We start from the raw sequence: 72,089 nt of genomic DNA on the forward strand, positions 1-72,089 counted from the left end.
TTAATTGCATTTTTTAATAGAATTAAAAAAAAAAAAGAAAAAAGAAAAAAACCTCCACATTAGTGGGTGAAGGAAATGAAATGGATGCATCCAGAAATCTCACTTAAAAGATGAATTTAGCTGAGCTGGTTCTGAGCTTTGTCTCCTGGATTGAAACCTGGCTGGAAGGCCACATGGGCGGCCATGGACTGACTGGGGGGTGGTGGCCAGTGGTGTGCTCCTGGCAGGCTCTGAGTTGGGCCGGCATCTATAGAGCATGATTATTAATGACTTGCAGGAGGTGATGAGCAGAACATTAATTAAATGTGCACATGTGGCCAAGTGGGAAATTGGCGGTGAAAACACTAGAGAGGCAGGCGCATAATACCCAGGTACTTGTTTTTCAGCTTCTGTGATTTGGCCTGTGAGAGTGGCTCGACTTTGCTTCCCTGCTCTCCTCCTGCTGTCTTGGGCTTGAACCAGATTTTTGCATGGTGCCACAGAGGAGGTGTCAGAGGAGGTGCCTACAGAGCAAGCTCCCAAATCCCCTTGCCAAACACCAGGCTGTGTACAAGTTGCACCTCTAGCTTGATGCACTGAAAAGGAAGCCTGCAAAAATTAATATTGATATTAGCTGAGTAATGAAGCAGCTGCAAAGCCGGTTCACAAATATCTCACCCCATTTCTTGGCATGTTTACAGCTGCAAAGGGGAGGACAAGCAGGAGACGTAGGGGTGGGGAGGCTTCTCCTCTGACTCATCCTCAGGCAAGCCCTTTGGTCCAGCTCATCCTTCCTGAGAGAAGCCTGTGTGGTTTGACTCTGAATCCATTTAGGCATTTGGAAATTAGGTGGCTTGCCCCAAATCCTAAAGAAAACCATGCTGATAAATGAAGCCAGAGCATTACATAGTTTTCACATTCAATCAACATTTAGTTCTCTTCTTAAGAGATCATCCCTAATAACTCCGCTAGCTTGGCTGGTTGCTTTGTCACAACTGGGTCTTGGCGCTGTTCCTATTGGAACTTATATTTATTTGAAAATGCCTCTGTTGCCAAGGTAGAAAGACTAGCTCCAGGAGAATGCAAGCTCCTTGCTCTGCAATATCAAGTACTGTGTGTTCTGAGATGGTAGATTACCTTTTGTGTTTTATTTAATCTGAAAACCATTAGCCAAACTCTGTGTAGACAGGGAGAGTTTTGTAATGGTGAAGGTGACATTGGTCAACCCTATTCCATTCTGAAACTGTACTGTGGCTGTTGAGTTGGCCATGTAAGTGTTTAGGAAGAGGGATAAAATTACCACCCTCACCACTACAACAACAGTAATGTAATCTCCAGTATTCACTGACTGCTATCAGGCATTATCTAATCTAATTCATACAACAATGCTATGGAGATAAGTATTATTATCATCTTTATTTTACAAATCAAAACATTGATCAAGACTGGGATAAAAGCTTGTAGAGTACAGAGTAAACTTCAGAGAGCAAAGCCTGTAGAAGGCAGAATTGCCCTGATTCTCAAGCCTATTGCTCCAGCATCATGACTATCACTCAACCTTGGCCCAAGAATACTTAGGCTGGGAATTTGATGCCTAGAATAATGGATCTGGAGTCCAGGGCCAGATAGTAAAATGCTACTCTTTAATTACCTATCTAATATTTCTTTAGAGGAGAAGCTGAGATTTACATGAGGGATGGGTAGAGATAAACGATCCTTGGTGGCAGCACCCTGCCTTTTTTCTACTCTCACAAGCAGTTCAGCTCTAGCCCCAGACTTGCACAATCCACCCAGGAAAGCATAAGTGCTGAGTTTGCTGGGCCCTTCTGAGAAGGCAGTTCAGTGACCCTCTGTTGTTACTTAAGCATGCTCCCTTTTGAGTCTCACTTTGCAGCTTTGGGAGCTTATCAAGTCATTCATTACAATGATATATAGCATATGTTAGAGGAATTCTGATATATTTAATTTTCTTCAGACCATTCCATTTCCAGTGATTTTTTTTTTTTTTTTTTTTTTTTTAGGTCCAAGTGTTACTCTACTGGCCCTGCCAGGGCCACATCCACTAACTCTTTGATTGGGAGGGCAGGAAGCAGGTATCTAAGATTGAACTAGTGAACAGACAATTTCAGATCAGGGCAAAGAATCTCTGAATGCTGACAAAGGCATGTTTGGCCTTAAAGCTGTAATTAAATGTTTTAGGTATCATACTTTGGGAAGGCAATCAGAAATTTTTGACCCAGGTCCCCAGTTATAGATTGTATGTTGTGATAATATTGTCATCCTATATTCCTAGAAATGAGGAAACTGAGGCCCAGAGTAGGAGAGAAACTTGCTAAAGTTCATCCAGAAGATAAGTGCTGGAGCTAGGTATGTTTCTAGAACTGCTTATTCAAGAAATCATTCCTTTTCCATTGGGGGCAAAACTTAGAGGGAAGAATGTAATTTATGGCACATAGTCGTGTTTAAGTTGACAGCCTAGTGAACCACAGAGTGTTCTCCTTCCACAGGAAGTGTGTGACCATTTCAGCAAATCCTTTGTGGTCTTTATAAAATCCAGAGTTAAATGAACGAACAAAGAGCAAAATTTCCGGGTTTTGTTCTTGATTTAACTTGAACCTTTGGCATCTTGCAGCCAAGTTTGTGATGAATAGAACAGGCAAGTCTACATATGCTTTCTTTAACAGATTTATTTCCATCTGAGAGGACTGCATGTTATACTACTAATGTAGAAGCTTAAGGAAAAGAGTATATATCACAAGCTTAAAAATGTATAGTATTGGGCTGGTTGATTAACTCAGTTGGTTACAGCAAGGTGCCGATAACAGCAAGGTCCAGGGCTCGATCTCTGTACTGGCCAGTGGCCCAAAACAAGCAGACTAAATGTATAGTATCAAAATGACAGTATCAAGCATAGAGGAAGTGTCCAATAAATATTTATTGAATAAATACATGATTATTAAAATTCTTACTTTTGTGGATTTTTTTTGGCATATGCAATGTTTTAGTTTCTTTTGAATTTTGTGACTATACATCCTTTTGTGTGTGGGTGGGTGGGTGGGTGAGCAGGGGCATGGGAGCATGCAGGCGACAGTGGCTGTGGCATTCTGAAGAGCCATAAAAAGCTGTACCCCATGTGGGCAAATCATAGTTTCATTCTGGACCTCAATCTGCTCATTTGCAAAGTAAAGGCTGGAGTGAGAGGACCTTTGGGGTCCCTCCCAGTTCTATGTATGACTATCTCGATTCTTACGTTGAAACTTAGATATATTTTCATTAATGATGAATTTGGGAAACTGGTGGCAAGAATGTTGAGTCCAATTATACAGTAGAGATTTTTAATCCAAACATTATGTATCCAATACTAATCAAAAATACAATGAAAGGATTTTAAAAAGTAAAAAGCAAACTGAGAAACTACCAGACTATAAAACAAGCGCTTTTCCTTTCTAGCTCTTACAGGCTCATTCTAACATCTGGGGGATTTACAGGTGTTAAAATTGCCCCTGAAAGAAGCCTTTTTATTTCCTGGGGTGATGGAAATATATTGATAATTACAGGAGGAAATGAGGTTTTTTAAATAAAACAATTAAAAGGGCTTAGTGTTTAAAAGAAGAAAAATGTAATTTTCCTTTATTTTATCTATCATTAAATTGATGTTACAAGCTATTAGAAGAATTTAACCACAGCTGATTTTCAAATTTAATCCATACTTACATGGATAGTCAGAGAAGAGGAAAAGCTCAGTACCTGTGTACACGCAGGTACATGCACACACACCTCAGGGGTTTGCTTCTTTAAAAATTATGAAACCTCAAGTGGTGACCAAAGAATGACAGAATGTGAGACAGGGACTATGGGGATCTAAAGGAGCAATCCCTGCTTCACAGTAAGAGACTGTTCTTGATTTAGTGCAATATTATACATATTTTCGGTCTTATTTTTAGTTGTAAGTGACTACATGACTGTAATATGTGAGCATCAATATGTGACATCCAAACACATCTTGAGATGTGTTGAGATTATTGTCAAAAGTGTCCTGGCTCCCAAGTGCACCCAGGTCTTCCCATCTCTGTGCCCAGTGGCATCACATTGGTAGTTTGAAATTGGCCACGGTGGGAGTATTCACACCTTGGAAGTCAGCAAATCCTACAAATCAGCCCCTGCCCACCAATCTGGTTGTAATTTAGCTATAATCAGTAGTATATACTTATTAGCATACCATTGATCATAGTTAAATAAAACTTAGAACAAAATTAATGGGACATATTACAATTTAATATTGTTTGCAATGATAATTAAACACAAATGATTCATATACATTCACATACAGAACCAGCTGCCCTTCACTGAGCACCCAGTATGTGTCAGACCTTGTACCTTTTATAGGTTGTCTCTAGTCCTCATAGGAACCCTGCAAGGCAGGTGTTATTTTCTCCACTTGATAGATAAAGAAACTGAGACTCGAACTGATACTCAAAAAATTGTCTGTGGCCACACTTCTAGTTAATTGTCAATTAGGACGTGAACCCAATATACTCCCACCTACAATGAGTGAACAAAGTGGTGCTGAGTTCAGCTCACGAGGTTGCAGGGAGGGGATGAGACTGAGGGAAGCAAAGGAACTTTGACATCACTAGTAAGTCTCCAGGATCCCCAAATCCAGAGGCTGAGTTGGCAAATGCCTCGTTTCTGCAGCAGGACCTGCTGATGGCTCAGGAGTGATGGACAGGACGCTGGCATTCTGGGAGGCCCAGATTCCCAGCTACACTGGGAGAGAGCCCTTGTGAGTCTCCATAGAGCTAAGAAATAATTCCTGTGCCGCCTTGCTCCAGTGAAAAATTTTCTTGCTGCCCTTACCTTGATGTCTTTGTCATCAAGGTTTTCCTGCAGACCCACAATGTGGGCAAGTCACAGATCCCCTTGAACACACTCTCTCTCTCTCTCACTTTCCTTCCTTATTTGGCATCTGTGCAGCCCATGTCTTAACCTCCCTGTTCAGTCCCTGCCTGCCTTTGCATTCCTTACCTAACTTCATCTTTGCTTCCAACAGCATCTTGGCAGATCCCTTCTGAACAATTCCATTTTCTGAACAATCCCAGGCTTTCCCAGGATAACAGGGCAGAGAAAACTTTATTATTCTAATAATTGGCAACTGAGTTTCTTTAAGAGAGAAGTGTCCTTGGTTCAAAGAGATACCTCAGTGAGTGTCCGGGGACGGGGAGGGGTAAAGGGACTGGCTCACAGGCTCCTGGGGAAGGAAGCTCCTGGCTATGATAAACAGAGAAAGGTTTGGAGCTGGACGAGTGGAATCTAGAAATGAGGTGAGGAAGAGCAGAGGTGGGAGGAGGGAGAGAACATAAACCTTCCTGAGACATTTGATAAAGTTTATAAAACTGTGAAAGAGTTGGTGAAGGATTTTTACATTTTGACTGTGGAAAATGAAGAAGGCTCTGGATTCCACACTGGGGTTGGTATGTGTGGGACCGAGGCAGCTCGTTAAGGGTTGGAGTCAAAGACTTTGAGGAGGGGCTGCTGGAATTAGCAGAAATCTGGAGGAGGACTTTGGGTTTCCAAAGGCCACAGAACAAGTGGGAGGTGGGTTCTGCCCAATTTTCTTGTTACCCACAAAGAGTTGGGGGGGTCTCTGGCTGGTATATGGATTACCCTAACTTCCAATAGCTCACAGCTTCTCCAAATGAACCCAGCTGCTCTGGTTTGACTGGCTCAAACATTCTCTTCCCCCTCCTCCCCATTTTTCTCCTTGGGCCATGTGTAGGCTTAGGGTGTCCAGCTGGTAGTATGATGGTGCTGAATTACTGGGGGCAAGGAAGTTAGGAAAGATGGAGCACCAAGAGGTGGAAGAGAAGAAAGGACCAAGGAAAGAGGGGACTCATTAAAGAAAAAGGAAGTTCCACTTTGTAGACATCCCTCTGCCAGCAAAACAAATACATTTCCCAGGCCGAAACTGACACAAAAATAAGACCCCTCCCCCCAAAAAAACTCTTCACCACCAGAAAACCCCACTTTCCAGTGCTAAGGTGAGGTGGGAACAGTTAAGGGCAGCAAAGTCTGGGTGACCTCGCTGCGCAGAGCACACATGGTAATCTAAGATTGAGCATTGGGCCGAGACAACAGAAGGTGGCCATGGGGGTCCTTCATGACTGACTCAGTTATTCACATGTACACGCCAATAGGAACTTATGTCTTAAATTCTGTCCCTGAGCGTGAAGCTGAAACTGGAAGGCCATTAAAATGGGCCCTTATGAGTGCTGTGGAGAGTTGCTAAAGGTGTGGAAATCCCATCCGTGGTTGACATCACAAAGAAAGAACTCGAGGAGATCCCCTTTCAGATCCTGGCTGATGGATTTTGAACTGGATAGCCAGTTTTAAAACTTGACTTTATGAGAGCTTGGGATGTGAGTAAAACACCTCAAATTCTTCAACCAGCCAATAGTGAATACAGGAATAATAGTCCCATTTTTTTTTTTTTTTTTATGACTTTCATTAGTCACTGAAGGTGATTTCCTAAACTCCAGAAAATTGTTACCAACTGTCAGACTGTGGGTGCCGTAGCCCTTAGTGAGTAAAATAAGCCCAAATAGTAGAAAAACATCCCAGTCTCTATCAAAAGGGAAAAGAGTTCAACTAAATTACTTAGACTTTAAGAACTCAACACCATTTTTCTCTTTGTTTTTTTGTAGTAATAGGAACTCTAAAAAAGGTAACTCTCAGTATGCAATTGTATAAACTTGCCTCCTGAATGGAAAGATTGGAATTTAGGGAGCTGACCCCTGGGGTAGTGTTTATAATCAAATCCAAGAAAGCACTGTTCATCTGTCATGTCCCAGTCGACACCACCCTGCTTGGCATCTCTGTTTGCCAAGTGTACCCAGCAAGATCTAAATCAATCAAAGCATATCACATGTTCAGAGTGAGCCAGAAAGAAGAATATTTACACTGTCCAAGAATGTATTCCAGAGAAATTCAAAGAGATGTACTGGGCTGCCATTTACTTGCTGTAAAATTGGAGTAGTGACCATCTCTATCTCATAGGGTTGTTGGGAGAATCAAATATGGTCACTCATAAAATTTTAGCTCAGAGCCTGGCACTCAGGAAGTTTACAGTGTATATTCAGGAAATGGTACTAGAACTTTTGTTAATCAGTGATGGGAAGTTTCCACAGTGTGAAAAATTTAAAAATGAATAGAACATAGTTCTTCCTTTAAGAATTTCATAGAGGGGAAAGTAGAGGAAGACAGGTCAGCAGATAATTATGATCTATAGCCCATGGTAAATACTACGTATAATAAATAATAGAAGCATATGTTGGATACTACTTCAGGAGAATCTTCAGTGCGCTGAAATGGGGAATCATTAAGGGTGAAAGGGCCATCTCCTTGCATCAAGCCTGTGGATGTGAAAGACTCGGTCCTAGCAAGGCCAGCGTTGTCATTCTGCTGTCCTAATGATGGATGGGGATTCACAAGCAATTGAATCGAGCCTCTGCCACTACTATCGATTGTTGGGAGAGACCTCTCAAGCAGACCCAGTGGGCCACAGTCTGGGTCGGTGGCCACACTGACATAAGGTTTATGACCTTTCATAGGCTTCCCATGCGCCCCGCCACACGCCTATCTGCCTCGGATGTAGGATCAAGCTGGCAGTAAAGGACTTGGGAAGATGAGGATTGAATTAAGTGACCTCAGATCTCAGCCAGATGTGGCTGGAGCCTCTTCTTTTTAAGGAGAAATTTTCTCTTTTCCATTTCCAAAGCTTTGGTGGCAGTTAAGGGCATAGAGGTGGAGATGGGATGCCTGGAGGTTTCAACAGGGTCCCTTATTGCCCTGCTCTTTGGCCCCGAGGAAGGCGCTCACCCGCTCTGAACCTCAGTTCCCTTGCTTACAAAACGGGGGAACTGAGGCCTACCTCATCAGGGTGTTTTGTTTTTGTCTTTAATAACTAAACTTTTTTAAAAACAAAGCTTTTTTGAGATATAATTTACATGCCATAAAATTTACCATTTTAAAGTGATTTTAGTGATTTTTAGTGTATTTTCAGAGTTGTGCAGCCATCACCGCTATCTAATTCCAGAATATTTCATCACCCCCAAAAGAAACCCGTGCCTATTAATAGTCTCTCCGCATTCCCCCTTTTCCCCTAACACCCTGACAATCACTCATCTACTTTCAGTCTCTACAAATCTGTCTATTCTAGACATTTCACATCAATGAAATCATGCAATATATGGTTTTTTTGTGACTGTCTTTTTTTTACTTAACATAATGTTTTCAAGATTCATCCATTTTATAGCATGTATCAGTACTTCATTCCTTTTTATTGTTGAGTAATATTCCATTGGATGTCTATACCATATTTTGTGTATCAGTTGATGGACATTTGGGTTGATCCCACTTTTTTGGCATTTGTGAATAATGCTGCTATGAGCATTTGTATACAAGCTTTTGTATGGACATATGTTTTTATTTCTCTTGGATACAGGCCTAGGAGTAGAATGCTAGATCATAAGCTAACTCAATGTTTAACTTTTTGAGGCCCTGACTAATTATTTTTCAAAGCAGTTGTACCATTTACAAACCCACCAGCAGTAAATAAGGGTTCCAGTTTCTTCACATCCTCAACACTTGTTATATTCTGTTCTTTTGATTTTAACCACCTTAGTGAGTATGAAATGATATCATTATATCTTTAATTTGCATTTCCCTAATGACTAATGATGGTGAACATATTTTTATGTGCTTATTGGCTATCTGTATATTTTCTTTAGAGAAATATCTATTAAAAATCCTTTGCTGAATTTTAAGTGGGTTATTTGTCTTTTTATTGTTGACTTTTAAGAATTCTTTATATATTCTGAATACAAGTCCCTTATCAGATATATGATTTGCAAATATTTCCTGGTATTTTGAAAGTTCTTTTTACTGTCTTAATGGTGTCCTTTAAAGCACAGCATTTTTTAATTTTGGTGAAATTCAACTTATCTGTTTTTCTTTTGTAGCTTGTACTTCTGGTGTTGTATATAAGAAATCATTGCTTAACCCAAGGTTATAAAGGTTTACTCTTATGTTTTCTTCCAAGAGTTTTTTAGTTTAGCGCTTACATTTAGGTCTATAACCCATTTGGGACTTTTGTATATGGTATGAGGTGTGTGGGGGGGCGGTCTACCTTTATTCTTTTGCATATATATGGATATCTAGCTGTCCTAGCATCATTTGTTAAAAAGACTATTCTTTCTCTATTTAATTATCTCGGCATATTTTATTGGGTTCTCAAGAATAAATGACGTGACATATGTAAAGTTTCTAGCATATGACAAAATACATGGTAGCTATTATTACTTTTATTGTTATTGTTAAACTAATGAATAAATTCCTAAGCAAAATATGATAGGTTATCATTTCATCTTGCTAGAAATTCCAGAAAATGGCAGAAAAGATCAAATGGATGCAATCAGCTTGAGATCTTCTAGGTAAGGTTTGCTAATAATAATAATAATAATAATAATAATAATAATAATAATAATAGAGCAGCTAACATTTATTGAGTACTTCCTGTGCACCTGACACTTCAATTAATTCTATAAGTTCTCATGACTCTATGAGATAGGTACTATTTTAATCTCTTTCATTCAGATGAGGAAACTTGGACTTAGAGTCGTCAAGGACTTGTTCAAGGCCACACAAGTAGCAAACCACAAGTAGATGTTTAAATTTAGACAGCCCTTGATTGTAATGGAAATCGATCTCACGAGATATGAGTAAGAGGCCTGTCAGAATGAGAGAAACAGAGTGACATGTCCATTGACTAATGTGGTGGGAAGCTGTGGAAGGTGGTCAATAGAGCCAGACCATGTGGGTTTGAATCTCAGTTTGGCCACTTACAAGCTGCATGACCATGGGCAGCTCAGTTTCTTCAAATAAAATGGGGATTAATAGTCTTCTTATCTCATGGGCTTGTTGTGAGGAATAATTAATATGTGTGAGGTACTTACAACAGTTCCCGGCACATAGGAAGTGCTCAGAAGTTGTGACACTGATGAAGAGTGCTAAGCCTGAATCCAAGCTTCCTTTCTGGAATTATTCATACTCTCAGGGCTGGCGTCATGGGCGTGCAACCTGTGCAGCCGCATAGGACCCTGTGCTTACAAGGCCCTGCACTTGGTTTAATGCTCTGTTGCCATCGTCTTGAAATTCTTAATTATTTTTGAATGAGGGGCATTTTCATTGTGCACTGGGACCCACAAATTATGTAGCCAGTCCTGGGCAGTGAATAGGCCTGGCTGGAAAAGATCCGCCCACTCCTAGTGATGCCCATGCAAGGGTGTTTCTTCACACATACACATTTCAGGAACTCCTTGGCTGCTGTGAGCTCCAGTGGATCTCAACAGGGAAGATAGTACTGTTCGGTTTAATTACTATGTCAGTGAAGCCATCGCACACCCACATGACATTCCTGATTTATTACCTAAAAGTAAATGCAACGCATAGTGGGCCCCCAATCCTGCCTCTATTATTGGACTGAAAACCTCCATTGACTTCAGCTGGCAGCCTGAACCACTAATTGAGGACAGAGTTTGGCCCCGCGGGTTTTATATAGGACATTTTTCTTCATTTCTTGTTTTCATGGGTGTGTGTTGTGGGTTGGGGATTATTTTTATGTTTTTCCACTTCCTGATTAGTTTTAGGACTTGTTTATTTGGAGACTGCTTTAATAAATTTGCACAGCAGGGTGAGTTAGTAACAGGGTTGGTGTATTTAACCAGGAACTGCCTTCTATTCAGTTTGGTTTTTGGTGTTTAACTTCAGGGTACAGTCACTCCGTTTCAGTACCCAATCTCTGCCAAAGATCACCCATCCTTTTTCTAGACATGCTATGGTAGTTTAACCTGAGGGCAGGGCTCTGCTCCCACGGGACCCCGGGCAGCATTCTGCCACAGCACATCACCATTACCCTTTTAAAGTGTCCTTGAGTTCAAATGACATTTTCCTATCAGTTTCCTCTTTTAGACTGTGGAAACCAGAGGTCAAAAACTTAGTCACTGGTGTAGTTTCAGTGCCTAGCATAGCTCCTGTCTGTCACAGACACCTTCATTGGAGAAATATTTCCTGAGCATTTATTATATGTGTCAAATGCAGAGGGAGATGTGAATAACACAAACAAGGTCCCTGCTTGTGAGGGGCTTACATTCTATGGGCAAAACACAGGTACAGGTGAGCAAAGGATTGTAGCAGTAATTGTAGAGTAAGATTGCTATTAAAAATAAAATCAAAGGATGTGTGTGATTCAATGATACAATGGTTGTGTGTATGGGTATATGGGGTGTCTGTGTGTGTGTGTGTATGTGGTGGTCAGGGAAGGGCTCCCAGAAGAGGTGACTTCTGAGTTGAGCCCTGATGTAGGAAGGAACCACCATATGCAAATAAGCAGCGCAGGAAAGAGCTGCTGATGAAAGGCCTGGAGCAGATCCTGTGTGGCTCTGAGGAGCAGAAGGGAGGCAGGACCGTGGAGAACTAGGACTGTGTTAAGAGACGAGCCTGGCTGGGTAGGCACATCCCAGATGGTGCTGGCCCTGGTCAGGGATTAAATTCATTCTAAGGGCAGCAGGGACCTTAGGGAGAGACACACTCTACGTTTTGAAGAGCACTCCAGCTGCTTCGTGCAAAAGGAGCTGCAGGTGGGGTGAGCAAGATTGAAAATGAGAAGACTAGTCAGGGGCTTTTGTGGTAATTTGTTGAGCTGACTCCTTCATTTCCAGAGAGAAAATTTCCTTGCCGAGGCTGGTAGTGTAACGCAGAAGTTGGGCAACAGGTCAGGGTCCAACAGCTTCCTGCTCTGAGAGCCAAGGTGACATTCCTCTTGACTGAGTCCTTATATCTACATTTAAAACAAACCTCAGGAGCCCAAAGTCCTGGCCCTGGGATGCTGGTGCGACCGAGTTTTTCGGGATGAAGACAGAGCGTGGCTGGGAATGCAGAGGGAATAGTCACACATCCAGCTTCGCTGAGCAGGGACACTGGAGCAAGGTGGGCATCTCCCAGCAGAAGGGCACAGTGGCGAGGAGCCAGGGCAGCCGGTGGCGTGAAGTGACAGCTTGTTTAATAGAGGGTGAGCTGTGGCCGTATCAGCAATGCATACTGGAACTTATTTAAAGAGGCTATTGTAAAAGTCTCCAAGCCAGTTAATTACCAGTTTTTGTTATGTCAGGAACTCCTTGAGGTAAAGCAGAAAGAAACCATTCACGGTTATTTTCCAGTTCTGTAGTTTAAAGGGACAACTAAAAAAAATTTAAAAACTGATACAATGATTTAGTTCACAGAAGGGTTGAAAACCCTCACAAGAAAAACTGAAATTACATATTGTGCTCCATCTCCTCCTATAGAAACCATTGAAATGACCGCAGACTTAATTGGACTAATGACCCATTGCTGTTATGCATAAAACTCGGGGGCCCACAGAGAATAGACAAGGCCTTGGAAACGGCGTGTAAATATGAGCCCAGGTGAGCACGTTGACCCAAATGGGCTTTCTGAAGCACTGGTCCAGAGGTGAAAAGGAGAAAAGGATGGGAGCCACGTGCGCACACAGCTGGGAAGTCTCTCCTGGCAGGTTCTGTCCTGTTTTCTGGCCCAAGAGCTGAGCATGTGGTTACAAACAACAACAACAACAACAAAAATACGCATTTTTAACTAAAGACAAATTTTGAAAAGGTTAAGAGGTGCAGATAACAAGGGATAAAGAAGGACAGGAGAATTTTTAAAAGGTTCATTACCTAAATGTATCAACCGAATACACTTGAGGTAAGAGGCCACAGACTATGCACATCTTCTTCATTTCTAGAGTTTATTTCTTGCTCACCTTTTTTTTTTTTTGCTAAGTCTTTATTGGAGGATGCATCGAATCCCTGAAGTGGATCTCTGGAGTGGTGGTTGGCGAAATTATGATACTCATGGAATTTACAACCATATTTTACTTACTGACAGCACGAGGGTCAAATAGACATAGGTTCTGATCCTAGTTCTGGCACTTAAAGAAAGGTGTGTGATATTGAGCTGTTTACATCACCACTTTCTCATCTCTCAACTAGAGATGGTGCCCCCTACCCATGGTACAGGGCGATCTGGATGGCCCCGGAAGGATATGGACAGAGCAGACACAGGCTGCCTGCTGGAGGAGCCTGGTGGGACAGCCGGCAGAGGTGGCCTCAGGCTGCTGAGCTCTAGGGAACCCTTGGGGCAGCCGCCTCTCAGCCAGCAGGCACAGACCTACCCCTTCTGGAACAGTTTGGATCTTCTCAGCAAAATTGTTCTTTATATTTTTATCTTGGTGATTACGTGAGAGAAAAACTGACAGACGCTGGAAAGGAACAAGTGGATTTTAAATTAACTTCCCTGAAGAAGAGTTGGGGTTTTGGTCCTGCTTGTTTTTGTGGTTGCTTTTCCCTTGCCAGGTGTGGCCAGATCACCTTCTCTAACAGGCCGTCTTGTGGCCTGGTGAAGGTCTTTGCAATATGCAGTGAAAGCGTGAAAATGCTATTAGTGACAGGCCTTTCAGGAGTAAACAGAACATAGTGACAACTGCAGCTGAGACTAAACTAGGGTGTTCCTGTCAGTCCCAGTGAAATGGAGGAGAAACCCACAGAGTCTGGTTGAGGAGGGATGGAGGCAGAAAAGGGTGTGGAACTCAATGGGGAAAAAGAGAGAAAGAAGAGGTACCTGGACAAAGGGGACTAAAGGCTTAGATGTGGAATCACAAAAGCAACGTGCAGCTTCTCAGGGGCACTGAAGTGTGATGGTCCACTCTGTGAGGCTCGTCTTGTCCTTGTGATTTGACTGCAGAAATGTGCTCAGAGGGGTCCTCTGCTCATCCCTTAACTGGAAACTTAACTGAATATGTAGCAAGTTTGTGAAGATTGTAAATTCCAAAGAAAGGGAAAATTAGTGGAAATGCAGCACCAGGGAACATAGAATTCTTGTGACGTACTTGATGTGTGGGGCAGCCTGAGTAATGGTCCCCAGAGACGTCCACCTCTAATCCCTGGAGCCTGTGACTATTACCTTTCATGGTAGATGTGATTCAGTTAAGGATTTTGAGATGGGAGATTATTCTGGATTATCAGGTGGACCCTAAGTGTAATCACTATTGTCCTTATAAGAAGGAGACAGAGGGAGATTTGACCAAAGAAGAGGAAGAATTCAAGGTGGATGCAGGGAGAAGACCAATGTGATCCAGGGCCATGGGCCAAGGGATTAGGACAGTATCCACTTGGAAAAGACAAGGACATGGATTCTCCTCCAGAGCCTCCAAAAGAAACCAGCTCTGCTGACGTTTTGATTACAGCACACTAAGATCAATTTTGGACTTCTGAGCCCTGCAACCACATGAGAATAAATTTACGTTGTTTTAAGCCACTGAGTTTGTGGTAATTTGTTACAGCAACCTTAGGAAACTAATACAATGTGTGACTTTGGCCATACTTGCCCTCTCTAAGCCTCAATCTCCCCAGCTGTAAAACGGAGGTGTCACTACTAATACTGTCCTCTCTCTATTGGGTTGGCAGTGGGGCTCAAATGAGACACTTTGTGTGAGAGCTTGTTATGAATTACAATGCACTATGTGCATGTGAGTTTGCAGTATTCTTTAAGGATCCCCATCACAATGGTACCTCTTTCATCCTGAGCAGTGAGGGGACTGGTTGAAGTTAGAAGTTTTCCAGAATGGGGCAGGTGATGATGGTGGTGGAGGGAGAGAAGAAGGAGATGGGAGAGGAGGCGAACTTTGGAGCTGAGTACAGGCTTCTCACAGGGTGCCCAGGGCCCAAGCCGGGCTGGGGGGAAAGCTCCCCAAGGTTGAACCTCGCATAGCTGCTGGGCTATGGCTTCAGGTGTCCCAGAGGATTTAATTAGTCCCCAGCAGCCCAAGGCCCTGTGTTGCTTGGAGGAAAGAGTAAAAAGGAGTTGGTGGTTAGGGAGATGTGTTCTTAATTGGGGATGGGGACAGGCAGAAGTTCCTTGATAAAAAGGGGCATTGCATCTTGGAGCTGGCCTTCAGAATTGTCAGAAGATAACTTTTTGTTATCTAAAGGGGAAAAAAGGCATTGCAAACGCTAAAAGACACTTAAAGGCATTGCACAGCTGATCTGGGGTATTGAGGTGGTTTTTATCTCAAATTTCTAGGGTTCTTTGTCTACCCCAGACTGAGGCCTCACCTCAGTGATTGTGTTTGCTATAATATAAAAACCCAGAGGGCTGACCCCATGGCGCACTCGGGAGAGTGCAGCGCTGGGAGCGCAGCAACGCTCCTGCCGCGGGTTCAGATCCTATATAGGAATGGCCGGTGCGCTCACTGGCTGAGTACTGGTCACAAAAAAGACAACAACAAAAAAAAAAAACCCAGAGGGTGATTCCATTGAACATCTTGAAGTCACTCTGTTACTACGTGCCTTTGTCAGTAACTTAGGTGAAATATGTTTTCCTTATTTATAGTTTAATTCCAGCCAATGCCCAAGAAGGTTTCATAACAACTAGAATAACTTAAATATCATTTATGAGGCCTTGATTTCCCTTAGGATACTTTGCAGTTATGAACAATGTATTCTTCAACAATGCTGTGAAGAGTGTGGTTCATACATTCATTCCATTTTCTCAAATAAGCAAGTAGTAGGCCTTTAAAACATGTTTGTTTTAATGAATGGCTGAATTCTTAGGCTATCTGTGGCCCAGCTAGGACTGTGACTTGGCTATCTGACATGTAGGGTCATTGTCATCCCTACATTTTGGGCACCACCTCAGATCCTCTTCACTCCTACCTCTTCAAACAGGCAAAAATCTGATCCAGAAATGATAATGGTTTCACCGTGTCTGAAACGAGCAGGTCCTCATCTAATTGAGGTTATCTAACAGCAACAGAGAGAAAAAGGCAGGCGCCCAGAGGCACAGAGCAAGGTGATAGATGAATGAAGTGAAGGATGGGTTTCCAAGGCTTTGTCAGTTGTCTTGACAACAGCGTTTTACAGATGTGTGCGTACTGATCTGCATGATTTAAAGCAATGAAGTCATTTTTGTCTTTTCTGTTTTCATTTTGCATTTCCAGGGAAGGTTCTGTCAGTAGGCTCAGCTTATAGCCATGGGGGACTAACTATCAGATGTCATTTAACAACTGGCTTGACTTGCTCCTGAGCTTTTTCAAAGAGAATGAAGTCCACATGTGCTGCCTCCATCTCTTTATCTCCACCTCCTGCCCACACCTCACTGTGCCAGCTGCTGCTGAATTCACCAGTGATGTAGTAATTGCCAAATCTGAAGGCCAGTGTTTGGCCCTTACCTTATTTGACCTTTCTGAGGACTCTGACTCTGCCCCACACTTTCTCTTCAACTATTTCTCCATTGGCTGCCATGTCACTGTTTTTTCCCTCCTGATTCTCCCCCTCCCTGCTTGGCCTCTGCCCTGTCAGATGTACTTCTCAGGGCTCTGAGCCCAGCCCTGTTCTCTCCTCATTCCACACACTCTGTCTGGGATTCTCAGTCTCATGGCTTCAAACACCAATGGCCCATGATCTTCACCTGTAGCATGGCTCGCCTACACGTGGTTTCTCTGACTGTCTGACCCCACCTCTCCCACTTAGTCCTGTGCTTTATGGTATGGCAGCTCTTTGATGATCTCATATTAATGCACCCACTCTTGGCCCCCACCTTCTGCCTTTCCAGCTCATTCTCTTCAGTACCCCAGCCTGAACAATCCCTTGGCCACCAGGACCTTACTCTATTGATTATTCCACCTTCTTGCTGCCTCTCACCCCTTTGATGTCCCCACTCTTCTGCTTACCGGGCTTAGATGCCATGCTCAATCCTCATAAACACATCCTGCCATATACTGTCAGCCCTCTTGTCCCTCTTTCATTTCCTCAAACTCCTATGGTGAAGCCCCCATCTTGGTCAAGTCCAACTCTCTTCCTCTCCCATCCACGCAGCTGAATGTTACGAGAAACACACTCAGTTACACAGAACATGACCATGAAACTTAGGTGGGTCCTTACTGCTGCTAGGCATTAATGGAGCACTCTTTTGGTTCCTGGTCCTTTCATTCTCCCTGTTAACTAATTTCCTCTCCCCGTACTCACTCTTAGCTAATGACTCTGCTCCCTACTTCACTGAGAAAACTGAAGCCATCAGCAGAGAAAGTCCACAGACTCCCGCTGTCTCCACCCACCTACCACCACCTGCACTGCAGATTCTGCCTGGCAGCCTGTTTCTACAGATGCACTGACCGTGCTCCCATCCTAAACCAGTCACTCTTCCTGTGCACTAAGCCCCTCTTCTGCTCAGAGATACTGCTACAGCACTTCACCGTCCTCTCCTATGTTTGCAGTGTCTTACTCTGCACTGGAGCATTCCTGTCAGCTTGCTCCCAGTGCTCTCAAAATGACAGCCAAAGTCCTCACAGTGGCCCATGTGGCCCCACCTAACCCGGCTGCCCCATTAGCTCTCTGACCTCATCTCCTGCTTCTCTCTCTTTGCTTACCTCACTCCAGACTCCCGGGCCTCCTTGCCAGTCCTCCAACCTCAGGGCATTTTCTTTTCTCTGTCGGAGATGCTCTTCTCCCAGGTATGTGCTTGGTCCCTCCCTGACCTCAGGTCCTTGCTCAGTCTCACTTCTCAGTGGGCCTGCCCTCACCACCCTAGTTAGAGCTGCAGCACCCTCTCCCCAGCCAGCACCCCTCAACCCCTTACCCTTCTCACTCTGATTTTTGGCTTAGTAGCTACCTGCTTATGTAGTTTGCTCATTTATTATGTTTATTGTTACTCACATAGCTCTGCATTAGAGTGTAGCTCCTTAAGGGCGGGTGTCTTTAGTTTATTCACTGATACATTCCCAACATCTAGAACAGTCTCTGGCACAGAGCAGGGGCTCAGGAAACCTTTGTGGAATGAATGAATACCTGCTGGTCCTATCCATCTGAACGCTCTCTCAGTTCTCTCCTCTTCTTAGCTTTCTGGCCTCATTTCCCACAATACCAGCTCATCTAATGGAAAGCTGCCATTTCTCCTATACAGCACAGTCCTTCCTTTCAGCCACTCTGTGGAGTTACTTACGTTCCAGTCACACAGACATTCTGGCCACTTGCTGCACATGCCATGCTCTTTTGTACCTCTGGACTTCTCCTGTGGTCGTTCCCTCTCCCCGGAGCGTTGTCCTCTCCTTTGCACGAGTGTGGGCTTCTGTTCCAGAGTCAGCCCAAATAGCCTGTCTTTGGTGAAGCCTTCCTGCAAATTGCAGGCCCTCCTCTGGGCTCCCAGAGGCTCGGTGTACAACCTTATGACAGGGGAAAAGACTTTCATCTTCTTCGTGGTCCCAGGGCCTCCTCAGTGCTTGGCACTACGCAAATGAGCACATGCTTAGTTCTTCAGTAGAAGAACTCTAATGAGAGAGACGGCAGCTGCTATCCAGCAAAGATCCTAGGTGTACCTCACGCTCATGTTTGTCAGACCCTGTCTGGCTCCCAACTTCTGCAGCCTTTTTCTCCCTCTCTTGAGGCCACTCCAGCAGCACCTGAAGACATATACCTATACTCCCACCTCCGGGCTCTAGAAACAGTGTTGTCCCCAGCAGAAGTGATACAAGGAATTACTTTCCGTCATCTGTGAGTCAAAATGATGCCACTCCTATCTCTTAAGTCCAAGTTCTGAAATCAGTCCTTTATCTCTTTTCAAAGACCTAGTCCCCACCTTGGACTCTATTTTACCTGATTAGAAATAACTATAGAATGAATAAATAAAATGCATTTCTGCTCACATCCTATTGACCAGATCTAGTCCCGGAACCACATCTGACTGCGAGGGAGATTGCAAAATGTAGTTTAGCTGTGTCCAGGAATAAGAGGAGGACAGGGACAGTAGGGTACTAGAGTCCCTTCCATACCCTCTCTTGGTAACTATTAATATTTTCCCAAGGGGCAGATATTTTATTAATAGCTAGAGGATGGCTTTAGTTCCCGGTCTGATTTTCTCCCTTGGTGACCTGGGATGGAGCTCAGGGAAACACAAGGACTAGTTTTGACCTATGAATTTAAGGTCAAGCCCTTTCCCCTAGTCCTGCACATCTGTTTAGTCCTCTGGGTATCACTATGCTGATGGTTAAAGGAGGTGTGAATCATAAGACCTTTTTCCTGTATCTGCTAGTTCTTCCAGGGATAGGGGCTACTTTTAAGTAGAAAGAGATCAAATCCTATCTAACTGCATCAGTCATAATCCTGAAACGACAGAGGAGAAAAAAGCTGTATTAATCAGGGATATTTCAGTTGCAGGTGACAGAAGTCTAACTCACAACTTTATTATGTTTTTTTGCAAAAGAATATTAATTTGCTGAAGTACCTGGGAAGTTCATGAGCAGCAGCTAGCTTCACGTAAGGTTGGATCCAGCACTTTAAATAATGTTTATCATCTCTCTCTCTGCATGACTCTGCTTGGCTTAATTCTTAGGTAGTTTTTCTTCATGAATAGGCAAGATGGCTGCTGGCAGCCCTAAATAATTGTATTTCTCAGGAACTCCAATATCAAGAAAGGCTAATTGGTCTGACTGAGTCCTATGCCCACCTCTGAACCCATCGCCATGGCCAGGGAGGTGGAGGATTTTTATCAACTAGGCATACATCAGTGCAAAGGCCCGGCTCAGGGAGGGCATGTTGTGGGTGTGTCAGCGCTACCTGAACTGCACAGATTGAGCCATGTTGGTATAGAATGCATAAGGTGTGAAAAGAAGGGAAAACAAAGGTCCGCAATAGAAGCAATCTAAAACTATCAGACTGTGTAGAATGAAGAGATTTTGCCCTTTTTGCTCCACAAATATGCTCAATAGATGGTCATTTCTATCTTGTACTTGAAGCTTCCCAACTGTCTCCTCTTCTTGTTTTCACTGACTCCTTGATTTCCAGAAGCTGAACCCTGGTGGCTGTGTTCAACACCCTGATAACACTGCTGGTTGGTTTCCTTATCCGGATCTTTCCCCATCTGTCACATGCCATCGCTGATTGCTGGGTCAGGTTTAATTGTGTCATGAATGTGGACAAAACCAGGGCTGGCACTTCTGTTTTTGATGTAATGCTTAGCATAATTTTTGTATATGGTAGCACATCTGGTAAGATGGTGTGTGAGAATTGTGGTCACTTTTTTGTTCTCTAGGAAAATTATTTCTTTTGCTTAAAGTAGCTTTTCAATTTTAAAATGTTAATATTGTGCAAAACATTTTTTCTGATGATAAACTCATGTTCATTAAAGAAAACGTAACATAAACAAAAACATATGAAAAATTTTTAAAAATCTATAGTTCCTCCATCCAGTGAGAATAATTGGTAAAACTGTTGTATATTTCTTACTTTTTTTTTTTTTTTTTTACACATGAGTATATGTACATGTATCGTAGGGGTCGTCAAAAATTTCATGGAAAGATTTGTATTGTCTTTTAATTCTATTTTCCACAAACTTTTTGAAGTACAATTGTATATAATTACAAAGTTAAAACCATCTTCTATGTACACATCATTTAAACCTATTTATTTACTTAATATAACATAATATTCATAATATTTCTCATGTCATTAAATAATCTTCTAAAACATGATTTTTTTATTTTTATTTTTTTGGCAGTGGCTGGTAAGGGGATCCAAACACTTGATCTTGGTGTTATAGCACTGCACTCTAACCAACTGAGCTAACTGGCCAGCCCTATTACCGGATTTTTAATGGGTGCAGAGTTTGTATGTTGCTAAATTTATTTATTTAATTCTCTATTTGGGACATATAGGTTGTTTATAGTTTTATACTGTAAATAATATTGTAATACACTTCTTTGATTTTTCAGATCTTTGTGATTTTAGATAACTTCTTCGACATTGACTACTGAATTGTTTTAGGATTTTTATGCACATTTAAGTTAATTTCAGAAAAATTATAGTGCTTTACACTTCTACCAAATATGAATGAGCATATACATTTTTCCTGTACCTTTTCTCACACTGAGTAGTAACATTTAAAAATTGCTAATTTGATTGGGGGAAAAAAACGTACCTGGTTTTTGTTTTAATTAGTATACCTTAATGAGTTTGATTATTTTTTTGCATTTATTGACCGTTTGTGTTTCTTCTGTGAAATGTCTACCCATAGTCTTTGCCTATGTTTTTCTGGTGTGTTTGTCTTTTCTATTTTGAAAAGAGACCACTTGGTAGAACAGAACACCCTGGACAGAGAGGCAGAACTACTGGGTTCTGAAGTTTTCTTATTTATAAAATGGGGATAATATTAGGTAAATTCATAATCCATTTTAATAGGTAAATATCGTTAAATATTAGCCATTTCAAACAGTTTGTCCTTGTACTTGCCTTACCTCTCTCACAGTGAGTTTAGGAGACGAAACGTGTTGAGCGTGCAAATGCTTTATGAACAAGTACGAAATCAGAGCGAGGAATCTACTAGTTCATCCATAACGATCTTCTAGGTACAAGGCATTTTACCTACAGTATCTTGCTTATTTCTCACTTATTAACCCTGTTAAGTATATATTCTCCCCATTTAGCAGAGGAAAATAAGGCTCTGCCAGTTTAAGTCATGTATCTTGCAAGGAGCAGAGCAGAAATTAGCCTGGGATGTCTGACTCACTGGCCTGTGATCTCTCCACTGTGCGACCCTGTTCCCTCCAAGTCCTTTAAAAGGCAGGTGAACTAACTTCCTTCCAGGTATAATCCACTGCAGTGGCACACTGAGTGATGGACATTAGCCAAAGCTGTGCAGACATAGCCTGGATCAGTATGGTGACCAATCAAGATTCATTAACAACATAAAGAACATTATTGAGTTGCAATTATTTTCTTTGGAAATGATTGTGTTTCAGAGACATACAATTTTAGGTTCCTATGGATATGTTTGATTCATAGCTAAAGGCTATAATGATTTGGAATCTTGGCCATACTCGGTAATTGCTTAGGTCATTCTCATTTATAGTTGCCTAGGTTATGGCAAGGCTGATTCATGACCCTTACAAGGCAACTGGGAGAATAATACTTTTAGAATTCTGAAATTTCCAAAAAGATATCATGTGCTTTGCAGTCCTTTACCTCTCTCTCCGTTCTGGGCATGCGAGGATAAACAAAATCACTGGAAGAATAATATTTCTAGAAATGTGGGGAAAAACTTAATTTCTTTCATTTTATATCCAGATGTTTTCCAGCAGGAAGGAAATCTCCATAGAATGCAATGTTCCCAAACAAATAAAACTTGCAAAATAATTCTCCTCTTGGCAGATCACATTCTATTACTTGCAAACTAGCTGTTCGATAAAAGATGCTTTGAAGTTTGCATAGTCGATCAAAAATCTTTCTTAGGGGTAAGGAGACACATTCATGATCTGTCAACAGGTATTTTTTCTCAGTCATCTCCTGTGCTTAATCTTTCTATGCAGTGTTTTAGTAATCAAAGCAGCAGGTAGAATTCAAGAGCAAAACTCCTCAGATGGACAGACAGACCAGGCAGTGTGATGCCAAAACAAATGATCTTCATTTTTGACCTATGTGGCCTTGCAAATTAGGAAAAGGGTTAAGTTTAAGGTAAGGAACTTGTTATAAAAGTTAGAACATGATACATTTCATAAAAGAGCAATAAACAAAGTTCTGTGGGAGTTAGAGTGGGAAGAAATAATTTCTGCCTGGGGAGACCAGGGTGGACTCTGAGGAGGAGGTGGCATATGGGGTGAGAAGGCATTGGGCAGGCTGAGAGTGGAGTAGAGGATTCCAGGCAAAGGAAACTGTGGAAGCAAAGTCATGGGGTCAGAGTGACATGGGTCAGAGGAGTTGGGTAGGAATGGGATCTGGGTAGGCTAGTAGGAGGGAAAGATGGGAGATTAGGCTGGAGGATGGAGTCAAAACAAAGCAGGTCAAGATACCTGTGAAGCAATGTGAATGCAGAACCACTTCAGATTTTTACTACTTTTCCCCAATCCTTTCTTGCCCACACCTCACTAGGCACTAGGCAACAATTCTTTTCAGCAACCTTACCAATTATTCCCATTCTACTTAGTTTTCATAGAAACAGCCTTTTTTTTCTTCCTGAACTCATATTTCATCTGGTTTCATAATATTGGCCAAAACTATGTAATTACAATAACAAGGAAATTTGGAATAAAGAGTCTGTGAACCGACGCAACTGATTCTTGTTAAGCATGTAATTCAGACTGTGGGAGAAGAAATGCACAGGCCAGCTAGAGGAGCCTCCACTCCAAGATTGTTATGTGTGCTGAAGTTGTGTGTGCTCCAGAGGGACCAGAGAGCATCTGTGACTCGGAGAGCTGGTTTATTCCGAGATCAGAGAGCTCAGGGTTCCACTGACACCTCTTACCACAATGCACTAAAACCTCAGCCAAACCTGAGGCGTGTCATGCAAACTGGACATGGAGCTGGTCTGCTTTAGAGTTCATCTGGGGTGACTTACCCTAGAAATGCCAAGGGGATGTTGCTCGAACACTCCTACTACCCCAGGGTCCCATGGGGTGCCCCCCACAGCTGGCTCCAGAAGTGAAGCTCCAGGGTGTGTAATTGTTTTAGCATAAATCAGTCCAAAGTGAGGAGGAAGGCTCTTGGGGATCATGGAACAGTGCTTGGCATGTTGCTAACACATATTAAATAGCTCCAAATACAAATGGACATGGCTTTCTGCTACACTAGGCAGATTGCTTGACTCTCTGGGAGCTGAATGCTTGGAGGAAAAAAATGAGGGCTTCTAAGACTCTGGCTGCTGTCGTTTGTTGAAGTGACCAGTTCCCTACAGAAAGGAAGAGAAGGCAGGCCCACATGAGCATCTCAGGCCAGTGCCCCAAACACTGACACTGTACAGCGCAGGCAGAGTTACCTCATGGGGAGAGGACCCAGGTAGGGGAAGGAGCCAGCGCTCTTATCCTTTCTAGTGCTCAACTGGCCACAGAAAATCCTTTGATCCCTGATGACCTACATTTTTTTTCCTGTAAAATGAGGGTAAACTAAGAGCATTTGTGAAAGTCAAAAGCCAAGAGCCAGGTGCTGCTAATGGCAATACGAGGCCATGAGGTTTCTTGAAGCATAAATCATTTCTTTCAGGGGCAAGAGCTGTGCACTCTTCCGTGTCCTCATCCCCCCCCTTGACTTGAAGGAGCTGAGGATGGCCTGACTGATGCCGGTCACCCACTGGGGTTATTTGGTGCCTCCGCCCTTGAAAACCATCCCACCCCTCGAGATTGCCCTTGGACCATTGCCTGGAAGAGTATGGCGAGTCAGGGAGTTGAAATAACTGAGGTCTTTCTAATTGTCTGACTACTCTGAAGATTCTAAAGAGCCTTTCCATCTGACACCCTCATTCTTCTATGACTACCCACCAGCCCAGTCGTCCCCAAACCTCCCACCACTGAGCAGATGTTTGCAGCCTCCCACCATGGAGGAAGTCTGGCCTTTCTGTGAATCATGCTCACCCATCCAGTCATGAAGGCAGGTGGCAGAGCAGGCAAAACAGGGACCCAGGTCAGCTGGTGCAGAGCTGTCTGCAGGAACCCTGGCTTTGTGACATCCTGGAATCTTCCTGTGCTGCCCTGTTATGTGGAGAGGAGTCAAATAAGCTAATGATTGAGTCAGCTGGAGAAATGTTCCATTACAATGTGCAAAATGCCACCGCCATTAGAACAAGCAATGGAAAAGCAAAACATCAGCAAGTAAAGAAATGATTCCTTTCAAATAAATGGATGGTGTTTAAATCTGATAAAGAACAAGTGAACCTGTAGTTCTTCCTGGTTAGTAAGTGGCTCAGGCCCAGAAAAGGGGTTTAGAATGTATTTCTGGAAGTCCTATAAAGGAAAGCTTTCTTTACAGCCACCTTTGAGACCTGGGAGAGGGGAGGAGGTATAGGAACTGAGAAGGAGGCTAGAAAATGGACCTCCAAGAGCTGGCATGGTTAGGAGAGCCCGGGGCAGCAGGGACCGAGTGGCACTGCCATCTGGCTTTGGTTTTGTGGGCTTTGGAAAGTAAGTTGGTGTTCTGAAGGCAAGGCAAGAAGGATCCCAGTGCCAGGGAACAGAGTAAATGAGAACTTGTCTCTAAGCCACGGATTCTGGAATTTCCCATAATTAACATTCCAGCTGAACATTCAAAAGGCCGGGGCCTTTGGTAGGCCTGTAAATTAAAAGAGGATAAAGTATTTAAGGTGTAGTTATGAGGGTAATGGTCTGGGAAACCATTGCATTCGTTATTTGTGAAATGTGACTCAGTTTTTGCATCTGTAAAGTGGCAATAGATTCAGAAATTTAAAAAATGTTAGTCCTCACAGGGATCTTAGAGATAATCTAGTCTAATTCCTTTATTTTAGAGAAAAGGATCCTGAAGCCAGAAAGATGAAGCTTGTTCCTCTAATAATATTGATATTAATAATAGTATTGACTGTGTGTGAGGACTCAGAGGAGGCCAATTAAAGTTTTGCTCAAAAGAGAGAGTCTTTGTCAAACCCTGTGAGGTGACTGATATTATTTCCATTTGATGGATTAGTAAACTGAGGGACAGAGATGAGCCAAGGTCACACAATTAGTAAATGGTGGAGTCAGGATTTGAACCCACCTCTGTGCTGTGCACATATCTGACATGTCCATATATCTGTTATTGACAAGTCCTTCCACATAGCTACCATGTAATGCTGATTTACATCTAATATGATGGCCTTGATTATTACAGATTAAAATATAACCACCTTGTCTTTGTTGGGAGATTCATTTTCTTGTAGTCAAGTGTTTTTGAGATGGAAGTTCATGTAGTCTCCAGACAACATTTCTTGATTAACATTTTGGTTCCAGACCATTCATGCATAAGGAGCTATTTACTTACGTTGGAGGGATTGACCTGGCTATAGCTCACCCTGGTCCTGCCCTTTCCTCTTCAGAATTGGAAGGGAAAACTTCCCTGCCATCAGGCTCTGCCTTCTCCCTTTGATTGGTACATTGGAAGTCATATTGCAGATGGTACAAACATTAGGTTTGGTGAAATAGTGGCATCCATCAGTGTTGAAAAGTATAGAATGAAATTACTTGAGTTAGAAGCTCTCTTCCAAATGATTTCATGTCTAAGATCTAAATTGTTCATTGGAGAAATTAATAAGTTTGGACTTTAAAAGTTACTGTAGGGTGTTTTCCCCCCACCTTTTGCCTCTAATGGATAATTTGAGGGAATTGGCTTCTATATTAAAAAGATGAAACATGAGTTTGCAAAGTTGCCATCTGATCTTATTGCCTGGTAGGCTGCCTAGGAAAAGGATTCTCTGATGGGTATTGGATCCCAAGGTGCCTGAGGGCAGGAGCTACGTATAGACAATTCTCTTCATCTATTATTTAATGCAAAGGCTTGCACAACTGGGCACCACACACTTGTTGTTAAATGATATATGGCAGGTGGCTCAAAAATCTAAAACCCCAGCTGGAGAGTTAACCCCATTCTTGGCTAACCACCCCTCCTTCCTGGGCTTTCTTTGTCTCACTGCCTGCTTGGATCTGGCCCTGAGCTGGATGGTCATCCCTGCAGGACACAAGGTATGGGTTTGTAAAGTTGATAAAATGATCTGTGCATTAGCTGGCTTCTGTGTTCCACATGTGTTTTATTGGAGCCGGTCTGAAGACATTGCCCTGCTTTTGAGATGAGGCCTACTGAATCATGCCAGGCCTCCTGTTTGGAAATGCTGTATATCAGAGCATGAAATCGGCCCTATTTTTGTGTGTCTCCATTCACTACTATGGTCTCTAAGCCCATGAACAAACACACTCTTTGACTTATCTACTCATGCAATTTCTCTACTCATCTTCTGCACTTTCTGAAAATCACTCTTTCACTCTGAATTACCCACCCTTCCTTTTCCTGCACTTTATTTTTGCTTTTTCTGAAAGGAGATCTTGTGTGAAAGTTACCATAGCTATAATTTACTGAATGTTTTCTGTGTGTCTGGATTTATGCTTGGAACTTTATTAGTAATTATTTGTAACAATAGTTATCACTTTTCACTTCCTGTGTGTCAAGCACTGTGCTAAGTGCTTTACAAACATTTATTCATTTAATTCTTATAACAAGCTTATGAGGTGAATACTATTATAAAACCAATTTTACAGATGTAGAGTCTAAGGATCAGTGAAATTAATTAACTTGCCCAAGGTTACCCAGCTAGTAAGTGGCAGAGCCTTGGATCAGGAGGTCCAACTCTCAACCCCGTAGTCTTAATCATTGCAATATGTTGTCACCTCTTTAAATTTGTGGTCTTCCATATTCCTCACAACCATCCTGCATGGTCAGCACATTACTGTACATACCCAATAAGATCCATATTTTGATCTCAGGTCTGTCTGCCTCCAAATCCCGTGCTCTTTTTACTCTCCAAATTGTCTCAAAGAAAAATAGATTCTGAGTTTCCCACCATTACCTTCCCAATCATTTCTTTCTCAGGTACAAAGAGGTAGGCAGAATTATTTACACCACATATGATGCCTAAGCAAATCTATTGGTTTACTCCAGTGGCTTACCAATGTCTTTAACCTTAGCATTTTTTTCTTCAGATCTTATCTAGTAACCTCATACGTACAGGGGATCAAGACAGAGCTGCCACAGTTGAGTTAAGGGTAGGGGACCAGAGCCCTTCTTGTACATCTCTGCTCTCCCTCTCATGAGCCATGGTCTCTGCAGCTCCTACATCAAACCCTGATGGACACCAGAAAGCACAGCTGGAATGTCACTTAATCCCATCCTAAATCAGGAGCAATGACAATCACCCCCAAGTAGATATTTATCCTATTTCTGCATTTATCAACTATAACATTATTCTAAGATGTCAATGATTTTTAAAAAACCCAAAGTATTGTCCTTATTCCAGACAAAGATACATTTCTAAGCCCATCTTCATATAGTTACCATTTAAAAAACCTTATTGGTCAGATCAAATCAATAAACATGCAACCCTGGGAAAACAAAATCTGATATGACACGGTAATTTCTAAGCTGTGATATTATTTTTATTATTCTCAGTTTTCTTAATGGTTTAAGCTCAGGCAGTTAGAGGCTCTCCAAGACTATATAGTAAAACAACCATGTTGTCTTGAATTTCTCCTCCTGCAGGAACTCCAACATCTAAGCCACAGACATATCACAAAGATAGTGTTATACTATGAATTCAGCCAAGCAACTAGAGTCAGCCACAGCTCATTTTCTTCCTACAGACAACACAAGGACATGCTAGTCATGGACCTCAGCTACTGGTTTTCTTTGGATGAAATCAAAATGGATCATAGATTACTCATGGCAAAAGTAGATTACCATGAGTCCACATCTAAAATTTTCTGCCTGTATCTGATAACTCTACCATTTTATTATCAGATTAATTTTATTAATTTTAACTTTCATATTTAATGGAAGGAAAATCTGACTCTTCTGTAGTGTGGGAAATGGGAAAGATGTCATATATGTCTTTTAGGTTTCAAATACATGGGATTATGGCAAAGAATACTTTGAGTCCACGAAATCCCATTGCTTTGTCTTCTAGGCACATACCTAGACTACATTTCCAAGCCTTTTTTCAGTTAGCATCATGTCACTGAGTTCTGGCCAATAGATGTTGGCATAAGTGATTTGTATTGTTTTCAGGCCTGGCCCATAAGACCACGCTACACAACCTCCATGGTCTCTCCTCCTGTGTTCACTGGCTGAATGGAGAGTACTTTGAGGATTGGGAGGAGGGCAGGGCCAGAGGTTGGAAGGAGTGTGGGTCTCCGAACAGCTATGTAGAGCAAAGCCTCTTCCACCAGACTACACTAGACTGAGAAATAAGTGAGAATCAAAATTTCTTTTGCTACATCATTGAGGTTTGAGGAATGCTTGTTAGAGGAGTCAGCCTATGCTGACTAATACAAAGGTATACTGAATGAGAGCATGAGTGTCAAAATCAGACAATTCTGGGGTCTACACAAACTTTTCCACTTACCAGCTATGTGACCTTGCGCAAGTTACTTAACCTCTCAGAGTTTCAACTTCATTTGTAAAATGGGAATATAATAACACTTACCTCATAGAATTGTGGGAGAACTCTATGAAAACATATGTGTATAGTGTCTGTTACATAGCAGGTGTAGCAAGATTACAAATTTACTCACATAATCCAATTGTGCAAAGAAAATGTAGTTCCTTTATTTCTCTATAACTGATTGCATTTTCTTCAAGATCCTCCAGCCCTGGGGTAGCAGGGAAACAAACGTGAACTTTAAATGAGCCAATTAACAATATGTCAGTCTCCTTTTGGTTTAGAATAGTTCCTTTCAGGTAAATGCTCAGACTTTCAGAATCCTCCCCCCTCGAGATGGTAGGGGGTGAGTTTACTCTGTCCCCATGGCAATGGGGAACAGCCCCAGAGGTCTTTGCACAGGCCTTTGGCTGCTCTCTGAGTCCTCGCTGGCCTTGCTGGGTTGTGATCTTTCCCTGCACTGTTAGGGCTTGCCCAGCTGGAATCTGCTGCTAGAAACTTGAGAACTCTTCTCTCTCAGCTTGATAAAGGCCTGGTGGGCTTCTCTTTGGACCCAACTGATGCTACATAGCTTTCCTTGGCAGCGTCTCCTGAGAGGCTCAGATAGGGACAAGGGCCTCTTTGCTTTTGGTAGTTGTGGCAGAAAGTCTCTAAGGTGATCCGTTATGATCCCCACATCCTGGTGTTCATAGCCTTGTCTAATCCTCTCCCCTTGAGTGTGAGTAGGACCTGTTACTGCTTCTAAGCAATAGAATATGACTAATGGGTGCAGTGTCACTCCTGTGATTATGTTATGTGTCACTCCTGTGATTATGCAGTGTCACTCCTGTAATGATGTTACATTACATAAGATTCCATCTTGCCAGCAGACTCACTCTAGAGACTTTTCTTACTTGATGAAGTGGCCATGTTGAGAAAGCCAATGTGGCAAGGAACTGCCAGCGACCTTTAGGAACTGCAGGTGACGTCAAGGATCTGACGGCAGCCAACTGCCAGCAGCCAGGAGCCCTCAGTTTTCCAACCACGAGGAAATGAAAACTGCAAAAATCCTGAGTGAACTTGGAAGCATTCTTCTCCGTGAGGCCTCCAGATGAGAATGCAGTCCAGCTGCCATCTTGATTGCAGTCTTGCGAGACCCTGAGCAGAGAATCCAGCTAATCCGACCCACAGAAACTGCCATATAATACACGTGTGCTATTTTATGCTGATATGTTTGTGGTAACTTGTTTTGCAGCGATGAACTTCGGCTGAGAGAGAGAGAGTTTGCGGTATGCCTGACCACTCTTTTCCCCCTCCCTCGGCCCCTCACGCTTCCCTCAGCCCACTGGGGGTGTGGAGGGTACCCGTTCATTGTCCTCTACAGTCTGGCGGGAGGACCCTCCCATCGTCCCGCTCAAACTCCTGCCTGAAGCGACATCTACTCTCTCTACTTCCTTTAGGCTCAAGACATGGAGGGGCTGCTGTGAAACATAATTTAGAGGAAGAGATAAGAAATACACAGAGGGGCCGAGCCCGTGGCACACTCGGGAGAGTGCGGTGCTGGGAGCGCAGCGACGCTCCCACTGCGGGTTCAGATCCTATATAGGACTGGCCAGTGCACTCACTGGCTGAGTGCCGGTCACGAAAATGACAAAAAAAAAAAAAAAAAGAAATACACAGAGAATCAACATTTTAAAATCCCCATTACAGATCACTGTATTTAGTTTCCTTCCCTTGGATTCAATTAATGTGATCCTCATCATTTTCCTGGGTCAGGAAATTAACCAAACCATCATTAACGTTAATTCTCTCTTCAGTTTTGCTGTGTCTCAAACTTCTCTTGGTGTAAGGAAGGCCATTAGGGTGGGATGGCCCACCAACTTAAGAGATAAATATGGCTTGATATAAATGCTCGGAAAGTCTGGTTTCCCACGGGAATGTGTCTTTTGGAAAGATGATCAAGGTGAGGAGTGATCCAGTTAGGATCCATGGGATACAGTCACAGATTATGAAAGCTAGAAGGAGCACTACCAAGTCCAAATGCTCTCATTTTGTAGAAAAGGAAACCAAGGCCCAGCGAGTTGAAATGACTCGCAAAAAGTCACCTTAGTGGCTATTACAAAGCTGGAAACAAAATCTGAACATTCCAACTCACAGTCCATGCACCAGTTATCTTAAGATATCACGTTCAAACTGCAAATCCATATGTTGCAGAAAATTCTTTATGAAGCAAGTTTTGCCAGAGTATATTATTTTTTAGATCTACTTTCTTGAAACCTCTTCCTTTTGCAAGAATTAAGTTTTTATCCTTTTTTGCTGACAAAAGAAAATCTTCCCAGGTAAAGTTAGAGAACAGCCATTTTCCTCTGACCTGCTAAATGGTAATAACAGCTGTAGGAATATGTCACATACCCCAGGGAGTGAGGTGTGGGCCATTTACAAACTTCCAGTTGGAGTTGTCTGGATCCAGGCAGCCTACTGACCTTGGCAAGAGACAGAATTTTTAACCATGCTTTTACGTATAGTCTCTTCTTCTCTCTCTCTGTCTCCTTTTTTCCTCTTAAGAAGGGGTGCTAGTCTTTTTTTTCTTTCTTTCCTTTTTAGTCTGGGGTTTCAAACAAAGCACTGGAAATATAAAATTAGCCTTTATGAAAATGAGTAAGAATTTTTAAAAATTCTTTTGTCATTTTTATTTATTGCAGAGATTCTTTTCACTCCTAGAATTAGAAAATAGTTGAGGTCACAGAGAATGACCTTTTTAGAACATGTTGTTATTTTATTCCTAATTCTTATAAGCAAGCTCCCTGCAGGTAAGTAGCCTGAGACACTGCAAAGGCTGCCTCGTGTTATTCTTTCCCAGTCCTGACGCCCATCAGTTTATGATGTCGAGCACGGCGCCACATTTCAGGTTGTGGGAGACGGTGTAGTGTTGTGAATAAGAACTCTGCTTATGAAGTCAGACAGACAGAGCTCTCTGTGATTTGGGGCAAGTTCTTTAACTTCTTTGTCCTAGTTTCCTCACATGAAAAGTGGGGAGACTAATAGTGCCTGGTAGGGACATTGTGCACATTAAGTGAGGTAAGGATACAGAGCACCTAGTACAGAGCCTGGCACCCAGTGAGTGTTGTCATAGTATATAGGATGCTTTGTTAGAGTGACTCTGCATATTCAATTGTCCGTATTCTCAGCTGGACTGAAAACTATCAGAGCAGGAACTGTGTTTGTCTCGTTCGCCATCGTAACCCCAACACCCAGCTGAGTGCCTATGACATTATTGATGCTCAGAATGTATTTTTGTGAATGAATGAATGATCAAAATTGACACCTATTATTAGTGTTCCCCTTAACTTGGACAGCACACCTGCAGATCACACAGACTAGCTGAGTCCTTTCAGCAACACCCTGTCCCATAAGCTCATTCAGGCTTGCCAATACAGAGATGTGCCCTACAGAGACTGCGTCTAAGCTTCCTACCTTGGACATATTTAGTTCAAGTTTAGGAATTTGGAAAGGCATTCCTTTATAATCTGGCAGTGAGTGGAGCTTACAGAAAATTCTAACAGCCTGAAGTCTAAAAAGCAATATCTGAGAAAGAACTAGAAAGGATAAGTGTTAAAATAATCTGGTTAGAAAAACAAAATTCTTATAACTTAGTTCTCAAAATTCAAAACCCAATGTGAACCCCTCATGAGTTCAATAATTTCCAAGGAAACTGAGGCTTTTAATGTTCCTGTTCCATTATAGATAATTTCCTTCTCATAGGAGGCCTCTAACAGCAGTCGAGATGGAAATAAAAATAGTCTGAGGAGACAGAGTGGGAGAAATAAAAGAGGACATAATATGAAGGCGCGATAGATCCCTAGGAGATCAAGTTTTGTAAACAAGCTTCCTCTAGACAGTGAGCAGATTCATCTATGTGTCTGCAGGGCCTAGCACAGAGCTTGGACATGTGAGCTGCTCAGCGTATTTGGTTGGGTGAAGGGGTGACCATGAGGTGAAGTGGCAGACAAAATCAAGAAGCTGGAAAGCAAAAAAACAAGAGCAGGGGAAACCAGAATGGCCGGGTGTCCATTGTCTGGGCCACAAACAGAAAGACAAAGACAAGAAAGGAAGGAAAAAGGGAAAAAAAACATAGAGCTATAGTGAAAAGCTCTTTTCCCACTTTCACTTTTGGTCTTCTGGTTTCTTTATTTAAGAAAAGCAACAAGGGAGAAAAATTAAGAGCAGAGAGTTCTTGAAGGAATTGAAGGTAAATGTGGGCGATAAGAATTAAGTCCTCGTTCCTCTTTTGTTTCTGAGAATGTTAGACCTTCAGTCTGATTCTTCCTTGCCCCTTTCTGTTTGTATCTGTTATTTCTCTGTCTCACTAGAGCATAAGCCACGTGGGGGCAGACCATCTGTTTTCCTCCACTTCATCTCCACCACTGGTCTTAGCTGGGTGCCTGGTTCATTTAGTGCTTAATGAATTGAATTGGCAAAAGCAGTTGATACCCATTAGTAGATGTATCCATATAAAGAAACTCCACTTCTCCATGATTGCAGGACAATCAATTCGTTCTCCTCTCTCTGTCTTGTTGGGGATAGACACAAGGAACAGAAAATTGTAATTTTTTACACTTCCACACATGTTGTTTCTGGAAGTCACTGGAAGAATTTAATCAAAATAATGAAACATGATGTATGTCAACTCTATCCTTTTGGGTGTTAAAGAGCAAGTGTATCTCTGAGTGGGATGAGGCATACCTGGAGGTGTGCGCCAGTGTTCATTGTAATCTACTAGTTCTCATCTCAGACCATGTCACTCCATGGCCATAAGGAAAGCCAATCTCTTCCAGCTATCAAGTCCTGTCTATTACAGCCTAGAAATAGGTAAAGTCATGCCCAGGGATATGGCTGGAGCATTTTAAAAAATAAAATATATCAGAGGTGAGCTGGAATGGAAGGAGACGGGGAGAGAAAGAGAGAGAGAGAAAAAATAAGGGTAAGAGGAAGACAGAAAAAGAGGAGCAAAAAGGATCGTGCAGTGGAGAATAATAGAGATGCATATCTAGTTCCTTTGGTATTTATGACTGATCAAGCCTACACTTCTTCATGCAGAGGTAGGAAGATGTGGTTTAAGACAACAAAGTTTTAAGTTAGCCTTTGAGTGAAGGGAAAGTTATATCACATGTGAGACCAGGTTCTTAGCTTTTTCTGGGTCATAGAGTCCCTTTTATTTTTTATTTTTTTATTTTTTTATTTTTTTTTAAAAGATGACCGGTAAGGGGATCTCAACCCTTGGCTTGGTGTTGTCAGCACCACACTCAGCCAGTGAGCAAACCAGCCATCCCTATATAGGATCCGAACCCGTGGCCTTGGTGTTATCAGCACTGCCCTCTACCAAGTGAGCCACGAGCCGGCCTCACAGAGTCCCTTTTAATAATCTGATGAAAGAAATGGATCTTTCCCCCTGAAAAATGCAGAAACATCCAAAATCTGGCATGCAATTTTGGGGGTTCACAGAACCCTGCAGCCCGTCTATTAACTCTCCGCAAGATGCCTTCTGGTAGATGAATTCTCAGTGTTCCTTACATTTTATCCTAGAATTGAGCTTTGCATTGCCATTTACCCCCAAGCAGGTGAGACGTGAGTGCTCCCGTCTGTGGGTAGGGGTTATGTGGTGTCTCTGCTCTGTATTTTTGGTGCAAACAGTTGGCCTTCCAGAAATGGGAACTGCTACTAATAGCAAATGTTTGGCTGAGGCAATCTGAAACCGTTTTCTCCAAATGCTCTCATGGATAACGTGAGGGAAGGAACCAAACCAAACAGCAATGGTTTACGTGAGTTCGTCGAGGGGTATGTGGGGGTGAATGGTAAAGAGAGGGGACAAAGAGGACGTGCATTAGTGTGAGATGCCTCAGAGCCAGCATGTGGCAATGTCACAGTGTGATGTCGCATATCTTATTGCAAGGTGTGATATGCTTCACACTGGAGCAAATAGGTCCAGCAAAAGGTCAGGAATGGCAAATAGAATCCATCTTCCTTGCCAATAGCAGTAGCTTCCGTTGGGGTCTGTTAAATGGATTCCCGCAGTGGATCACTCCTTCTGGTAGTCACGCTACTGTGTAACCATCTCCTCCTGAATCTAGGCTGCTCCCCCAATTTGCTTTAACCAGCAGAGTGTGGAAGAAGTAGGTTGTGCTGGTTCTGGCCTAAGTCTTAAGAAGGCCTGGAAGCATCTGCTTTTGCTCTTGGGAGCACTGAGCTGCCCTGTAAGAAGTCTTGTCTGCCATGCTAGAGAGACCATGTGAGGAGACCATGTGCAGAAGGAGCAAACCTGAGAGTCCAGGCACCGAGGAACCCAGACACCAGTGAGAACAGAGTCTCCAGACAGGACTCCAGGCAAGTCACTCCAGCCAACCCCTAGCCCTTGGAACCATCCCAGCTGAAGCCTCACCAGACATGTAAGTGAAGAAGCAACTTCGAGAATTCCAAGAGAAGACATGAGGAGCAGAGATGGGCCATCTCTGCTATGCTCTATCTGACTCCTGACCACAGACTTGCCAGAAACAATAAAAATCATGTTGCTTTAAGCTACTAAGTTTTGGTGGGTATTTTTAATATAGCAATAGACTGTTTTCTTTTTTTTAGCAGCTGGCCGGCATGGGGATCCAAACCTGTGACCTTAGTGTTAAAAGGCTGTGCTCTAACCTGCTGAGCTAATCTACCAGCCTCACAATAGACTATTACAACAATTATTTTTACCTGGAAGTTGGGCATTGCTGTAACAAAAGCCTAAATCTGTGGCACTGGTTTTGGGACCAGGCAATGGGTGAAATCCAGAAGGGCCTTGGGAAGATTGCTCACAGAAACTGGAATGACAGTAAGAAAATTGTGTTGGAGGATGAAGAAAAGGTGACCCTAATTATGTAGTAGCAGTAGGTGGCATTGCAATAGTATGGAACATAGAAAATACATGTCTAATGAGCTTGTGGATTTTCCTGAGGAGATAATCAGGCAGAATGCTGAAAGGGCAAGTGATTGCTTTAATTGTGCCTGATAAGGTACAGACAGAAAGACAAATTAAAGAAGGGATTGTTCAGTTTTCGAGCAGAACCAGAGGAAACATTTCCAACCCAGGATTTTCTGAGTTAAAAAATAAAACGACTTCTCATTCCCAGCCTCTTTAGGCTACAAAAGATTCTCAAAGTAAATTAAAACCTGGGAGCAGAGATGAATTCCATGGCACTGCCAGGAAGACGTGACCTTGAGGTCAAGATTAGATCAAGGATGTGGCTGGAAGACCCTTTGTGGAAACCTCAATAAGATTTAAGTTTGAGTCTTGATCCTCTGAGCTAGGCAATAGTTTTAAGAATCTTAGAGACCTGTTTCCTATACTGTCTCTGCTAAACAAAATAGTTTCTAGAAGTCTTAATGGCATTTTCCCACAGTACCTTCACTCTCAGTCAAAGGTAGAGAGGGACTTATTTTGGAAAGATTTATGGGTGTGGTATATTTTTAATGGACTGGATTATAATTGGATATATAGGAAGCCTACAAAAAAGTTAAATGAATGATCTCAGCTTGGACTAAAGGGACAGACATAGTTTGAAATGAAAAGTCTCTGAGGCCCTAACTGACTGACTTTAGCCAGTAGAATGTGGTAGAAGTGAGGTTCTGGGACTGGCAGCTTCCACGTTCTCCTCTTGGAGACTAGTTGCCATGCTGTGATAAGTCAGGTGACACAGAGAGGCCAAAGGGAGAAGAACTGAGATGCTCCAGCTGATGGCCCCATCTGAGCTCTCAGACAAAAGCCATGTGAGTGAGCCATGCTGGACGCTCCAGCCTGATTGAGCCCCCAGATAACTGCAGCCCAGGTATCATGACCTGGTGTAGAAGAACCATCTAGCTGATCTCAGTCAACCCACAGGATTGAGAGAGATCATAAAATGGTTGCTTTAAGTCACTAAATATTGGGGTGGTTTGTTACACAACTATAGATAAGTCAAACAGGCTGGTAGTGGCTTCTCGAAGCACTGTGCTGAGAAAAATTTTTAGGCAATATCCAGGATCAGTAGGAAATGTTCTGTGACTGATTACCAATCTTTTTATGGGAGAATGAAGGGAGAGTAGAGTCCTATATAAAATGGGACTGGAATTACAAAATTACAACTATGCTATCTCAGCAGAGGTCAGGGGAGCTGTTGGCAGCTTTCTGTAAGAAAGTTGTGATTTCGAATAAAAATAATCAAAAATCCTGGCTTTTGATTGGCGCTGAGCGTTTCTATGTTCCAAGGTTTAGATTTCTTAATTTCTGAAGAATTTTATCCCAGGAGAACAGACTGAAACTCAGTAAATGGGTCAGACCACGTGAGACCTCAAGGATGACCACTAGGATTCACCCACCTGTGTTTTCTCCCTTCTCTCTCTCCCTCCAAACTCAGGGCTGCATATAGCTATGGAGGGTCCCTGAAACTGTCAGCATCCCTGCAGACTGGTGTGCATTTTCCTGAAAATGTCTAAACCCAAGCCTGGTGTAATATAGAGTTGCTAAATATGTCTGTGAAAACCCTACTTGCTCACTCATTCACTAATTCATTTTAATTTCTATACAGTTATATGTACAGTTTTCTCCATGTTTCGCCAAACATCTCTCTAGGGACTGGAAAGAGAGAAATAAACGTGGTATAGGGTCTAAGCAAGGCATGGCCCCTGTCTTCCAAAAGCTCATGTTCTAGTGTGGAAAACAGCAAACTAAATCAATCTGGACATTACAGCAGGAGAAAAACAATATAGCCATGACAGAGACACACATTATGATAGTAACTAGCATTTATTGTGCACTTATCATGTACCAAGGATCTCATTTAATCTGCTTTGTAAAATTTTAATTAATTATTACTGTAACAGCTTTATTGAGATAAAACTCACATACCATAAAATTCACCCCTTTAAAGTGCATGTCAGTGCTTTTAGTATACTCACAGAGTTGGTACGACCATCACTGCTATCTAATTCCAGAACATTTTCATCACCTCCAAATAGAAGCACCTACCCATCGTCAGTCATTCCCTATTTCACCCATCCCCCTAGCCCCGGGCAACCACCGAGCTACTTTCTGTCTCTACAGATTTGCCTATTTGGAATATTTCATATAAAAGGAATCATTAAATGTATGACCTTTTGTGTCTGGTTTATTTCACTTAGCATGTTTTCAAGGTTCATCCATGTTGTAGCATGTATTAGTACTTTATTTCTTTCTATTGCCAAATAATATTCCATTGTATGGATATGCCATATTTTGTTTCTCTGTCAGTTGATGGACACTTGAGTTGTTCCTAGTTTTTGACTATTATGAATAACGCTACTATGATCATTAACGTGCAAGTTTTTGTGTGGACACGTTTTCAGTTCTCATGGGCATTTACCTAAGAGTGAAATCACTAGATCATATGATAATGATACGTTTAACTTTTTGAGCAATTGCTAAACTGTTATTGTCTGTCTTTTTGATTTTAGTAATCCTGGGAGGTGTGAAGTGGTATTTTATTATGGTTTTGTTTTGCATTTCCCTAATACTAATGATGTTGAGCATCTTTTCATGTGCTATTGATCATCCCTGTGTGTGCACACACACATATATATATGTTTAGTGTTTTAGAAATGTCTACTCAAATGTTTTGCCTATTTTTGAATTGGGTTATTTGTTGATGTTTTTATTGTCGAGTTGTAAGTTCTTTCTATATTCTGGATACAAATACCTTACTAGATATATGATTTGCAAGTATTTTCTCTTATTCTGTGGTTGTCTTTTTGCTTTGATCATGTCCTTTGAAGCACAAAATTCCTGAATTTTGATGAACTCCAATTTGCCTATTTTTATTTTGTCACTTGTGCTTTTGATATATTTAAGAAATCATTGCCCAATCCACGTTCATCAAGATTTACTCCTATGTTTTTGTCTAAGAATTTTATAGTTTAGCTCTTATATTTAGGTCTATAATCCATTTTGAGTTAATTTTTATATATGATGTGAGGAACTTCTTTCTTTGGCAGGGTAGTATTCAGTTGTTCCTGCACCATTTTGTGAAAAGACTATTTTTTCTTTGTTAAATTGCTTGACATCCTTGTAAAAAGCCAATTGATTATTAAAAAAAATGTGAGGTTTTATTTCTGGACCCTCATTCTATTCCATGGACCTCTATGAGGGTACTTCAAAAAGTTCATGGAAAAATGTAATCTAAAGATAACATGAATCTTTCCATCAACTTTTTGAAGACCCCTCATAATAGGATAGTCTAATGCCAGACATTTAATCTTTATAGGAGCTGTGTGAGGAAGATACTATTAAGGGCTTAGGGAGTTTGAGAATTTTCTTCAAGATCATACAATTAATATGCAGTAAAGCTGAGACTGGAAACTTGGATTTTCTGATACCAAAGCCCAGGCTAGAAACTTAATACTCTGTTGTTATAGGAGGGAATTACTGTGGCATAGGCTTATAATTAGGCAAGAGAATGCCAGGATGAAAGAAATTTGGATTCAGGGAGAATACCAACTGTAGGGATATAAGAATATATAAGGCAAAGCCAAGACCCAGGGGACAATGGGAGTGGAAAGAGGCCAAGACACCACAATTAATTAATGACTTTGAGAGCTCAGCAGTAGCCACCTACCTAGCATGTGTGGATTAAGGAAGGTTTTCAAGAGGAACTCACATTTTACCAATGTTAGGGAAATTCTGTAGAGGTTTGCCAGGTATGCACGTTGGATAGGGTAGTAGAGATTCTAGGCAGAAGGAATAGCGTGCATGAAGATGTAGAGGTACTAAAGAACATAGCATAGTCAGGGAATGGCAAAAACCCAGCTGAAACCTAGGGGTAGCTTGGGAACTACCTGAAGATAAGGATGGAGAAGAAATTTGGGGTAGATTATGAAGAAGTATGAGGTGTAGAAACTCTATTGCCAAAGAGTTTGGTTTTTCTCTTGTCTGGGAACAACTGCAGGTTTTTATACAAGGGAGGTAGGTCTTCAGATAACTGAGAGCACAGAAAAGGACAGACTAGAGAAGGAGCATGCAGAGGCAGGAAAACTGGATTGGGAGCCGTTGCAGGTGAGATGATGAGGAGACTAGGGATGGAGAGAAGGGGGCGGCTCCTAGGATGCGTGATTGATAGGACTTGGTGATTAACTTGCTTTTGGAGAGGAAGTGGGAGAGAGAAAGGGAAGGAGGAGGATCAGGAGGTGGGGGTGGGGGGAGAAGAGAAGAAGAGAAACAAAAAGGAAGAAAGGAAAGGAGATGAACATTTCTTGAAGGTCCAATATGGGATAGCCCAGTTAACCTATTTCTATTTTCAGATGAGAAAATATACTCGTATAGGTTAAGAAAGTTATCCTAAGGCGCAGAACTGCTAGCCAGCGGTGGAAACAAGCTTCCGGAGCTCTGCCCTTTCCTCCACGCCATGTCGTGAGAGACAAAGCTCAGAGTTTTGGTACAGGCAAGAGAGTCAGGACTAATACCATTTACAAAGAACGGAAAGAGAAAAAAGAACATGTTTTAACAGGACAAGGGCACAGAGGTTCATTTGAGGGCATATGTGTCTCAGGTGGCTCTCTGGCACTGGAGGAAGATGACCTACGATTGGTTAGAAATAGGGGGTCACAGCTCAGGAGAGGCACAAGGGCTCCAGCTGCCACTCCAGAGCTTTCCTCTTTCCTGCTCCTGAATTGTGGGGTGATGCCATGGGAAGGAGATGGGATCGTCCAGAGAACCACGTGGAGTATGAAGACAAGAAGGACAAGAAAGAAACTCATCAAATGAATCAAAGATGAGAGGAGGGAGGGCCTGGGCACTTTGCCTGGTGGCACCTGCCCACGTGCGCACCTGGCTTCCAGGCAGGCTTGAATGAGGGCAGTGAGGGCCATTTCTTTCCTATATTGAACACTAAATAAATGATCACTATTATTGTGACTGTGGCTATTATGATCATGCACAGAACAAACATCAGAGTCTCTCTTTAGGCATCTATTTAGTACAGCCCTTTCCAGAGGGTTCTCTGCCAGCCCCATGGCTCCATACTTCTCCCATTTTAATGTGTGGCTAGTAAATAAGAACTATCTTGAAATTTTGACTTCTGGCCCAGAGTCTATGATTATACTTCCAAATAATAAAGTTTTTATTTAATAAAATAAAAGGAATATTTTATAATATTATATATATAAGAAAGTAAAGTGAATAAAATAAAATGTGAGATCCTCTTGGAAACCTTCCCTGAGAAAATATTTGAAGCCAAACAGAGACTTTCATTTTATTGACTTTAAAGAAAGCTTCATTCATATTAATCCAACAAATATTCATTTATCACTTACTCACATAAGTAGTCCTATGCTAGGAGCTATGGTGAAGCCGTGTAAGTACGAAATCTCTGCCCCCAGGTTTTGTAGTCTAGTTACGGAGAGAGGATGAGGGCACACTTGTAAACGTAGATACCAGGGGAGTGAGCAACTCACCAAAGTCAACTTTTCTGAGAGTTACTTCAAAGCAGCTTATGGTTAAGTGTTGGACAACGTGGATTCCAGAAGGATGGAGGTAAGAAAGAGAGAGAGGCAGAAGGACCAACAGACATTGACAGAGAGGGAGAGAGAGAGAGAGTGAATGAGAGAGGGGAATGAGCTTGAAGCCAGCCTTGAGACTGGGCAAGAGTTCAACAGTCAGAGATGAGACAAGTCCAGGAGGGAGAAGCGAGAGAAGGTCTGAGTAGAAAAGAGGAGGCAAAGGCAGCTGAGGTGTGCTGTCAGAATGCAGTCAAGTAGCCTAAGGGAAGCAGGCACCGTGAGGCGCATCCTTGGAACTAAGGTAGAAAGGAGAAGGGAGGGTTAAGGTCACAAGGCCAATGAATGTGCCTCACACACCCACTTGGACCAGGCACATCCTAGACTTCTCCTGGTCACCCTAGGGATGCATCATCTGTCCCATAAAAGTGGACTTTACAGGCAACTCACTCCCACTCCAACCCCTTGAGATGCATATTTTGGAAGAAACGTAGCTACCAATTTCTCCCAGCCATTGGAGAAACCCACTCACTACCACACACATTGGTCACTGGTGCAGTTCTGTCCATTTCCCAGAACTTTGTAGCATTACTGGGATGTCTCCTCTTCACCTTTTCCTGAAGCCATGAAGCTCTCTGCCCTGGTAGGAAGCAGGAGCGATCGGTTCTGAGGACAGCTGATGATTGAGAGGCTGTCCAACTTTTCCTCCCACAGCTTCTAATCCTGCTCTTCAGTGTCTAGTGTGTGTCCTACTTATTTGGGATGTAACCCCCCATTTTGGAGCCTGGAGTGCACTCTCTGCTTTGTGTAGCACCTGGATGGCCAAAGATGGGGCCTGAGAAAAGGTTTCCTAGACACCAAGTAACATGTAGATGATTTATACGTAAATGAGTCAGAAATATGGAGATTAAGTTTTCGCTGAGATGCACATGAATTAAGGAGAAAAGCGTTTGTGGCAGTTGAAAAAGAAATGCCATGAAACTTAAAACATATGGAAAATAACACAAGGTGCTGGAGAAATCTCTAAACGTATGGGGATCGGCCTAATGAGTCCTGTGAGTTCCTCCCCGTTTCACAAAAATCTCATCATTTCACGGAATTAACATGACTTTAGAGACTGGCTGAAAGGGGTCCATCTCTTCAGGTTTGACTGGCTCATCCCCAGTCTAATTGTTGGGATTTTAATTTTTTTTTTTTTTACCTTGTTCTGCGGTTCATGTCTAAATACTCGAAGATGTTTATATTGCATACATTCAGCTTTAATTGGCCCTTAAAAGAAGGTGTTGATTAGAATCTGCTCAACATCAACAGCTAGCTCACACAACATTCTGTAATTACTGTTTATTAATTTAGTTCAAGTGGCATAGTTGAAAGCCCTGTTCAGATGGGAGAAGTAAATTGTCACTGGTATTGAATATGTAAATGATGTGCATTGTAAATTTCCATGAAGAAATGTTTAAAGTTAAATGCTGTGCACATAAACCCTTCTGGTTTTATCTAAGCGAGCCCTTGGAGTGGAATCACATCTTCATTGAGAAAGCACACGGCAGAGCCACCAGGGCGGGCTGTGCCAGTGCCGCGGGGCTGTGCATCTTACCTAGAGTTCGTAAAATGAGATTTTATAGTACAGTTTTGTGGTGTGTGTTCCCTTTTTCATGAAACAAGGCGACGCTAATGTGTTCTCTTTATCCTTGTTCACAAAGCCCTTCCGTGGAGTTCCCCAGCAGATTTTCTAAGGCTGTTTGGCAATCCAGCAAATTCCCCTGCCTCCCTGAGGAAACTTCTAGAGGCTGTTGGGTGGCATGCTGAAAACAACAAGAATTGAAGACAGCTTTTCTGCAGCAAATGGCTGAAATAAGTTACTGTGAATGTGTGTGTGTGTGTTTTCTCCCCCCAGAGTGTCAAAGAAGATGGCAGAAACTGGGGCAGACTCTAGTTGGGATTGTTTCCTGGAGCTCAAACCCTCTGATCTCTGAAAGCTGCATTAAAGGCTCTGCACAGCTCTTCCCAGGAGAGGGTATGGCTTAATTTGGTTGGGATAACTTTATTATATCAAAGATTAATATCTTGGATCCTTGCTGTATTAAGGCTGAATTAAGTGAAATTTTCCTTTAAACATCAACCAAAACACTTTGCTTTTTTCTGTAATAATGGTGCTTTGGGCACGTTCGTTTATCTGTTCCTTGGATTTGTTACCTGTAAAATGCAGAAAACAATAGTACCTACTTCGTGGATTGGATGCAAAGAGTAAATGAGATAAAACCTCCAAAGAGCTTAAAACAGGGCCTGCCCGCAATGTAGGGGTAATAAGTATTAACTATTATCTGTCTCTGTGAAAGTTTATATGGTTACAACTGGACCCCCAATTGCTTTTATACATCATTAAAAGATTTCCTAGAAATTTCTGATTGGGAGAATCTTAAATTCACAACTAGTCAGAAAAGATACTATTAAAAAATTAAGGCTGAAAACCGATGAGGGTTTTTGTAAGCACAAAAATTCAATTATAATTTTTTTCCTAAAGGTTGAAAAGAGTAGTCAAGGCAAAATGTGCATCTGGCACCTGTGCCCCTGAAGCCCACACATGCCCATTTGGGGGGCTTCTGTCTTTGTACAAGTTTTCCAGCCCAGATGTTGGATGTTTTCAATTTTGCAGAATCTGACTATAAATGAACTGAAAAAAAAAAAAAAATGGCCCAACTGTTACTGGGACTAATTACAATGGTTCCAAGGAGAATGTGCATGCTCTCACTTTTCCTTTATGAAGTGCTCCTGAAGAAAGCCTTTTGATCGAAATAACCCTTTCAGATGAGAGCTGACATTTTCAGAAGTAATAATAATGCCACGTCAGATTCACAGAGAGAAAGTTATGGAAATGCAAAGTACTTTACAGATGCTGGCTCCTCCATTTGCATGACCCTTCCTTGTGGCAGGTGCCAAGAATTCTTCTTCCTGTTTTACAGATGCAGAAACTGAGGCACTGAGAAATAAAAGCACGGGACATAAAAGTACTAGAGCAAGTCAGTGATAGAACGAGGAAGAGCCTTATAATCTGGTTAGGCGCCATCCACCAAGGACAATCTGGTTAGGTGCCATCTGCTAAGTTAAGCACTGCCTGCTGAGGACAATCTAGTTAGGGGCCATCCACTGAGGACAATGCCACTAATGAGACATTAGCCGAACATTTTTGACGTAGGAGAGCTGAATGTGGCTGTCCAGGCTCAGACTGTTTTTTTCTCTCTCCACTTCCCACCCCAGTAGTGTTCTGAGAAGTTGGGATGGCGCAGAGCTGAGACAGCAGAACTTTTCCACCTTTAGCACTCAATCTGAACAATCTTTCTTCTGATTACAGGAAGCTCTGTTCAGTCAGAGCCCCCAGAACAGGTTCTTAATACTCCTGGAATTTGGCTTTGCATCTGCCTTGGGTGATTCTATTCTGAATTCTCACAGATTGCAAATAAACAACACCATCTTAAACATGGTTTAATTTCTTAAAATATTTTGTTTGTTTATTAATCTAACTGCCCACTAATGTCTTCATTGCATGTTAGGTACAGACCTGGGGACTGAAAGGCAGGAAGAGGTGGGTAGAGAAGATGAACAGGGAGTCTCTGCCCTCAGGAGGTGGGAGCTCCTGGGGGAGACAGAAGCAAACCAACAGCTACCATGCAAAGGGTGTGTTGTAATGAGGAGATGGTTTGCAGCAGGGGCACCTACCTAATTCCATCCTGTGAGGGCTCCCAGGGGAAATTTTGAAGAATGAATAGGAATTAGCCAGGTGAAAAGTGGGTGAGATGTCGCTCCAGGTGGAGGGTACAGCATATGCAAAAGTATGGAAACCTGAAAGAACTTGGCTTTTGGGGTCAGTGATCAGTGATCAGTACCACTGTGTGGCTCTCGTGTACTAGGCACACCAACACTCACTGGACGTACAGGCGGCGATGGGTGGAAGCCAGGCTTGAAAGACTCTTCTGTGCTAAGGAAAGTTTGAACATTTCCCTTAAGTCCACAGGGCATCATTGAAGCTGCTGTAATGGGGATTTGGGTATGATCAGGGTTAAGATTCCAGTTTTCCAGAACCAACTGGTTCCCTACTTTGCTAATGGAGTAAATTTGCTCTATATTTCTGTGTTTATTAGTCAGGATTCTCCAGAGTAACAGAACCAATAGATTTACTTATTTACCTATTTATTGGTTGATTGATTTTAGGGAATTGACTAAAGAGATTATGGAGGCTGACCAGTACAAAATCTGTAGGGTGGGCTGGCAGGCTGAAGACCAGAGAAGAGCCTATGTTGTAGTTCAAGTTCAAAGACCATCTGCTGGCAAAATTCCCTCTTGCTGTGGGGTGTGGTGGAGTAGTGGCAGGGGCAGTGTTTGTATCAGTATTCTTTCTGTTCTATTCAGGCCTTCAGCTGACTGACTAAGGACCACCACATTATGGAGGGCCATCTGCATTACTCAAAGTCCACTGGTTTAAATATCACTCTCCTCCAAAAACACTCTCACAGAAGCGTCCAGAATAATGTTTTATCACACATGGCACCATGGCCCAGCCTAGTTCACACGTCAAGTTAACCATCACAAAGGGAATGTGTATATTCACATGGGTGTAATATTTCCACATCCCTGTTTGTTTTCCGTAGGATACCATTTCTGCATTCTTTAAAAATTACTAATTGAGTGCTTACTATGTGCCAATCCCTGGAGATCCAAGAATGAGCAAGACAGACAGTGTTGCTGACCTCATGGAGCTTTCTCCTAGAATGAGGTTTAGCACGCTATGGCCCACGGCCAAATCTGGCCCACAAGCTGATTTTTGTAAATGAAAATTTATTGAAATGCAATTGTTTCCATTTATTTATGCATTGTCTATGGCTGCTTATGTGCTACAATGGCAGAGTTGAATAGTTACAACAGAGACCTATGGCCTGCAAACCTTAAAATATTTACTGTCTGGCTCTTTATAGAAAAAGTTTGGTAATCCCTGAATTGGAAGATAGAGATAATAATGAAGTATATAGATAGACATATAATTTGATGCCAAGTAACCATAAGTGCTTTGAAGAAAAATAAGCAGGACAAAGGGACAAAGTGATGGGGGTGCTACTTGTGACATGGTGGTTAGGAAAGGACTATCCATAAAACTGATATTTGAGCAGGATCTTAATGAAAGGAGTGACAGCCATCAGAACGCCTGGGGGAAGTGAGTCCCAGGAGAGGACACAGCAAGTTCCCGGCATGCTTGAGGATCTGGAGACTAAGGAATGGCAGGGTTGATCACCTGCAAGTTGTTCTCTCATCTGGTATGCCAGGAAGGCCTGTGTTTTATTTAAGTTGGCTGAGTGGGGGGATTCTTGCAAAATGTGGTCTGAGTTTCTTGGTCCTGAGCATAAGGACCCCAAGTCTTCATAATTTCCCCATTGGTTTACCAAAGTGCAGAGGGGATCAAGTGCCTCCATGTCACTCTCTCCCCTCCACACATCTCCACCTTTGTGGAGTCCAAAGTGTAAATTCCTCAACCACCCAGACTGTCAGCGGTCAGCCCTACCCCAGCTGACCTTTCTAACATGAGATCCCAGTGTCATTGTCCCATGGTTTTCACAAGCTCCCTCCACATCAAGGTCTCGTATTTGTCCCTTTGTTCCTCACGCTCCATTTCCCACTGCTCCCCAGACAGAGAGCCTCGGCTCATGCTGTCCCCTCCTGCAGTGCTCTCACCACCATCTCTCTTGCTCTCTGTCCACTTCTCTTGCCCTCTCTTCCTCCTTCTTTCCCCACTACGTCCAGGTCCCTCCCGCCCATCGCCCTTTCATTGTTGTTTTAATCTCCATTGCAGCTTTGATTTGAGTTTGTCCAATCCTGGTTTATGCATCTCTGTCTCTCTTCCAGTCACCTATGAGGCCTGGACAGTAGAAATGCAGGTGGGGAATGGAATAAAAGTGGCTTTTCTCTGCAGAAGGAATGAGGTCAAGTAAGCGACCATTATTCTGTATCTTACTAGGGACTTGTTTCTACCAGGCACTCTGCAAGAGACAGCCATGAATCAGACAGAATCTTGACCTTTAAGGAGAGCACAGTGTAATGGGGGAGAAAAACAAATAAACAAAGCAAGAAACACATATGGTACAATATAGATGCTTATAGAATGTGCTTCAGAAACAGTGATAGTGTGTGGCTAGCTGTGCTTGGGTGAATGAAGGGGCTTCTTCGAGGAGATGACATTTTAGTAAGGTCTAGGCAGATGAAGGGGGAAATTTTAATCAGAAGAAAAAGCACATGCAAAGGCAGAAAGCTGAAAAGGAGCTGCACTTATATGAGACTTGGGGAGAAGTTCTAAACAGTGAAGCAAGCCTAGAGAGACTGTCAATAGGAACAGTGGGAAATAGGACTAGTAAAAACAGAGTCCTGATGTAGGTGAACAAGCATGAAAACAAACTTTATTTTTATCTTTGTATCTCCCTCACTTAACCTAGTACCTTTGAAAGAATTGTAAACTCTTGATATTTTCTTGATTTGAACTAAGAAGTTTAAATGAATTTTACTACAGTGTGTATCTTGAGATTCATTCAAACCTGGCAAGCCAATAATTTTTATAATGAAATACACATCTCCTATAATGATGTGTCTGATATATACTGCTATGGTTTGAATGTTGTTGTCCCCCATAATTCATGTGTTGGAACTTATCCCTGATGTGATAGTATTAAGTGGTGGGGCCTTTAGGTCATGAGGGCAGAGTCCTTATGAATGGGATTAGTGCCCTTAAAAGGAGGCTTGGGGACCTTTTTTCCCCTTCTACAATGTGGGGACACAGAGAAGCACCATCTGTGAGGAATGGGCCCCCACCAGACACTGAATCTGCTGGCAGCTGGATCTTTGACTTCCAAACCTCCAGGACTGCAAGCAACAAATTTCTGTTATGTTTATAAATTACTCATTCTAATGTATTTTCTTATAGCAGCCTGAACAGACTAAGACACATACATTGCATCACATCATATATCACATGATTTTCTAAGCTTATGGCAGAAGCAGGCATCTCTCAATCTCCTGATCCTGGCTGTGGTTTCCTCTGTGGGACCAATGCATTTACTATGCATAAAAAACTTATTCTCTGTTAAAGTTAAGAATTATGTCCTGTTCTTTAGTAATGAGATATGTTGAAGCCAGCAGACCCACCTGGCATTTTACTTTTATAGAAGGATCCTCACTGGGTAGTAATAAAGTCAGGACAAGTTGCTGTGACATGATTTCCTTCAGGGGAAACTGAAGAAACAATGACCGATGATCATTCAGTGTCAATATTTAATCACTAAACAAGGTGAGCGTGATCTAACAGCAATTTGATTTCTTGCCCAAATAGCCCTATCAAGACAAGGCTGTCTGTGTGTTCTCGGCAGGAAACTAGCACCATCTTAAAGATGTTTGCTGTCTATTAGATCAATGAGGAGTGAACTACATATTTTCTACGTGGGTCTTCACATGATAAAAACCTTAACAGCTTTGAAGGAGCTATTACAGGCAAATGCCTAAAAGAAATAACCATTTGAAAAGTCTATAATTATGTACTTCTATAATACGTACTTCTGTAAAGGGATCACCGTTCCCATCAAGGGTTATTGAGTAAACAGGGAGTTCTAAAGTCAGTAACTACTTATTTGCCTGATGGTCAGTAATGGCAATCAAGGAACCATTGCAAGCTGCTGAGCAGATCTTGCTTATCCATGTAGTTGGGTGCATAACGTGCTGAGGTCTGTTCTCCACTGAGACATAAAAAGCATTGCAACAACTTGGTGCGAAGGTGAGGCATTATCTTGCCATTGAGCCAAGGGATGCTAATGAGTGCCAAAGGTCTCTGCAAATGATTTAGGTTCAAAGTGACTGGAATAGCACTGCCTGGGGGTCATCTGCCTTCACTTCCCAGCCATTCACCTTTCTTCTGATAAAAGGCTCTTTTCCTTTTAGATCTGTCCTTCCCACATTCTTTGTGACTCTGGTAGGGCTGTCAATCAAATGACCAGGCTTCCCAATCAGCAAGTGATCTAAGCAGCACTCTTAAGAGTCTTTTTGGGTCATGGTAAATGGTATGGTTAAAAAGAAAGAAAAAAAAAAAAGAGTTTTTTGGGTGATTTGATCTGATTCCTGGGAAATAGAGAGACATACATTTTCTAAGATCCCTTGGAAAAATATCCTTGGTGAAAGTGGGATCATGGGGCTGCCGTTCTCTTTCTTTGCCACCAAGTAGAAAAATCTTTCTGGAAACTAAAACCAACTAAGAGATGGTGAGAAGCAGATTTCTGAACACATTGAGCACCTGAGTGACCCATGCCTGAGTCTAGACCTTGCCTTGGACTTCCCAGTTACAGGGGCAGCAGAATTCTGTTTTCTGTTCATGTGGTTTGGGATGGGTTTCGTGTTGCCACCGCTGCTTGGATCCTGGTGTAGAGGACATCGTTTGTGATTTTGCTTTTCTTCTCTCTACTGCCCACCCAATTTTATGAGAATTCCTTAGTGTGTCTATCAGAAGCCATTAATCTGAGCATTGGGACAGATGACCCCTAACTGGCTGATAACTGCTGTCAATCGTCCCAGTAACATTAGGATCACGAAAGAAGTTGAAACTAAAGGTTTGGCTTTGTCTGGCTAATGACTCTTCCATTAGCAAGAATCAGCAAGAGTTGCCTGTCTGCACCTGAGTGACAATCCCAGGAGAGAAATATCCCTGCCCATACTTTTCCCCTTTCATCCTTTCTTTTTATCTTTGTCAAATGTATGAGGTTTCTATCTTCTTAACTTTAAACCAGATGATTAGCACAAAGAGATATTCTGTCACAGAACATTTTGCTTGAATATTTAATATTTTAACACTAGAAACAAAGAAAAACACTGTTGGGAATGGTGCACTCCTAAGGCTGTGATTATGGCTGAGAGATCACTCACCACTAAAAATAGAGTCACTAGTCCATCTTCTCCTTGAAGGCTGAAGCCGCCAAGAGGATGACAAAATGCAATGTTAATTGGCATAAGTCTTTATAGCTAAAAAGAAGCTTTTACAATAAAATGAATGAAAATGTAGGATGCTGGCAAAGCCCCAAGATGTGTTCAAAGAGCGAGCAACTGCAAAGTCACTAGGAAATGAGATTCCCCCAAATTCGGCCTAATTTTTCAGTAGTCAAAGGCCTAGAGTTGAGAATTCAGGAATCAAACTGGGGTCTTTTTGAAAATGTGGTTGCTCTGGGTGCCCCTAGGGTCTCAGGGTTAGGGTTCAAGGTCCAGGGATTAGATAACACTCGTCCTAAGGGTTGGTTCTAGGCTTTGCAGAGAATGTCATATTTTTTATTTCACTTGGCACTTGTTTCAGGTTTTCTCAGCAACCACCATCATTTCTGCACTTGGTCTGGGCCAGCAATGGATACACACCTCTTAATCTTGCTCTGAATGTGGATAATCGTAACTGGTGGAGAAAGGTAGCTGAGAGTGGGGGAGAGTGGCTGTTTCTATAATGGAAATTAACATCTTTCTTTAATTGTAGGTCTTGCCTTAGTGTTGTGTCTGAATAACTGATGGTCAAAATCTAAAGGAAAGGATAGCAGATGACATAGGTAAAAATATAAATGAATAAGTAAATAATAAAGATGCCCAGAAGGAAGGGCAGAGGAAAAGGGGAACCAGTCAAGAATGCACAGGGCAAGTTGGAGAAAAGTTTGCTAATGTGGCTTATGTCAAGACTCATCAGATTGCCATGGGATGTACTTGTCAATCACTTCGAGTACTTTTCTTTTCTTAATTGACCCATGACAATTGTAAATATTTATGGAGTACAATGTGATATTTGGGTACATTTATAGAGTGTGCAATGATCATATCAGGCTAATTAGCATATCGCTTCGAGCTCTTTTGAGGACGATTCCATGTGCCTTTCGTGGGTATGCCTCCATTTCTCTTTTTTGTATGAGTACTGTACAATTATTCTCTATGTCTGCTTTAAAATGTTCCTACAATGGGAAACTTAGGCTGAGATTTAGGTGGTTTTGTAAGCATATCTCAAACAAATTTTTCACTTGCATTTAGGAATCTTAAATCATTTGGGCACAAAATCAAATATGTAGCATGTTGGGGAACAGGGGATAAAGAAGGAGTGCTTTCATACAGAGTTTGTTCTGTTCTTTTTGATTTACAAGCTTAATTTCCATCAAATTAGCAAAATGAGAAAACCTGTGACATTTCCAATGGCTTTGGAGGGGCCCAGGATATGACTTGGCTGGCAGAACAACTAAAATTACCTAAGGTTCTTTGTCTGTGGCTAAAATTTGGGAAATGGAGGCTGTCTCAGTGGTTGGTTTTCTTTGCCTTACCATGCATGCTAATGGCTTCACAAACCTCTCTCGACCAACAAATGCCTTTTCTCTCGCCCCACCCTCTACCCCCTACCTCTCTCACTGCTTCCAAGATTTCTGCTCCTGTTCTTTCTCTTCTCTTTTCCTGCCCTTGGCTCATCTCTGTTTGGAAAGTAGCAATAGAAACAGGGGAAATTTCTCCCAGGGGATATTATATAGCAGTCCCAACTTCCATGAGTGTGGTGACCATGCTGCTTAGAATGCTTTCTCTTCTGGAATAGATTCATAATGCTAAGATTCAGACCATTCAGACTTTAAAAACCCAACCATAAATATGAGGACTTGTATACATCTAGAAGATCAAGGGGGACAGTGGTTAACCTAAACCAATTCCTTGGTCATTTAGTCTTGGACATCCTAAACCGTTTCTACTTTTTAGTGGAGAATTTGTTTTTCATTTGGTAGCTTAAGAAATGGTATTGTTGGGGGAATGAAAGCATCCAGCCCACATACTTATTTTGACTATCAGTTTTATTGACAGTAAAGTATAGAAATGTTATCTGTTCAAGTACTGATGGAGCTGCTCCTGTTCTGCAAAAGGTTATCACCCACTATCAGAGAGATCCCAATCTTTAAGACTATGGGATGTAGAGTAATTGGGTTTCAGTATCTTCAGGAGTGTTTTTTTTTTTCTTCTTCTTCTTTTTTTTCTGTGTTAGAAATGCCTCTTTCCAGATGTAGAACTGAAGTATCTGTTGCTTCTGATGTTGCTGTCAGAGGCCAATTGGGAAGCAAAGTATCAAACACAATGGCTCCTTTGAATTCCTTTGCAAGAGGCAGAACATTCCCAGCCTCAAGATTCCGGTCCTTCTTGCCTTGGTGTAGGAAAAAAGCAAATCCCCTACAACTCGAAGAAAGACTCTTCCTTCTCCCCACCCTGTGCCTCTGACCTCTGAACCCAAGCAAGTTCTGCTATTTCTTAGGAAATGGTTTGCCTCAGAAGTATGGCATTTGAAGGTGAAAGAGGGGGGAGATTAGAGGAATTTGAGCCTGTTTTCACAATTCCAGTTGGGATGTTGGAGAAAATTTCTGTGACATTTAAACTGCCAGTTACTTTATTAGATTTTCATTTCTAAAGCAGAACTAAATAAGTGCGGTCAGTCAATGACTCTGGCCGAAACATGTGCATGCGTAGGCTCGTTAAGACTGTTTCTTCCATTAACTGAAAAATCTCTAAATGCTGGCCTTGAGTGGAAGCACCGTGCAGAATCGAGTACAGCAGTTTCCCATTTCAGTCTCAAATGCACTTAAACATTTTTTTGTATAAGGAATCACAAATTTGGGACGAAATAAATAAATAAATAAATAAAGTACTGAGCTGTTGTTGTCCCTTTCTTAGATATTGATAGAAAAATAAATAAATAAATATGAGGTGGATCGGTTTCTGAAATTTTAGGCTGGTATGGTTTTGAAAGCAACCTTGTTGCTATCAGTGCTTGACAATGAAGCTAGACAGATCACAAATAAAAAATGTCTTTGAGCATCCTTCTCCTTGCCCTGATCCTCCTTAGAATATAATTTAACTTAGAATATGCATTAATTAGATCAGGAAAAATGTGGATGGGGACAGTAGGCTGAAGTTTTTGTTGTTGTTGTTGTTGTTGTTTCTATTAGCTGTTTTGGGGTTAAGGAGAAAGGGTTGCACATTTTCAAGATGGAATTGCTCTCCGGGCCTTTTCTGTATTATCTTTGAAATTAGATTCTTCTCAATTATTCAGGAGCAGATTATCTAGTTTGCAGACTCTCTGGGTATTTTGTTTCTTCCCTTTCCTCTCTCTTGTTGCTAGTGTTTTGACAATTTCCTCACTCTGCTGACATTCACAAAATTGACCATAAAAGAAGAAAGGAAACATCCAATCAGTTTTGGTTGTTAATTGCTCCGGTACAATTTGTTCAGAAAGAAACTAAAACGTAGACCAAAGTGGAGTTTGAAGATTATCTATGAATCGAATCTATCCATACTTTCTCTAAGCCTCATTTGTACAGATAATCGAGGGTTGGCAGAACTTCAGAGAAGTATCTCTTAAGGGAGATCAAACACTTCTCAAAACCCAACTCCCTCTGAAATGGCAAACTTTTTCATTCCCATGGGAAAGTCATTGCTTAGAGAAGCAACTAGACAGAGGTGCTGAGAGAGAGAGCATTCCTCCAGTCTCATCTGCTTTTGATGGGGCAGGCTGAGTAAAGAGCAGCTAAGTTGGTGATTTGTTCTGGGCCCAGACATGTACATAAATGTGTGTGTGAGCATGTGCGCATACCGTGTGTAATATACAAATCCATCTCGAGGCACGATGCCAGGAAAGGGGTATAGAGGTCAGTGCCTGTGAGCCGCATGTTTTTTAATAACAAGATCTCTCCCCAGCCTCCAGGGACCCTTCTCCATCCTTTTGGGTTCAGGGACTGCTCTTCGAACTCTGACCACCCAGTGGTGTGAAACTAATGATTAACCAGCACCGGAGAGTTTTCTCCACTAATTGGTAATGCAAAACCCATTAGTGATTGGTGTGGGGATACTCTGAGTCCAGATGTCAGAAGGTTAATGAAAAATTAAGTATTGTATTTTGCTGGAGGGGATTAAAATTTTTAGGACGGGTGATGTCTTTTTCTCCTTTCTGCCAGCAGCTGAGGTTGAGCATCAAGCCATTGGCCTCCATAAGCCGGCCCACTCTCGCCGAGTCTGGTTGGGTTTTATCTGGAAGGTCAAAAAACTGTGCCACCAAATGCAAACAAACACCATCTAGAACTATCCTTCATAATTCAGAAACAGAGATGGCTCCCAGGGGCCACGTAAGAAGTGAATTTAATTGCCCAATAATTGCAGGCATTTTGCCTGCAAATCTATTTGTTAATTGAAAAAAAATATATATATATATATATATTTTGCCATATTTAGGCTCCTGGAAATGGATAAAAGGAAAATTTATGGGAGAACTTTATTTGGACTCAAGGACCCATTTGTGCAAGTGCATTCCTTATTCATAGGTCTTTGTTCTGCAGTAACCCTCAGACAGGATTTTGAGAGACCTACTCATTTTCTTCTGTCATATCAGCATAGTAATCACTCTTGGCTAAAAAACCAGCTGCCATTTGCATGTTTAATAAAAATATAACACCAATACCATATTCAAAACTATTTTTCCTTTTAGGCTAAGACTTCAAAATAACCTGGTTCCCTATATCTATCATAAATGCTGTTTACCCTGGGTTGAAGTCTTTAAAATAGGGAGATAATGCTAAAACAGTTTGATTACTCTTTCCTTCCGCTATCAGTCACAAGCCATCTCTCTTAATTATGGTATAAGGACATTTACATAACCAGGGAGAGGGTCCTCTAACTACATTTCTATTATGCTTGGCACTTGTGTGAAAGGATATTATATTCATGTGCATTAGAGATTGCTTATAAAAGATCAAGACAATAATAGCCGATCAGACAATAAAGGTCTCTTTTCTCCTCCCAGACAGGCTGTCTCTGACAGAAGAATACAGTTCATCAAAAGTGTCTGCAGGTTGTCAAACTCACGGAGGTTTGGGGACCCTCTGAGGCTGTCATGGTCAACAAGAAGATTTTCTGTCAGGCTTCTCCATCACTCACCCTGAGGAAATAATCATTCACTACATTCTGCATGTTCTCATGACAGAGCTCTCCATTTGAGAGAAAAGAGCCATTTTATCAAAGGACAATATAGCCCTTCTCTGAGTCCACGTAGCTTCCATTATCAGAGCATAATAAATCATATTTATGTTCTCAGTTAATAAGACTGATTACAATGCCGTTTCCAGACATGGGAAAAGCAAAGCAGGTGAAAAGATGTTTTAATAAAAATATGATAAGTAAACAGCTTCTTGTGAACATTTTTGTGCTATTATTTGTAATGATTACAGACAATTTTTGATGCATCTTCTTTAGCAACGGTTTAAACTGCATAAATTGGCTCACTGGTAGATAAGTAAAAATGATAAGAAAAAAAATCATGAAATCTTCTTATGTTGTCTAGAATCATTATGTACATAACAAGTGCAAAATGGGTTTAATGTATATGCTGGGGATGGAGAGGAAACAGATTTTTCAGAAAAACATGGTTTGGGTATTATTCAAAATGATCTAGAAATTTTCTCCTCATCTTGCTTATTAGAGTTGTGTGCTCCCTGAAATTTAGGGTACTAGTCATTAATTTCATCTTTGTAAATGAATCTGCAACTCTACCTCTTTCATTCAATCTCAGAGTAGTTTTTCCAGTTCTTTTTTTCTCCCTATTTTTTTTAACCCCCCTTTGGAGCTCAGTATAAAGAGACAAAGAGATATATATTTCTTATTCAATGTTTGTGCACAACTGCCATTAGTGCTAATGCGAGGTAAGTGCCTGCTTGGTAGGAAAACAGACCCCAAAGTTTAATATTGAAAGGTGCCCTAATAAAAAGGTCTGGACATTTTTAGCTTTGATGAGTTCAATTACGTGAAAGTACCAACTTTCTAAATTAGTATAAAACAGAAAAAAATCAGATAAAATGCTGAAATAGCTTCAGCCTTTAACTGTATGATACAGAGGAGAATCTGAAGGTTGAGGACTCAGGATTCGCAGTACGGATTCTTGGTTCATATTAATTTACCAGTTGAGTAGTGTAACAGATAACAATTCCAGGTTAGCACCCAGCACTTAAGAGTACTTTCCACTGTCCATTTGTAGCTTTGATGAGAATGTTGTTATCCTCGGCTTTTGGATTTCTAAAAAAGCAATGAAGCTTCTTGCATTTCATGTTATTCCAATTAGTGGTATCCGCAAATTTTGGATTAACACAATTAAGATTCAGCAAGTCGTTGGGATATTTTACTTAGTTTGGTCAGGTATGGGGAGCAGGTTGGCATCTTTCTCATGTATACAGTTAGGCCTTGCTGTGTGCACATGTGAGGGGTTCTTTAAGGATTTTCCTGTGGAATAACCATTGTTGTGAACTGACAAAGAGAACATTCTCCATAATGAAGTTGTCATGGCTGGACTGATGGAAAGGTGCAATATTGATAGCATTGCTAACTCTTAAACCACAGGAAAATTTAACAACATACAGTGTCTCAGAGACTGAATTTTGTTCAGAGATGCTTGGATTCTACTATTTCTAAGCCAGTTTGCACTAATGTTAGATACTGAGAGAGCTGATAAAGTCAGTGAAGCCTACGAAATTAACCTGACAAGCAAAAAGAAAAACTCATGAGGAAAATTTATAATTTTAATTGGTAAGAGTGGGCATGTACATATGTACGTGTGTGCCCATGCAGGGGTCCCATGTTCTTCAGCAATACTACTATGTTTCCTGAAATTAAAAGCCTATTGAGATTCAGCCCCCTCTCCCTAAATCATTGCTTTCTTTGTTGGCAATGTCTCTTTGTTCTATTTTAACATGAATGGAGGAGGGGAAGAGCGATTGGCCCCATGTCATTCACGTTGTCTGACTTCCACGGAAATAACTGCCAAAACTTCTGCTGCATCTTTTTTTGATTTTAGTCCTCACTCCATTTTTCTTTTCACAGGTTGACCAAAAAATATTGCCTGTAAGAGAATTCCGTAATGCCACCATATATCTAATATCTACGAGGCGTTTTGTTTTAGCGTTACTGGACTTAACCACAAAAGACATTTGACGTTGATAAAGAATCTGTCAAGTCTACCCTGATCATTGCACCGAAATCACTCATGACAGGGAAGACACCAACCCCCCAAAGCAGTGGTAGATTAGGGGAAAAATGATTAGAAGCTCTGTGGTTGTAAAGCCATTTCACGTTGGACCATCTACTGAGCCAAATGTGTTTTACTTGTCACACTCCATTAGCATGTGTGAAACAGTTGGGAAAATGGCCATATGATTAAACAGAAGGAAACCAGGATTCTTCATATTGGGACTTGTTACCACTGAATAATGTCTTTGCAAGAGGGATTGGTATAGATTTTCTTAATTTCTTGTGTGATTGGAAGTAAGTGGCATTTGTGGATATAATCTGCAAAGGCTGACCACAAACAGTCCCTCTAAATCTCCCCAATTTTAAACATTTTTAAAAGAAGACATAGTACAATCCACAATCTGTTGGCAAAAACTTTCATTGATATTTGACAGCTAAAATTTCCTCTCTCAGTCTTGCTCTAGAAACTTGTAGATTACATTTCTGAGGTCCTAAGCCATCCTTTTGTGGCTAAAAAAACGGAGAAATTTGGCTTCAGATGAGAACTTACTTCTGGAATGGTTCTTACCCGAACAGGATCCAAATTTGTGTAGATATTTTACTTTTTTTCAAATGTTATTTTTGTTGTTGCTTTTTTTTGGGTTGTTTTTAGAAAGAATGTCAGTGAAAAGATGTCTTTAAGGATGAGAAGATAAGAAAGACTTGGATACAAAGGAAATTACAGTAATGCTTAAAGCACCATGACCTCAGCACTGTAAGGAAAGGACAGAGTAGGTAGTATTTTCCTCTTGGGGGCAATCTGTTGAAAACCCACACAGAATGAAAGAAAATCTAATATAGCAAAGAAAGATAGCTTTCCTGAATGCTGCCTGTATAATTACATATGTATGAGTGTCACAATTCCTTAGAATGAAATCTTGCCCCACATATGATTGGGGAATTATTAACTGTTGACTATTAAGTATTTTAGTTAGTTTCACACTGTGTTTATTTCTCTAGAATGATGAATATGCAGATTTAAAATTGAAGTTTTTCTTTTCCAGGAAAACGATGAAGCCAAGTCCTTGACAATGTCTAGCTTTTACAGATGGCTCCTCTGATAGGATGACTCACCACAGCAGGCAGTCGCATGTGTCAAGAAAAACCACGCCACCTCCCACCACCACGAAGGAGGACCATTTGGATTGGGAAATTGCACTAACTCCGATGATAGTCCCTGGGCACTTGTGCAAAACTATGGCCTGATTTAGTTATTGTGAATAACAGTTCCTCAGCCCCAAATCCATGCAGAAGCAGCAAACAGACACTATTTCCAACAGCAGGAAAGGGTGAGGACAGACAAAAGGTCAAGGGAAAGAGGTTTGTGCCCCTGGACAGACCAGCATCGTGGGCAGTAATTAGTACAAAACATACGTCTCTGTTTTTCTTGAGCTTGTTCAGCTTGTCTGGCCCCCAAAGCTTCATAGTTGGTCCAAGAATTCAATGCAGTCCTCCCTTGTGACTACACAGAATGTGTTTGCTGTGTGGAAGGCCAGCCCAGGACTAATTTTGAAAGTAAGTCTGGAAAACAGCTTAATTTCATTTCCCTAGAGATTTTTCTGGGACAAAGTTAGAAGGGAAGACAAGTTGAACAAAATAGCAGTTAGAGGCAGAGACTGCTTTTAGCAAAAAGAAGTCCTCCTACATTATCTTTGCTCCCCAATTTCTAGGAATGAAGTTTAGTGGATTTTCAATAAATGGTAGTAATTTTTCTACACTGCAGTGTTTTATAAACTTTGTCATGATGGTATAAACTGTAGGATTTTTTAATGAAAGTGCCCTTCTGAAGACCCAGGAGAAAGGTATAATCAAATGTACAAAAGCAACTTGTGCTTCGTGATTCTACAAGTTTACTGAGCACCTACCCTGTGTCTGGCACTGTGACTCACGGACATGCTCTCCTAGCTCTGTGTTCTTCCTACTACACCACTCAGTGCTTCCTTGATAGGACTGAGTTAGTGACTCAAAGTCAGTGTTTTTGACTTTGTAAGTCTCAAGTCAAAAATAGCCATTTTGACAGAAATTCTAAAATATGAATGTAAGTGAAAGGTGTACTTACCTTTCCTAGAGGAGTCAGTATAACATGGTATATACTGCAAGTGTGTGGGCTTTGTGGTTACGTATCCTGCTTCAAACCCTGGTTCCACTGCTCTCCAGTCAGTTTGCCCTTAGGGAAGTTACTTAATCCCTCTAAGACCCAATTTCTTCATCTGTAAAATGGTTTTAGCAATATTACCTATTTTCTTAGCATTGTTGGGAGAATTAAATGCATGTGACCAGTTGGCGCAGCCAAAGCCAGACTGAGAGCTGGGTGATCAGGACAGCTTCCCGGGGGGTCAATGTGTAAGGGATACCAAACACCCAAGGAATAAATGAGAAATGTAGAGCCATTAAATCAAGTTTCTACACCTGATCCTGATGTATCTGGCAAGACGGAATTGGCCCTGGTCTGCCAGAGCAGACAGCCTTCTTTAGAGGGAGAAAAAAAAAAAAAAAAAAAATCCAATTGGCCAGTATTGTAGGGTTTCATGGCGCAAATGGATGTCCTGACACCACCCACCCTGGGACCCGCAGTTACAGCCAAATAATGCCTAGCCTGTGGCTGTGTCCTGGAGAATGATGCTATTATCTAAATTAGAATCCTGAGACCAGGCTTCTTAAGCAGTTGTCTGATTAAGAGAATCCTAAGCGAAAACAAGAACAAAAACAGGGGAAACATTCTGTCAACATGAAAGTCAGAGAAATTAGATTTTTAAAGCAAAATTCGAATAAGATTTTACAACTCTATCATTGTAAGTTATCTCTATGCTTTGAAAGGAACACTATTCGGTTATGAGAGTAAAATAAGTGAAATGGAAGGCAATTCTAATTAAGTTAAAATCTTTCAGTGCATGAAATAATTCTCTTGTTTTCAACATCAACAGAGATGTATATGAGTTATATTGGTAGAAAAGTAGTTTCCCCCATCCTCAGCAAATGACTGGTGGTCAATTGAATATTGGCTGTAGTGACATCAAACTGGAGTCCACCTGAGCCCCCCATGTTCTGTCTGGCCCCCAGCACAGTGTCTACCACGTAGTCACTCTCAATAAGCATCTGCTGTTTGAGTACAGGCATTTGCAGCCAGAGTAACCAATTTTACAGCATTTGATTATGAATTCCCCAAAAAATGTTAGTCAGTGATTACAGGACTTCAAATCTGTGACACAAAATCAAAGGTCAACTGTTCTAAGTGTTATTCTTGGATCTTCCTGGCGGGTGTGGCCTCTACAGCTCCCATCCTCTCTTTCTCTACTCCTTTCTCCTTCACATCTTTCCTTTTCTCTTTTCTCTCTTCATGCTTACCTGCACATGTCAAGTGCATTGTTCACAGCCTCAGGTGTGCTAGCGCTCTCCTCCCTTCCTCTCTTTTCCTCCACCTTTCCCACCTTTCATGTGGGGCACGATTCAATACACTGCTGCATAGTGAATGATTCAACAGAACAATCTCTCTTCTCTGAATCTTCACAGAAGGCCTTTTGGCTATGGTCCTATCTGGCTGTTGCATGCAAGCGAAGTGAAGGTTGGTGGCAGAACAGTGACGTGGGGGTCAGAAGGAGAGGGCTCTAGACCGTGTCTGACTTAGCCAGCCAGATCATAGCATGGTTGTGAGGACTAAGTGCATGAAATAGGCAGGTTTCCTGAGCATCGGAATCTCCAGGAGCAAAATGAGAGAGCTGGACTATATCTGTAGTGTTCAGACATTTTTAAAGGAGTAAAACTCTTCTGCACAAACATATTGTATGTGAAATGCCAATACACATAACAGATGTGGCAGGAGATTTTCTAGAAGGAGGAGGCCAGGAGCACAGAGCCCACCTACCCAGCCTCTTATGACCCATCCTCCCTGCTGCTCCAACTTCCCCCAACCCCCATCTCTTTGGTGGCCTCCTGGGAACTTACTGGGAAATCTCTGTGCGCTAGATGACTTCCAGGATCAAAGATCCAAGGTAACTCCAACAGTGGATAAGCTCCTTGAGGAACCTTACTTTGAATCTTATTTCTTCCAATTCCTACTCCAATCCCATCCCCTCGATGCTTAGCAAAATGCTAGACGTGTAAGCAGTTTGCGTTTATTTATTCCAGTCAACTTTCTGGTGACTAGGAAATAGAAAACTATGACTGTCTGCTTGTAGTTACACAGATTTAGCCTATTGGAGCTGGTATTTCAGAGTTTGTCTAGGGTTTTAATTATGAAATGAAAAAAACTGGGGTGCAATTTCCCAGTAAAATTACCCCTTCAATTCCCGGGTGTTCTGGCACTGAATTGGGAGGAGATGTCTGTTGGGGTGGTTCTGGGTTCACAATTCCCCCTCCTCCAGGAATGGACAAGGGGGAACCAACAACAGTCCCTGTAGTGGATTGAATTATGTCCCCCTAAAATTCACTGAAACTTGAATTGTGTTTGCCAAGTTTTATGTATTAGAAACTTAGCCCCCACTATGACTGTTAAGGGGCTGGGAGATCCTATTATAGTAATTGAAGGGTGGAGCCTTGAAGAGGTGATTACATTGTGAGGACCATGCAGTAGTGAATGGACTAAAAGTGGGGGGTCAGGGGCGTGGTTCCGAGGGCTTTAAAGGAGAGGAGAGTCTCTCTCTCTGCTCTCTCTGCTTCCACCATCCTGCAATGTGAGACCCCTGAGTCACTGTCACCAACACCAGATGGACTTTGGACTTCCTAGCCTCAGAAACTGTAAGCAATAAATTTCATTTTTTAAATAAATCACCCAGTTTTGGGTATTTTGTTATAAGCAACAGAAATGGACTGATACAGTCCCCATGGCTTTTTCAGGGCAAAACCCTGTCTCTCCCCTCTCTCTTCCCTGAGCTCTGGCTATGGCTTATTGGTCCAGGAGTGAACCTGACCCAAACCAGGCCAATCAGAATCTTCCCCTGGGGTTTCCTAAATTGGAACCAAAGAATATTGTCATCTCTCTCTGATGGTGGCAGCCCCTCATCCAGTTGATGCTGGACTCAGGAGCTTTTTGAGCCGTGTTCCCACCACGTAAAGGTGACCAGTCAATGGATGAGAAGGAAGCCTCCTCCCTAAGAAAGAGATGACAGAGAGTCATGGTGATGTTTAAGCTCCAATTTCAAGTTGCTCTTAGTCCTGATTACGGTCCAGTATCTTTCTAATTCCCTGTTTGGCCTAAACTCATTTGATTTAAGTGTCTGTCACTTTCAACCAAGAGAATCCAGGCTAATAAAACAATCTTTCCTTTTTTTCTGTTTCTTATACAATTTCACATTAGGTTTATTTTTCATGATGTTAGCATTGAGAAGATTCGCACACCTTCTCTGTACCTCCACCTGAAACCCAGATCATTATCCATGCCCAGGGGTATCATCTCCACAGGAGATCCTCTCAGATCTAGACTAGTTGTGGGTGGCTGTTTTCTGCAGAACTGCTTGGGGCCTCTCCTTTGCGTTAGCATGATGTCCTCTAGCAGCCTCTTATAATACAAACAGCATGGTAATCACCTGTTTATGTGTTTCCTCTCCTAGGCTGTAGCTTCCTTAAGGGCAGGGACAGCATCTGATCAATTCCTTGATTCCCTGTGCCAAACACAACTCCTGGAACATTGTAGGCACTCAATTTTATTTTCTGTTTGTTTATAGCAAGATGCCTTGCTAGATAGTACAACGAGGGACCCCTTCCTCTTTTCTTCATTGAGGGGTCCTACCTTCAATCACTGGTGCTAAAACGTCTCCTTGCAATCACTGAGAGTAGCACCACCTCCCCCAAAGGGGAGAATCACCCGGGAGTCTTCCTCAGATGGCTAAAATGGGTTTTTTTTTTGAGTCACTGAAGGTTGTTTCTCTTCAAAGGATGGGTGTAAGGCACCAAACTCAGCCTATTAATAGGGGTCAGTGAGTGAGTAATTCAAACATCTAGAAAACAGGGTAGTATGCTTTGGGTGTTGAAGGCTTAAGAAAAAAGAAAAAAGAAAAAAAAAAGCAACTGAACTACAGAGGTGGAGCCTGGGGAAGAAGGGGAGAAGGTGGTTCTGGACCTTTGAGGTAGTAGACACTGGAACCTCTGAGGCTAACGAGTACCCAAGCATGGGGATGGAAAGAGCTGGGCTCCAGGAGCTGCATGGTGGGAGCAGAGAGATGGGATATTCTTGGCTGCGCTCAGCACTGAGGAAATGGTGCTGTCCTCCCTTGGAGAAGTCTGGCAGGCCTGTGCAGAGGTCTGGACCTGCAAGGTGCTCTGTCCCAGAGAATCAGTTTCACAAGCCAGGCTACGCAGTACTGCCTCTCAATCGCAACACCATCTTGCAACAAGAAGCCGAGGAACAGTGGACTGAGCAGGCTTGTGCATTCACCTCACCAGGTGCGTGCGCAGTCCTGATGCCCCAGTGCTCCGGCGTGGGCGGGCGAGTAGCAGAGAGTTGTGGGAGAGACACTGGGACGTCCTACTAGTAAATGGCCTCTAGGGATTAATTAGAAAAAGTAAACATGCTGTGACCCAATTTTGTATCCCAATTTTGAAAGACAGATAATACTGTCTACATGTTGAATAAAGAAATGTGGCAATTGGGTCCACTCTGTTGGACTATGTCACAAATTTCAGTATGTCAAAAGGCCCCCGTGGTCTATTACAACATATAAATACCAGACATTTATGTAGGGTTCGCGCTCACAACAGTCCTGAAGATAAGCAGGGCAGTTAGCACTATCTCCATTTTCAAGGTGAGGAAATTACTGCTCAGAGAGATGGAGGGACGCGCCATTGTTAAAAGAACAGTTACTGGCAGAGCGCTCTCCACAATGCTGGGTGTCTCCTCCACCGGGCAGCTAGCACACATCCCCTTCTCCCTTGCTCCTTTGGAATTTGGGGACCAGGGAGGCAGTGTGGAGGAGTGGAGAGCGTATGGCCACCAGGCAAGCCATCTGGCTTCTGGCTCCACCCACCAGCTGGCTGGGTAATGGAAGGCAAACTCTTTTTTAGGGCCTAAGTTTTCTTTTCCTCACTTTGGAGAATAAGCCAAATAGCCTCAAAGGTCCTTTCTAGCACGAACATCTCTTGGATTTGGGGGCACAAAGAGAAAAAATGGGGAGGCTGCCAGTAGTCCTTCAATATCTAGTCTCTCTTCATTTTTTCAAAATAAACTTTTAATTTTAGAAAAGTTTTATATTTATAGAATTATTGAAAAGATAGCACAGAAAGTTCCCATATATCACATGCCCAGTTTCCCCTATTATTAATACCTTATAGTAGTACAGCACATTTGTCACAATTAGTAAGCCAGAATCGATACATTATTATTCACCGAAGTCCATACTTTATTCAGATTTCCTTGGTTTTCCCCTAACGTCCTTTCTTGTTGCTGTATCCAATTCGGGATACCACGCTACATTAATTAGACACATCTTCTTAAGCTACTCTTGGCTGTGATGGGTTCTCAGACTTTCCTTGTTTTGATGACCTAGGCAGTTTTGAGTAGTGCTGGTCAGGCATTTTGTAGAATGTCCATCAATTGGGATTTGTCTGATGCTTTCCTCATGGGGAAAAAGACCACAGAAGTAAAGAGCCTTTCTCATCACCATGCCAGGGGTGTGTACTGTCAACAACATTTATCACCACTGATGTGAACCTCGATCACCTGGCTTGAGGTAGTGTTTGTCAGGTTTCTCCACTGTTAAATACTCTTTTATTTTTTTCTTTTTCATACTTTATTCTTTGGAAGAAAGTCGCTATGTGTAGCCCACACATAAAAGTGGGGAATTATGCTCCACTTCTTTCATCTAAATAAATTATTTGGAATTCTTCTGCATGAGAGATTTGTCTATTTTCTATTTATTTAATCATTTATTTATATCAGTATGGATTCATGGATATTTGCTTTACACTTGGGGGTTTTAATCTAAACCTACTTCATTTATTTTGTGGCTCCCTTCTTTTATAGTAATAATCCCCCAGTTTTCAGCTGGGTATATGGCTTTGATGACTTAGAATCCATTTCCCAAAGTCCCTTGCAACTAGGTGTGACCATGTGATTAAGTTCTAGCCAATGGGATGTAAGCAAGAGTGATACATGCAACTTCTTTCATATGTGCTTGCTGAAATGTAGCATTGATGCTGGAACAGAGAAGCTGTCTAGAACAAGAAGATGACCTTGGGAATGGAGGCCACAGATGGTGGAACGCTAAGGTAAGAGCCTTGGTCCCTGACTGGAGTTCCATAGAAACCCTGGATGACACGACTATATTCGCTCAGATAGAAAAGAAATTCTGTCCTGTTTAAGACTCATAGTTTTGGCTTTTCTGCTATTCCTAGAAGAACCTGATCCTAACTAACTCAGTGTGCAAAGGGCATGTGTATTCTTGCAAATGTGTATATGTGTAAGGGATAGCTCTAGGGAGTGCAATTGATTTTTCAAAAGAAAACATACTGGAATCTTCTAGTTTTTTTTCTAGGGAAGGGGGGTTTTGTTATATTATTGTTATTATTTTAAATTTTAATAAGGATGTGACCATGGGTAGTAGGGTGGTGTTTGCTAGCCGTTTGGTTTTCTGACTTCCTTTTATGAAAATTGGTTCTTTTGTCACAAATATAAGGCAAGTTCTTCCCATTACCGTTGGAATAAACAGTGAGGGCATCTGAAATCTCTTTGCAGATGATGCAGAGTATTCTATTTAGTAACTTAAATTGGGTAAGTCTTTTCCTGTGTTTTTGAAGAAAGAGGAAAAAAGATTTTCTAAGAAAGATTTAGTAGAGAAGTATACTGGTATTCCCTGGCTGGGTTTTAGCTTGTGCACACAGAATCTCTATGGACTTTGGGCAAGAGAGAGTAGTGTTTGTCCTTAAAGTAGGGTGGTGTTATGGGCGGAACTGTGGTTCCTTCAAAATCCATATCTTGAAGTCCTAAACTCCATACCTTGGAATATAACTGTATTTGGAGATAGGATCTTTAAAGAGGTAATTAAGGGTGGGGAAGAAGACACAATATCACAACAAGTCCTTGAACTTGTTAAGACAAGTGAACAGATATGATGTTCATGGGGGGAGGGGGAGAGGGAGAGAAGAAAAGAGGGACTGGTAAAGGGACATGAAATCAACTACATTGTATATTGATAAATTAAAATAAAAAATAAAGAGGTAATTAAGATAAAATAAGGTCATTAGGGTGGGCCTCATTCCAATATTACTGGTGTCCTTATAAGAAGAGGAAGTTAGGACCTGACTAATGGGTAGGATAGGGGTAATCAGGGGTGCTGGAAGAAGAATTGGTTGTGAGCTCTATCTACAGCAAGAACTGAATCTACCTTTGCATCTTCAGTGCCCAGCAAAGAGTTGTAGGAATGAATAAATAAACACTTGAAAGAAAACCAGAATGGGAGGACTTACCATGACACCAAATGCCCAGGAGTCCTTCCCAGCCTCACCTTCCTGGAAGTTTCCATGTTTGGCTGAGGGTTTAGGAATGAGAAAGAAAGGGAAAGACGTACAAGATGAAGGAAGAAAATGAGCAAAGGCACGGGGTTATAAAATAACCTATGTAACTCTGTGTTTTAGAACTGTGCTGTCCAATACAGTAGCCACTAACCAGACATAGCTATTTAAATTTAATTAGTTAAGATGTAAAATTCAGTTAATTAATCACACTAGCCACATTTTAAATGTCCAGTGGCCACATATAGCTAGTGGCTACCATGTAGGACAGCACATATATAGGACATTTTCATCATTACAGACAGTTCCGTTGGGCCTTGAGGTTGGGAGAAACAGCACAAGTTGGAGAAGTGGGTAGGGGATGGGCCAAAAAAAGACTTTTTATAGCATGCTTAGGAGCTTGGAATTGATCCAGAAAGTGATGGAGAGCTGTTGAAACTGCTTTTTCTTCTTTTAATTATGATAAAATATACAGAGCATAAAATTTATGATTTGAACCCTTCGAAGTGTACAATTTAGTGGCATTAAGTACATTCACATCGTTGCACAACCACCACCACTGTCCATCTCCAGAAGGTTTCCATTATCCCAAACTGAAACTCTGTACCCACTAAAGAGTAACTTTCTTTTCCCCTCCTCCCAACCCCTGGTAACTAAGACTCTATTTCTTTATTTTTTGACTATTTTTTTGGAACTTATATGTAAGTGGAATCATACAATACTTGTCCTTTTAGGTCTGGCTTATTTGGCTCACCATAATGTTTTCAAGGTTCATCCAAATTGCAGCATATATCAGAATTTCATTCCTTTTTAAGGCTGAATAATATTCCATTGTATGTATATATCACATTTTGTTTTCCATTTATCCAGTGATGGACATTTGGGTTGCTTCCATCTTTTGGATATCATGAATAATGCTGCTATTTCAAGTCCCTGTTTTCAATTCTTTTCGGTATATGCCCAGAATTAGGATTGCTAGATCATGTGGTAATTCTATGTTTAATTTTTTGCGAAACCTACATACTTCCACAGCAGCTGCACCGTTTTAAATTTCCACCAGCAATGCACAGGGCTCCAATTGCCCTACATCCTTGCTAACACTTGTTATTTTTTTGTTTGTTTGTTTGTTTTGGATAATAGCCATTCTAATGTTGAAAGATTTAAACCAGGGGGGGGGGCAGTTCATGGATGTCCAGATTCTATCTTTCCCTTTTCTAGTAATAGCCCCTGGTTTCCTTTAGGGAACCCTGCTCCTGCCCTCTTAGTTCATGTGGATCAGGTGAAGTACAGGGGTGGTGGGTGTGTTCTGTGCACGTGAGCAAACAGTATTTCATCCCTTAGACCACAGTGACAGTGATGGGCTTAGAGGTTAACATGTGAGCCAAGACAGACTGCATCAGAATTAATTCGGGATTATATTGGAACTTGTGGGAACAAGGTTCTGTCTGCTGAGATTGCTAAACTGCTAGAATACACACCTGGGGCTGCTGACGGCCATCCTTCCACCACAAGGGGAGCCTTCCTGAGAATGAAACAACACCAAACCCAGAGGATGGCAGAGCTGAGAGGTGAAGACAAATGGACTCATGTCTTCAACTTCTGAGTAGCTGGGTCTGTTTTCCAAGAACCAACAAATTCACTCCTTTGCATAAGTCCGTTTAGAATTGGTTTCTGACACTGGCAATCAAGAGAGTCCTGAAAAATACAGACTGATAGAAAAATATTTCCATTTTAAAGAGTTTTCTTTGATGATTCTGTGAAGGCAAGATTTGAGTTGGCAAATCTGAAGGCAGAGATCTAGTTGAGAAGCTTTTACAATGGACAAAGAAAGAGAGAGCTCTGGTATGAAGTGGGAGAGTGTCAGCAGGGGCGGAGAGAGGGGCATGAGGTCCAATACACATTTAGGAGATGTGCTTATCTGAGCTGTTTCACTGATTGGGCTGGGAGCTCAGGAAGCAGAAGGATGACCCCATCTTTCTGGCGTGGGATCTGGGCATAATAATGCCATTGACTGCGATAAGCAATATTTAAGGAGGTGTAGTTTGTTGGAAAGATGAACTATTATGAATACGTTGCATCTGAGGTGCCTGTGGCATGCCCAAGTAGAGAGCTTAGCAGAAATTTGAGCAAATGAATAAGATCAGATGGAAGATCAGAGCTAGAGCTGTATGTCTGGGAGTTGTTGCCTGGCCTTTAGAGCCATGAGGGTGGGTTAGATAACTCAGGGAGAGTGGGCAGAGGAGAGGACGAGAGGCTGAGATTGTAAGTCTGGGGCACTGATGTTCAAGACTATCTGTATGAAAAGGAGTCCACCCAAGTGATAGAGAGGATCAGGCAGAGAGACAGAAAGAGGCAGGGAAATGTTACGAGGAGGAAGAGTTCAGCTATGCCAGAGGCAACAGAGAGGCTAGCCAGGTGCGGCCAGATGGCATCTCTGGGGCCTCTAAGCAAGGTCCGTGTTAGAAGCAGTTCTTGCTGCTCAGCCTTGCTTCAGGGAGCTAGTGTGGTGCCCTAAAACAGTGAAAGCTTTGAAATCAGATTCCACCTCTGCCTTATAGTGCGGAGTGATGTTGGGCAAGTTTGCCCACCTCCTGAGCCTCGATCTCCAAATCTATATATAAAATGCAGAAAATATCCCATTTATAAAGGATTGTTGCGAGGCTTCCATGATATAGAGGTAAAGCCTAATCCAGAGCCTGGCACCTAACAGGTGCTCATACATGTCAGTTTCTTTCTTCCCTTTCTCTCCATATCAGGACTGTCTGCTGATCTCACTTCTGTCTGTTCTTTCGAGTCTTAAAGAAGAGGCTGGGCCACTCTGATGTGCCTGAGCAGGAGCTGAATCTTAAGTCACCCTCCTGCTCCTGTAAGAATTAAAACGAAGGCTGGGATGAGAGGTCATTAAGCAGTAAGGGGCATAAGGGAGAGAGAAAAAGGGCTGTAGGGATCTTGCTGATGACGATAGGAGGCACTGGCTCTTCAGAGTCCCCAGGACTGTGAATGATCATGCTCCAAAAGGGTGGGCTGAGAAAAGCAAACAGAGACTGAGGGCCAGGGGCAGAGCCAATGCTGCCAAGCTGCAGGCCACAGCACTATCGACTTGGACCCCAAGTCATGGCAGAGGCTACTTGGGGAGGCAGAACCCTGGGAGGGAAATTGGGGGACTGCCAGGGACTATTTGCCCACAATAGGGATGGTTTCAGGAGTAGGTGATTATTCCTAACAAGAAGCTTTGCCATGCTGTTTTCTATTAACGTAGGCTATATAAGCCAGAAGAAGATAGACTTGGGGGAATTCACATATACACGTATGCGCACACACACGCTATGTGAGTAACCCATATTGTAATCTAGTAGTCTGTAGCTGCAGAAACCTCTCCTTGCTCATGGCAGTCCCACTGGAAAAGCCTGTCTGAGTCCTACCTCACAGAAAGGGCAGCAGCAATACAAGTTTACTCAAATTTTGTTAATAACATTTTTATTCACAATAACCTCTAAATGATATCCTATAAAAATGTAAATTATTTTCTCTGCTTTTAGTTATGAGAAATAGGATAACAACAATAAAGGAATCTTTAAAATGATCTAATTTCACGTTTATGCCAAAATATGACCAGGGAGAAGGGTTGCAGCAACTGTGGTGTCTGGAAATGTAGATTTTCAATTTGCAGGTACTGGTGGCCTCAGAAGGACTGATTTAGTTGGTCAGGCTTAAAGAGATGAAGACCCTTTGCAGAAGAAGTTGGGGTAATGAATAAAGTTTTTTTCTTCTTGAGGATTTGAATTTTAAAAGATGTTATTCAAAGGTTATTGCACATATATTGTTGTTCAATGATTTTGTATAAACTGGTTCAGTTAATCAATATAGATCATTTATATTAAAATGATGTTATTTCATTGGTTTCACACCAGCCCCTGGGAGGTCTGAAGAGTGAGGAATTTTGTATTCATGCACCAGAGACACAAACAACTAAAAGCAAGGTGGGAGTGGAAATAAAAAAACATTCCAGAGAAGGACTAAGGGAATGAAGGTTGTGGAGTTACAGAATCTGCAAGAGAAAACACAAGGCAGCTTTTCAGAATTCTGTGCTTCTCTGCGGTATAGCAATCCAGCAATTCAGGGTTCAAAGGCATCAGGTGATATCAGTCCCTCAAGTGAGTGTGTGCATTGCAGGTTTTTTGCCATGTCATCTTGCCTTTTAAAGATCTAGCTGTGATCTTTCTGCATATACTCAAAGAGAACTCAACTCATTTTGACTCTTAAGAGACCAGGAAGACTAGCAATCTCTCCCCCAACACTGTCTTGTCTGAAGCTTCTGGATAAAGCTTTTCCAGTTAAGTTCAAACTCTGCCTTTCTTATAGAGTTATACCTTGTCTAACCCTATGAAAGTATCAGCAGGTGCAGAGTTTTATCACACTATTTTTGACGACCTAAGAACTGATTGCTCTAACTGGGCTCTGAATCAAGTGTTCAACTTGACGACCAGCAGATGGCGCCATTTGTCATTTATTGACACATAAAAGTGTGCGGCATGGCGTCTTGCCTCTTTAATCTGGATAGTATTGTAAGGAAAATGTTTTCAACTGTTTGTTATGCATGAGCCAAAATCCCATGAATGTGTAACATTTTCTCCTGTATTTCCCTTTTTTATAACATCATTTAAATTCCTTATTAATAATTTAAAAATGTTCTGGATTTTAATCACTTTTCTCATCACTAAAATATCTGATGAAGAGATGTTTTTTCTCTTGCTGAAGGTGAGATAGAGGAAACCATCAGCAAGGAAGGAAGAAGAGAATCTCACTCTTAAATCGAGCTCACCACCCCGTTGCACATCACCCTATCTTTTCAGTTTAATTGAATACTACTTAATTAATAAAAATATCTGTCTAGTGCAGGTTTCAGAAATCCAAGCCTAGAATAGGCTGCCATTAATAAAACAAGTTTTTTTATATCCAAGTTTAATTATGGTGGTGTGTGTTTGATA

Source organism: Cynocephalus volans, chromosome 8 (genome assembly GCF_027409185.1).
Source record: "Cynocephalus volans isolate mCynVol1 chromosome 8, mCynVol1.pri, whole genome shotgun sequence".
NCBI lineage: Eukaryota > Metazoa > Chordata > Mammalia > Dermoptera > Cynocephalidae > Cynocephalus > Cynocephalus volans.